The 72,089-nt window shown below is 42.7% G+C and overlaps 1 protein-coding gene across 1 annotated transcript; it reads right to left on the bottom strand.

The window, feature by feature from the left end:
• Positions 1-31,281: 31,281 nt before the first annotated feature.
• LOC147888227 (protein TOC75, chloroplastic-like) lies at positions 31,282-70,989 on the bottom strand. Its single transcript, XM_087393348.1, has 8 exons — positions 70,831-70,989; positions 69,255-70,428; positions 53,008-53,229; positions 52,763-52,870; positions 52,003-52,194; positions 51,605-51,853; positions 31,917-32,171; positions 31,282-31,815 (listed from the first exon to the last, which is right to left on the bottom strand). The coding sequence occupies exons 1-8, from the start codon at positions 70,839-70,841 to the stop codon at positions 31,576-31,578; spliced, it is 2,451 nt and encodes an 816-aa protein (XP_087249474.1). The 5' UTR covers positions 70,842-70,989; the 3' UTR covers positions 31,282-31,575.
• Positions 70,990-72,089: the final 1,100 nt, after the last annotated feature.

The raw sequence follows: 72,089 nt of genomic DNA, 5'->3' as shown, positions 1-72,089 counted from the left end.
CTCAAAAATCATACCACCTCAATGTTTGAGATTTGCACCATTTTTTAATACCCCTCTCATTGTATCTCTAAGCTACAAATGTGTGTTGAGATATCGAGCTCCACTTGTGATATGCCAGGGTGACTGTTGTGCATTAATGTCACCAACTTGTTAGCTGCAAATACAGTTGGTACACCACCCATGAATAATAGCTAGATGACAGCTATCCTTATGTACTCTAGTTCATGGGTCAGTTAGTATGCCACCTTAGTTAGCTGAGTTTGGTTTGAGACCCACATATAGGGTTCTTCTATTTTCTTTGTACGAGAGTTCTTTTGGCTTTCACAACTAAGAAGAGGAAAACTGTTTTTCAGCCTCCACCTTTGTGTGTATTCCCCCATTGTGTATGTGAGAAAGCCGCAAGTGAGACTCCTTCCTTCTCTCCCACTATCTTCACATGGTATCAGAGTCTGGTTCATGGTAAGGAGCTCAAGAAAGCAAACCAAGTTCGTGCTATCCTGGTAAGAGGACCAGTGTTGCTTTCCTTTTTCGAGTTTGGGAGCAAATCTCTGCAAGTAGCACAGCCAGAAAGTGCAAGAGTGCATTGTCTCAGATTGAGACGCCCTTTGCGGTGTGGCGAGAGGGCAATATATGCCTGCGGACAAGGGTGAAGCCTTTGGTGACTTTATTTTTTTGATTCGAGGCCATTTCGGGGCCCGTTTTGGAGGTGGAACTTCTCTGCAATCACTAAGAGAAAGGCCTTGTTTTTGCTGTGCGACCACTGCTCTACAGGTCGGTGAAAAGTTACCATAAAAATTGCATCGTATGCCTGTGCGCAAAGATACTGGCAGTTACAGAATCATCCTTATTGCCTGTTGATGCAAAATCGTCACTAGGAAGTGACTGTGTGGTCAAATACCACTTTTATCAGTTTTGCAAATTTGCCCGTGTGAGGCAGAAGCTGTGTTTTTTGCAGTGACAGAATATTTTGTAGTGTTCTGTAATGGCGTCTGATTCTCTTTCATAGATTGTCACTGAAAAGCTTGACAAGAACAACTTCCAAGCATGTAAGTTTAGAATGACGAATTTCCTTATGGGAAAAGGCTATTGGGAGTTCATTATAGGAAATGAAGAAGAACCAGTTCCTAATGTTCCCAATCAACAGGAAATGTAGGCATTTAAAGGATGGCATGAGAGAGCCAAAAAAGTTATGTACTGGCTATCTATCAGTATTTCGGATTCTATGATTGTGCATATTCAGAATGCAAGTACGCCAAAGGAGACATGGGATAGTTTGGCAAAAATATACAGCACAAATACGCAAGCCAGGAAAATGCAGCTCAAGCAGGAGTTGCACAATGTGCAGAGAGAAAATATGAGCATCAATGACTACCACATGAAGGTGAGGAAAATTGCAGATGCACTTGCTTCCATTGGGTCGCCAGTGGAAGATGATGATTTAGTTTCTGTGACCTTAAATGGTCTAGGAAAGGATTATGCACAGTTCCGGACATCCATTGCCATCCGTGAAAAATTTCTTGATTTTGAGGAGTTGTTTGCTCTTCTAATTTCTGAAGAGCAGAGAAATGGTGGTGCATCTTCTGTGGGAGGAACTTCAAAAGAAACTGTCTTCTACTCAAATGCTGGAAGAGGTAGAGGCAGAGGTAGAGGAGGCCGATCTGGAGGCCATGGTAGAAATTAGAATATGTAGCAAACTCAAGAAAACCAGTCCTATGGAGGAGGACATGGTAACTCTAGAGGCAGGGGGAGCCAAAGAGGTCATGGTGGATGGCAAAGAGGCCAAAATGCAAACAGCAATGTTGAATGCTACTATCGTGGTAAAATGGGTCATATGACTAAAGACTACTACAAAAAGCAGAATGACATTATGAATGGAAAATTGCAGCAAGGCAATTATGCATCCTCTAGTAGATAGGGTGATGACAGAAATGAGCATTTGTTTATGGTGCAGCACATGACCAATTCTGTGACAAGTGCAGAAGAAGTTAATGATGTGTGGTATGTTGACTCAGGTGCATCAAACCACATGATAGGTCATGCAAAATGGATGCAGGATGCAAGAAAAATGGAAAGACCAGGATTTGTGGAGATTGGTGATTATACTGCACATCCTATTGTGCAGATTGGTAAAATTCCTTTGTCTACACAGGATGAGAAAAAGAAATACATGTTTAGAGATGATTTAAAATGCATAATCTTCAAAGGATGCCTCATCTTGTGGAGGCACATCAACTGAAAGTAGATTGGCATTTTCTGCCTTTGCTTTGGCTCTGCAAAACTTCTCATGATGATTTTTTTTGCCATAGTGTTTGCTTGGATTGATTTTGAAGCAGTCCTTTGAAAGGTGATTTGTCTTCCCACAATGATTGCAAGGTGTAAACTTGCCCTTCTGGATTTTTACAGCATAAACTGTGTCATTGCCTTTCCTAAGCTCCATGTGCCTTTCTTCTTCTTGGAGAGCAGAGATAATACCTTCAAGATTATGATTAGGAAGATTTTTCAAAGTGGTAACAATATGATCATAATCTTCAGGCATACTCTTAAGTAACACTGCCATAGCATCATCTGTAGTGATAGGAGAGTTAATTGAAGCAAGTTGAGTCATAAGACTCCGCATGTAATTGACATGTGCTGCCAAAGGAATGCCACTAACCATCTTCAATATAAAGAAAGAGATCTTAAGTGATAATTTAGAGATGTTGCACCAAAAATCATGTCAAGCTTCTGCCAAGCTTCTGAAGGAGACTCTAAGTCAGAGATATGATGAATATAATCATCTCCTAAAGCAAGAGCAATGATACCATATGCTTTCTCCTCTCTAGCGGGATCCCTTGCAAGGAGTGTCAGAGCTGAGGACTCTCCAGCATTGGAGGCTATAGAAGAAGAGGTTGAAGTCAGTTTGACAAGTCCCCAGAGGTTTTCCCTCATCAATGCAAATTTCACCTTCATCTGCCATGTGTGGAAGCCCTTTCCATTGAACTTATTAATATTCAATATGGTAGCCATGAGAGGGTCTAACCCAGATATTGGGCAGTGTCTTCTCTCTTACAAGGCTAGAATAACAACTGAAAGGCTTCCAAATATAAGCATTTAATATAGCAAAGACTAGTGACCAAAAATCAAACAAAAAGTGATACAGGAACCAGAACCCACTTCTTTTGAGCAAGCCATGGGAAAAGAAAAATGGGAGAAAGCCATGGCTGAAGAAATGGATGCCTTGGAAGCAAATGCTACATGGGAATTGGTGCCTTTGCCTAAAGACAAGAATGCAATTGGTTGTAAGTGGGTTTATAAGGTGAAGCACAATGCAGATGGTTCTGTGAACAGATACAAGGCAAGATTAGTTGTCAAGGGGTATGCACAGACATATGGCATTGATTATGAAGAAACATTCAGTTCGGTTGCAAGGATGGCAACTGTAAGAGCAGTCATTGCTATGGCTGCATCAAAGGGATGGTCTTTACATCAGATGGATGTAAAGAATGCCTTCTTGCATGGTGATTTGCAAGAAGAGGTCTTTATGGAGCAGCCACCAAGTTATGTTCATGCTGTTCATCCTGAGTTTGTTTGCAGGTTGAAGAAAGCCTTGTATGGTTTGAAGCAAGCACCTAGAGCATGGTCTGACAAGATAGGACAGTATCTTGTCACTATTGGCTTTCAGATTTCCAAGGTAGATTTCTCACTTTATGTGAGAAAAATAGAGAAAGGTATAATGCTGCTTGTCATTTATGTTGATGATTTGATCATCACAGGTGATAGTGATGAAGATATCCTTCATGTGAAAATGCTATTGAAGCAGAAGTTTGAGATGAAAAATTTGGGAGAGCTGCGTTATTTCTTGGGCATTGAGGTGATTAGATCACCAAGTGGGATACGGCTGTTACAGAGGCAGTATGGATTGGATGCTGTCCAAATATGGGATGACAGGCTGTAAGCCTATTTCAATTCCTTTAGAGCAAATTGTGAAGCTGAGCGCAGATGCAGGTGAGCTTCTGGAAGACCCTACTATGTATAGACGCATAGTAGAAAGTTTGATTTATATGACTATTACCAAACCAGATTTGAGCTATGTTGTTGGATTGGTAAGTCAGTTTATGCACGCTCCAAGGAAACCACATTTGGATGCGGCTAGACGCATACTCAGGTATGTGAAGTCCACATTACAGTATGGACTATTTTATGAGGCTGGGGTTTAGATACAGTTGCATGGAGACACTGATGCTGATTGGGCTAGTAGTATTGCTGATAGACGATCTACTAGTGGATATGTGTTCTCTTTTGGGAGTGTTGTAGTCACTTGGAGCAGCAAGAAACAGCCTACAGTTTCCTTGTCAAGCACAGAGGCTAAGTACAGAGGTGCAGCAATGGCTGCATGTGAGGTAGCCTGGTTGCATAAGCTACTTTATGATATGCATCAGTCTACAGATGGGCCAGTTGTCATTTGTTATGACAACATGAGTAGTATACACTTGGCAAATAACCCAGTCTATCATGCTAGAACAAATCACATTGAGGTGCATTATCACTATGTGCGGTTTACTAGGTCTTATTGATCTAGTTTATGTCAGCACAGAGGATCAAGTAGCTGACATATTCACGAAGGCATTGGGCACAGAGAAGCTGCACAAGCCCAGAGACCTGCTTGGTGTGCAGGAATTGGGATTGAGCTTGAGGGGGAGTGTTGAGATATTGAGCTTCACTCGTGATATGCCAGGGTGACTATTGTGCATTTATGTCACCGACTTGTTAGCTGCAGATGCGGTTGGTACACCGCCCATGAATAATAGCTGGATGACAGCTATCTTTATGTACTCTAGTTTGTGGCTCAGTTAGTATGCCACCTTAGTTAGCTGAGTTTTGTTTGAGACCCACATATAGGGTTCTTCTATTTTCTTTATACGAGAGTTCTTTTGGCTTTCACAACTAAGAAGAGGAAAACTATTTTTCAGCCTCCACCTTGGTGTGTATTCCCCCATTGTGTATGTGAGAAAGCCGCAAGTGAGACTCCTTCCTTCTCTCCCACTGTCTTCACAAAGTGTTCACTCTCAATTGTAGCAAACTTCTTTACCACGATGTTGATGGTTTCATACAATGTTAATTGGTGTTGGCAAGTGTCTTTCTTGATCTTTCCTACTCTTGCGATTCTTTGTTTGATATTGTAGCTCCATGCTTGTTGTGTATTCAAGCAAGGGTGCCCCCTTGTGCTTCACATTGGGCTTGGTGTCTCATTCTCCTAGGTGAAGGTGGCACTATTGGTTCTTGGTCACTTAGGGTGTTTATAGACTAGCACACCATGGGCACCATCATGGATGATGGATGGGAAAGATTGCCTTCCCATGCCCATCACATGGCCTAGAGACATTCAATGCACCATGGGCAGCTTTCTTTCTTTTTGAGTGGATGCTAACTTTTTTTGGGGGTATGCCTATTGTTGAGGTTGAATCATCTCCTAGTTCCACTCGACATGTCAGCAGTCTCATTCACTACTTATTAGACTTGTCATGGGCTCCTCCTCTATATGAAGCCTCTCTTCATCCAAGGCCAGCTTCATTTTAAACACAGAACCTTGTTGCCTATTAGGCTTCACCCAACAACATGCAAAGAAGGAGCTCCTCCCCTACCTGATCCTGTAGCTCATCACACTAAAATTTGATGGCATCAAAGATCTCTGCTGGATACTTTATGAGCCTCTCTTTGTCCAAGGCTAGCTTTATTCTGGACACAGGACCTTATTGCTTGTTGGGTCTTGTTGGGTTTCCATGGTTGCAACCTTTGCTAGCAGTGCAAAATTTTCTTTTGCAATTTTTTGTAGGTTTTTTTGGCCTATTCAATCTACCAGTTCACTCTCCCTTTAAAATTTCTATTAATTTATCTTCACCGATTGATCAAAGTATGTTTGGATAGACAATAAGGAGGAGATGGTACCATAGGTAAGAGGATGAGAAAAGACAAGGGACAATAGCAAGGAGGAGAAAATTGAAATTTTTTCTTTTGCAATTTTTTGTAGGTTTTTGTGGCTTATTCGATCTACTAGTTCACTCTCCCTAATTAAATTCTATTAATTTATCTTCATCGATTGATCCAAATATGTCTGGATAGACAAAGTGGAGGAGATAGTAACAGAGGTAAGAGGATGAGAAAAGACAAGGGACAATAGCAAAAAAGGGAGTGTGTTTCAAGAGACTAAATGGTATGGAGGAGAAGAGGTCAGAAGGAGAAGGCATGGGAAGGGAGGCAAGGGGGTGTTAGCTTGGGAAGGTTGGGATGTAGGCCAATGGAGGGAGAGGGGATGGGATTGGAGGAGGAACAAGCATACTTTTTGTGGCATGACATGGGTTCATGACCACATGGTCATTAACCCCACACTACCCTTCTTAACTAGTCCCTCTTCTTTGTCATCAGCATGTCAGAGGGTACAATGCAATTGGCTTGAATAAAACAAGAATTTAACGAAAGTAATTCTAGTCACTATTTTTCATACAAGAAGTTCCTAACTTCAAGGATTTAGTGGGTAAATATTTGATAAAAAATAAAAATTCTTTGGTCACTTCAAACCAAAGTTTCAATTTAGGATGCATTCAAAGCTAGGTTGCCAATCAATGGTATAGAAATATGGAAATTTGATGCAAGTGATGCACCAATCCAATCCATTCCATTATCTAGAGAAGTCAAGTAGCACTTATCCATGACAAAAAATCAGTACTATCAATATTGAGGAAGAATATGGAGTATTTGAGCTCTTGGAGTTTTAAGGATAGTGGGGAAAGAGAATATTAGACATAAAAATCATGAATCTCTCCAAGTCTTTGGGAAAACAAGTGATTTCTTTCATGAAGGATCCTAATATGAGCTAAGAAGAACTTTGTCATCCATTTTGGCCAAGGATCCTCATCTATCTAAGAAGGGCCTCACAATGATAGCTCAAGAAGGTCAAGAAGGTTGCATACGCAAAGGCCGAGTGGGGAAGTATCATTGCAAAATTAGCTACAAGTAGGAGCTTATGAAGTAGTTGCAAAGAAGAAGAATTTGAAGAATGTGACTAGCAAGAAAGCTTGGTCTATTAAAGAAACATGGCAAGGTGCAAACAAATTCTAATGAAGCTCACAAAGCATATAAGAATTTAAAATTTGGAGGTGGTGGCCAATGGTGTCGCCCACACAATCATGGAAACCCAATTCTTAAAACTTAGAGGTGGTGGCCAATGACAATCATGGAAACCCAATTAGGAGCAGCTCAAGTTGCAATAAAGCTTGGAAGCAAGCTTGAGATAAGGATGATGTATGGCAACATAGAGGAGAAGAAGAGGAGCTAGAATGGCTTGACTTGCATGGAGTGTAAAGGAGGAAAAAAGGGGACAAACCTTATCAAAGCTAGGGCTTTACAAAATCCCCCACTCCACATGTCAATAGCTCCAAAGAAGGCCTTTATACCCTTAATTACACTCCTTTCCTTTGTATTTCATGTGGGCTTGTATAACCTAGTGGTAGGAACTTGCTCAAAAATTGGGCATGTTGGGAACATTTTGCTCCAAGATGGGAGAATACCTTGAGCAGACAAAGGTTAAGAATTTGAAGGCTCCAAATTCCACTATCACCAAGCTATAGGCAAATCTTTCCCTTGCAATGTCAACACAAGGTGATCTTGGTTGGTGCCCAAAGGCAAGCACCCTCCTCCTTGGAAAAAAAATTTTTTTTAATGCTCTTCTTTGCAAGAGTCAAAGGAAAAAAATAGCACTTTTTCTTCATCTTTGGCATAAAGGCATCAAAGTTTCAAGAGGTCATACTTTTTACCCATGGCTTGGAATCTAGATCTATCTAAACCATATCAAAGAGAACTTTTTGATTGGAACTTTTGAGTAACTTGATGGATAGTGACACTAGTAGACCAACTATTAGTATGCACATGACATATTTGTGCAATCCAAGTGCTTGAGTCATCATCAGAGTGACATCAGTGGAAGAATTTTGTGTGCCAATTACTTTAATGTTTGATGGTAGCAAGCAAATAAAATTCCCATGATGAGATGAATGTAAAGCTACTAACATCTTTATAGCATGTCTCGAGAATACTATGTTTGCTCAAGTGATGAATTTGACAAAGGCATCTGATATATGACTACACTGATGTCCGTCTTTTTTTTCCTTCTTTTTTTGCAAAGAAAGGAACCTTCTACTAATGCTTGAAAAAACCTCATACAAAACAGCAACCCCGAAGGTGCTAAGGATGGAAAAAACCAAATAAAGGCTCAAAGAAGAAACCAACCTATTCCAGAGAAAAATAGCTCACTACCTAGGGAATCTCTAGTACAGGGGCTAACAACCAAGTAGGGGGCCTATACAACCAGCGAATCCCTCATAGAGTGAATGTGTAGAAAACTCCTACAAGCCAAGCTTTGTAAGTTGAGCACAGGGTGTAAAATGATATCCTACCAAATAGAGACTAAGGTAGTCGAGGGTGGAACTGGATTCTCACCCATCACCATACTACAGTGACCGAGCAACCCAAAAATTCCACACTGTGACATTGGCTACTACCTCCCACATGCTATCCTCTAGAGGGGAATGAGGATGCATGCTATTAGCAGGAACCACCTCGTTGAGCTCTATCCTCTGAATGCTCTAACCCTGCATCCGGTAAGCTAGGGAGATGTCATCAATCTAGAACGCATGATCTCCCTCAATCAATCAGGTCACTATCCCCTAGCCCCTCTAAAGGCTCTACATGTGGGACAAAATCCTGAGGCTCCCATCCAAATCCTCATTACACTACGATAGCTCCAAAGGCAACGGGGCATCATCTCCAAAACTCTAGCAAGGCAGCAGTGACACTACCCCTCCCCCTGCATCTGCTCCAACCAAGGGCCTATAGGCAAGCCTCCATGGGCGGCCGGCTAGAATAAGTAAGAGATCTTCCTTGGCCCCCAAACTGGATCAAAGGGCAAGTCCAAAACCTAGAACGGACCTCATGGGGCACCCTTTGGACCACCCAATGCCTCTCCCTTGAGGGGATCCATGTTGAAGTGTCCATCTAGAGCCTCCTACTAGCCCAGGTGGCATAAGAAAGGAAAGGCACCTCATCCACCCACTCCGTGAGGCCGACCCTGGAAGGACAAAACCACTCTCTCAAATCCCACTAGACTCCCTCAGGGACCTACCTTCCCAAAACCAAAGGCACCATCTGGAGGCATGCTACTCTAGAATGCTGGGGGGATCAATGTGCCACTCCTTCCCCAACTAGCCCACAACTCTGATCGTCTGCCAATGAATCCCATCTAGACTCCCTTCCATCTCTGGGTCTCTCTCATTGAGTACCTGAAGCAATTATCCAGGCCCTATGTGGAAGAAATTGGGCTGATTGTTGCCTCGCTGAATCATCATCCTGAAGGAGACCCCAGTCCAAGAAAATTGACTCAACCAATTGTTGTCCATCCACATGCAGAGTCCCTCCTACCAAGACTCTAGGATGGTGAGGTCAATCTCCCTCATCTACTGCCATGCCCCTTGCATATGTACTAAGGCTCTAACTATCTCCAAGGGTAATCTACTCCATTTGCCAAAGTAGCAAGCTAGGCTATTGTCCCATTGTGCCCATGCAATGTGAGTCAGTTGTCCCAGCATACGTCCATGCTGATCTTTGATTACGTGTCATGGATGACATTGATAAGAGGAGGCTACAACTGCAAACTCAAGACCTCAGCAAGGATCTTGTATGTGGCATCAAGCAAGGTGATTGGTCTCCACTATTGAATGTCTGACCTATCTCCCCCTTTCTGAATCAAACAAATCCACCCCCTACTCAAGGACTAAGGAACGAGCCTGTGTCGAAGAGTTCCTGGCAGGCTAAGTGGAAAGGGGTGGAAATGATCTCCCAAAAGTTCCAAAAGAAGGCTGAAGTCAAGCCATCTTCTCTAGGACACTTCTGGGTTGGGAGGGCCTTGAGGGCTTCCCAGAGTTCCTCATCTGTGAAAGGCTCCTCCAGACTCCTACACAACTCCCACGAGGCTACCAACAGAATGTGGTCCCAAACTAGCTCACGGGTCACAAAGCAAGTTGGAGTCACCCTCTCCATCCAAAAATCTGGCTATAGAAAACCATGGTCATCTCTAGAATCTATTGTGGATCGGTGTGCATAATGCCCCGTGGATCCCATAATCGCTATAACTGTGTGGCTACTGATCAAGGTCCAGTGGTTTGAAAGAACTACTTTGTCATCCTATCCCCTTGTTGTACCCAACAAGCCCCAGTGGTGTTGTAGGGGAGCTCAACCCACCAAACCTTCATGTCCTAGAGCTCAAGGTGCATGTTGTCATATCTATGACTAAGCCAATGGGATCCTGGGTCCTACTCCTTGAGCCTCTCTATGGAAGTGAGGTCTCATTGCAATGCACGCTCGCACTCCTAAAGAGACCTCCTTCGTCTAAGGGCATGAGACTGCAACTCCTTACTACTCCTATGAATCTCATCTGCCACCCATGAATCCCAGCCCTCACAAGGTGTTGACATTGGCTACTACCATAACTTGCTAAATCTCCTCATCCTGCAAGAGGTCCTCTAGAATGTGTACCCCCTTTTGGGTAAGACCCCGATGGGGTTGCTCTAGGTAGAGTACTACTCGAGAGTGGTCTGACATTGTGGTGCCTCCTAGAATCCCTATAGAGCCACCTCTGTGGATTAACCAGTCCCCAATGAAGAAGTAATATATCCTCTCAAGCAATCATCATGTCTCCTCTGGCCGAATAAGAAGTGTTTGATGCTGAGAACATGTGCTCTTATATCAAAAGAGTTCGCCCTACCTCTACCCTCTATGACTCCTGCCAAAGGATTAGATACTATGGATGACTACAAGCAAGGTCGTGGAGCCACACGTTCCAACTCATTATGGTCTAGCTCATGAGGACGGGGAAGAAGAAAACAAGGCTCTCCTGTGAGGGGGTGCCTGTTCCCAAAAAATTGCTTTTTGTGACTTTGAAGGGGGTTTGGAGGGTGACTACTCTGTCCCTACATCGGTGTACTAGGGTGGACACCGGCTCCACTGGCTCTATGCCAATATTTTGTACCCACTTCATCATGAAGGATACTTCCACTCCGAACAAACCAGCACACTTGTGGAGTGGTCAGTAGTGTTCCTAATCAATCTTTGCCTTAGGCAGAGAGGAGAGGGAGATGGAGTGGATCCACAGGGTGGGTGGGTGGGAGGAATAGGGGTGATCATAGGCCCACCCTATTGATCAAGCTCTCTTAGGCTCTCAATCCGCTCCTCCTTAACCACTACTAGGCATAGACAATTCTCCAAAGAAGGCAGGAACAAGCCTCTCAACTCTCCTCTAGGCATAGCTCTCCAAGCGCTACAACCACACCCTAATGGTCATCACCCAAGCCACGGGGCAAATGGCCCTCGATAGAGCAGAGGAGTAATTCATAAAAGCAGAGGAGCTTATGCTATTTGTCACCAAGCTTAAGGATGAGCTTGCCGCAAGCGAATCCCTAGTCCAAACGCTCATGGACCAGGTTGACAAAGCAAATTCCTACCTCCGAACGACAAACGAGCAACAGGCGCAAGCAAAGGAACAGCATCAAGAGGGCTACGACCACTAGATCCAGACATTACCGGATCTCTTGCAATAGGAACAGGCATTGACTGTGTTAATGCAAGAACAGAACGAGCAGTTGCTTACCCCTGGCCACACAGAGGACTCCGGGTTGGAAGACCATAAGTAGCACAAATTTTAGATGTACAAGGAGGTCTCCACACAGTGAGCCACCTACACATTCGCCCCATGCACTATCCCCCAGACACTCCAAATGTACTTCAACGCACTCCGCACATAGAATCTCATCTTCCACCTCGACCTCACTGCCCCACTCCCTCCTAATGCCCTCCAAACCATCCTCTACCATAATCCAAACCATTGTTGTCCCATTCTCACCATGTCGTATTTCTCCTTAAACCACCAACCATCATCTAGCCTCAATCTCCTTCATCCCTCTGACCTCCAAACCCTCATTGTTCATCCAATTTTGCTAAACTTTCAGGCATGGTGCCACATCATCACAGAGTCAAATTATCCAACGGACAATGATGTGATGAAATTAGCTAAGCCCAAGGAGCTCATCCCATGGGTCTACACTCTAGATAGTCTACAAGCTCTGACATCAATTGGATGCAGACCTACAGTCGTTCCTCTGCAATACAAATGCATGGGCATCTCGTGGCTTACCAATCCACCACCTACCATCCCCTCGGCATAATAATACTCTATAACCAGGTGCTACAAGCTCTCCAAGACTCACTTGAGTCCTTGGTTAGCAATTTTGAAACAATTCACGTAGCATACCCCAAGGAAGTTGCCGAGGAGAAGGGCCAAGAAGCTATCACGATATTTAATTCTTATGCCCCACCTACTCAGCTTCCACAACTGCCTCCCATTGATCTTACCTAGCCCACCTAGCAAGCCACCCAACCCCTCCCACCCCCACTTCCTTGCACAAATCTTCCTGAGTACTTGTCTAATGCCTCTAACACCAGCATCACATATCATGGGACCTCCCTCCCCGTCCATCTCATCTACTATTCCGATCGACCTCTTAAAAGAGGCCCTCAATACGTTGCTTAAGTCAGCAATTTTGTACATATGCCCGCCAACACGGTGCTCATAGAGACAGCAGAGGAGGAACCTATGCCGATCGAAGATGATGAAGTTCCTCAAACTCCTCCCTCCTCCCCGCCAAAAGATGTACAGTGGAGACCCGACCTACAATCATTCTAGGAACTACTAGACAGTGCCCTTATGCACCACTAGAAGAAGCAACTTGAAGGCTCCCATCTCCACCTTTATGAAATCCTAGAGGTGTGCCCCCTTATGTAGTTTATCATCCAGTCCTTCAACAACTGGCAGTGCACACATCTAAAGTGCATACGAGGAGGTTACCACCTCACCCCCGATGCTCCAATTCCTCTGACCGATGCTGACGCCAGTCTCGAGCCTCGTTGGTGCCTCCCTTTCCTAAAAGACGAGCAATTTTAGTGTTACTACCATAGTGCCCATGTCGAATGCTGGATCCACCCCTTGTACATGCCCATGGAATGTCAATGGACTTAGGCCGAATTCTATGAGCTCCAGCAATGGGACCCCAACATGTTGTACAACTTTCCTAAGTACAACTTCCCAAAAGAGATGACACAAGAGGGATTTTTCTTCCACCTCCAGGCCTTCAATGACACATACGGCTCTATCCCCAATCTAGCCATCATTGTAGTAGTCCATTTCAATTGCCTTCTCCTCTTACTACTCCGTGATCTCCCCACCCACAGTTGGTCAATTGACAATAGGCTCCACAATCTAAATAATCAAATTGTCTTCAACCCCCAACATCAGCCCCACTTAGTTTCAAGACCTCTACCTCTACCTCCAGATCTATAATCTCCATGGCCATCACACCCGCACATAGGAGGACATGCACGCCACCCATTTTTGGAAGTTTTGCTTGTACCTGACTCAGCTCACTCCTTGCCAACTAGACTACTACGTAGTCCTCAAGACGTCCTCTCCACCCACCTCCTCTAGCGTGGCTGGTGGCTCAGCAATAGGAAGAGGGACACGTTAACTTCCATAGGGTACAGTGGCAGAACATCCACAGGGTACAGTTGCAGAATGTAGGGTAATCAATGATTAGAGGTGATTAGGCTTCATGATTTACTTCAACAGTTGCAGCCATGGAAGGAGTATAGTGCAAGCTTCATGGGGTTTGAACTGCAAATAACTCAAGCAGTTACAGGTCTCAAGGGGTTTGAGCCCCAAATATCCCAAGCGGTTACAAGCTCAAGCTGCAAATTGCCACAAACTATCTCAAGTGGTTACAAGTCTCAGGAGGTTTCATCCCCAAAGAGCTTTGGCCTTGGAGGTGTGAGGCTAACACAAGCACTATTTGGCACTCTTATATGGTTAACACAAGTGCTATTTCTGACACACAAGAGTTTAACAGTTGAAGAGAGATGGAAAGGATAGCAAAGATGCCTTGGCACCCTACGGGACCAAGAGCCTTTTAAATGTAAAGAAAGAGAGAATGCTAAAAGGAAAAGGGGTGGCCCTCCCTTCAAAAGGTTACTTGTATAAAGAACCAAATGGTTGACTTTGTTCTTCATTATTGTATGCACAAGTTTGGAATACAAGCTCCCTCTTCTCTTCCAAGAGTGTCTTTGGGTGTTCTCTTATTTCCTTTATAGTGCCTTTGTGTTTGCCACTCCATCCACCTTCACTCTCCTCTTCCCTTCTCCTTCTCCCTCCCTTCTCCCCTCTCTTCTCCCTTCTCCCCCTTCCCCCTTTCTCTTGTGGAAACACATTGCTGAGTGAAACATGCGGATGGCTCGTGCCTTGCATTGCTCTCATAAAGAGTAGTTTGGAGTGGAGGCTCCATCGGCATTCCTTTAAGATCCCCACGTGAGTTTCCATCAAGACTACACAAGCAAACAATGATGCAATCTCAAGTGTACATATATTAGGAACATGTGCACAAGACTCTTTGGGCCATATGAAAAATTCCTAGGAACTCAAGATAAAGTGTAATGGTCACATTCCAAGTTCTTCCATAGGTGTTGTGGCTCCTTCGTTCTACTCAGAGAAAAGAAATCTAGGTCCTGGAGGTCAAAAAGGCACAGATAACGTGTTTTTGCAATGATGACATCATCACACTTGGCATCCTGATTGCAATATCACACTTACCAAAGAAGAGGATGAAAAGCTTGTGGCAATTGGTTTTGTCCTCAAGGAGAGAGCTAGCAATGTAGTCCAAAGAGGGTGTGGCTTATCAATCAGATTAGACCCCTAGAACATCCACTTTGCAACAAAAACAATGGAGAGATTCTATATCTAAAGAGGCAAGCAAAAGGATTGTGAATGCAAAATATGCAATTATTGAGGTGAAAGGTTAGAATTTGTGGAACCATTGAAACATATTATCTTTCACATAGTGTCTAAAAGCACTTCAGATGAAGGTGTGCAGTACAATGTGCATTTGAAGGAGCAGCTATTTTGCACTTGCAAGGACTTCCAAAAAAGCATGACAAGAAATAAGCCATATTTGGCTTGCAAGCACATTACTTCATGTTCTTGCATGTGCTTGGAAAGAGAGGACATGTTCATGCATCAATTAAGTATCTCTATAGGTGACCTATCAAGAGCTCTCAGCTACCATAGGTGATGACACTCAAGAATGTTCCTCCTAGTTTTGAATGCAAGATTTGTTTTTTGTCGGCATTAAATAGCCAAGAAATGTTATTTGGAGTCTTCAAAAAAATAGCATGACCTTTTTAAAATCCTTCTCCACCTAGGAAAATTTGTTTGGATTATAAGCTCTTTAGTGTAACTGTTCTATGTATTGGAATAGATATAGATATCTCCCCATACTATTTTTGTCCAAAGTTTCATTCAATGGTTACTTAGAAAATTTAGTGCAAAAAGCTCTTCACAATATAATTTTGCAATTACAGTCTACAAAAAAGCTTGCAAATTAAATGAGAAAGCTCGCACTCAAAACTCACAAATAAATATCCCTCCAAGAAAGTAAAGGTAAGGTAGCCAGTAGGACCCATACTCTTCCCCTAGATGAGCATGAATGGACTCTAGTAGTTGAATGGCTAGAAAATACAGGACTAGATACATCTTGCTCCCTATCATGGATGCTCTTCTATGATAATGACTTATCCATGGAGGCTACCTAGTCCTACGTGCCAATGAGGCCAGCATCTCGAGCAATTTGATGCATGGTTTAGATCACCATTGCATGGTTTGGACCACTAAGGAAGCAGTGGTGGCAAGGGCACTCTAGTTACCATATCCAAAGGAAGAGACTACCGATCTACCCACATCGAAGTGTTTTTTTTTTTTGTGATTTATCTAACTTAGCACACTCCTTAGGGATGTGAGGGAGGGGATGAGGCCAAATGATGCTCATCAACTCTACTACCAAGCTACTTTCCCCATCCCTAGCATTATAGGGTGTCAGAAGAGAAGGCCAGGCTGAAGGCATAAGAATACTTCACCAGCAAGATCGAGGACCTTGATGTGAATACCTTCTTATTACAAATCCTTTTAGAGTAGGTCATGACGACGAACACAAATGTCACAAAGAGGATGGTGTAGAAGGCAGTCAAAGCCACAAGAAAAGAAACAATGAATTGGGCAAAGATCATCAACAAAATTATATAAGACCAGGTGATGAATCTACAAATAGGAAACTTGAGTTCAAGAAGCCACCCATGAATGATTAACATATCTTAAAGGTTTGCATTGAGGATGTTTTCTTGAACCTTCTTCATTTTGGAAGCTTCGATCACCTCAGGGCACCTATATATGTGAAGGGTGAGCATGAAGAGACGTGGATGTGAGATAGATTGAGAGGGAAAAGGGAGGCGTGCAATGGCAAAGGGGTGTTAAGAGGATGTTGAGGCAAGGACACTAGGAGGAGGTGCAAAATATTAATATAGGGCTCTTGACTTAGGATAGCATGGCTACCAAATAACCATATGATTATCTAGCAAGGGTTGAAGAAGTTCGAAGACTCTTAATGAGACCATGTGGTCATTACAAGGTTGATCAAGGAATGATTAATTAATACGATAGTAAGGATAATTAATGCACATGCGTAAAATGTTTAGTAATACAAACAATAAATCATTGATCACCTTATAACCATTATGCACACCAATTATGTATCACCTTCATGTCACCATGAGTAAGAATCAACTTGTGTGATGGAGCCCCCAAAGCTCAGCTACTGTGTTGGCATAGCCCTTGGCCAATCTCTAGGGCTCCTTTTTTTGTCTTTGTTTAGGACAATCTTCCCCTTCACATGAAGCTAATAAGGATGCCCTTTTAGTATCATTGATTATGTTCTTCTTAAAATTATTGATTATTAATAACTACTAATATATATGTTCAAACTATTGATATACAATGATGGTTGGCAAAACATTATGTCCATGTGTAGCATGATAAGTTCAAGCTCTTATGAAAAGAAAAATTTTAATTAAAAAACTTTTTAAATATGTAGAATTTTGATACTACAACATAAGAAATGTCTTTGTTCATATCACATCGATCGCTTTGACTACAAACATGACCATGCTTGGAGTCATATTGACCAAGTGTTATGGCCAAAATAAGATTCTTTGTCCAAGCTCCTCAAGCACAACCAAGGGCTACGCTAGCACAGCCCCTCAAGTGCTTGGGGGGACTTGGACAACTAGTCTTATTTTGGCCATAACTTAGTGAATATGACTCCAAACATAGTCATGTTTGTAGTCAAAACGATCGGTGTAATATGACAAAATCCATTTATTTTGTTAGAGTAACAAAATTCTATATAATTAAAAAGTTTTGGTTTAACTATTCTATTGAACAATTACATTTAACTAGAACTAGGAGACCTTATTGGCATAAAGGTTAGCTTTTTATCCATAGAGACCATGGACCTCTTTGATCATGCCCGAGTATCTAGGTGATCATTTGGAAGGAATCACCATAAGAAAGGTTCTCATGGAGATGTTAATTATTATCCATGAGACCTATTAGAACCACTTGGTTGTAATGAATCTCATGGGCCTCCATGAGCATCACATTTTGTAGTAGGTCATTCAGGACTAGAAATAATGTGGTCATTTTGACATAGTTATAAAGATCCTTGGGCATGGAAATGACCACATGGTATCATATCACCATGTCTAGATGACCATGTGGTCATTAGGAAGGATCTACATCAAGAAAGTATGCTCATCTGGTCCATGAGATTCATTACGACAACGTGGTAATAATAAATCTCATGGACCTTCATGAGCATCATTTCTTATGGTGGTGGTGTTTTCCAAATTACCACCTGGGCATCACTAGTCTCATGGACCTCTCTAATTATGTCAAGATGACCGTGTGGTTGTTTGGAAGGAAAATCCATATAAAACGAACATCATGGACCTCCATCAACATCATTTCTTCTTGCTTTCCTTTTCAAAAACCACATGGTCATCTAGAAAAAGTTGGATCTTTCCATACCCTCTGATAATCATGTGGTAGTTACAAGGCTCATATACCTCTTTAACCATGTCCTTCTAATGTTTCCTTCCAAACAACTACATGAGAATCTAGACAAGGTTGGAGATATCCATGATCTTATAATCACCATGTGGTAGGTATGAGGCTCATGGACCCCTCTAACCATGTCCTACTAATGTTGTTTTTCAAGCAACTATGTGGTCATTTCGATAAGGTTGGAGATGTCCATGATCCTTATGAAGGATGTTTAGCAAGAGGTGATGTTCATGGAGTTCCATAATGTTCATTAAAAACATGTGGTCATAACATAGCTCATGGATGGATTTTTCTAGATGGCCACCTACTTATTTGGACATGGATAGTTGCATCCATGAGCCTCATAATGACCACAAGCTTTTTTCATGGCCTTGTGATGGTTGTAATGGATATCATAGGTTCCGAAACTCCATTAACACAAAATGGTCATTTAGATAGCATTGGGGAGGTCCTTGGGCATCATAATGACAACCTAATCTCATGATGACCATTCCAATGCTCTTCCAAAAATCGTAGGGTCATAATGAAGCTCAAGTAGGGTTGGACCTTGGCATCTCGTCCTCATGGGGAGGCATCCCTTGTCTTAAGGTTTTGGTAGCATCATGGGATTGGCTAGGTGGCATGAACATAACCATGAGATTGGCCCATGCAATCAGCTTGTGTGATTTGTGGTCTCTGCATGCAATAGTACGTGGTAGCTTTGTGACTCATAGTGGATGTGGTCATGGCCCTTGAAGACTCTCATGGTTTCTGACTTCTACGATCATGGATCATCATTTGGCTCCTTGCTACACCATTCAACCGACCTGCTAATAGTCTTGTGTGTGTTATGAGAGTCAGTCCTAGAGATAGATATAGGGTAGATAGTAGAGTAGAAGTTTGCCTTGATTGCGAGCTCCAACAAGGTCACTCAACTTGAGGAGATGTGCATGGCCAAGTGATTATTCTCTGAGAGTGTTATTTCTCTAATTGCGCATCAGCTGCTTGCAATAAAGAAGTTTGCAAGTCATTCATTGAGGAGAGTTCTCTGTCATCTTTTGTCATCTATTTCCATGCAAGGTCAGTTATATTTCCATTAGTGGTATCAGAGCTAGGACACTGGTCTTGGGAGCTCCTATACATGACACTACTCTGAAAAAGATAAGGAATCCAAGGTTGAAGAGAGTCTCAAAGTCCTTCATTAGAGATATTAGCTGAAGCTTGCTTTCGTGTTCAATTGAATCCCCTACATCACTAAGATGGATACAACACATAAAGAGAAGTCTAGTCATGGGATTGCCCTCATCACCTTTAGTGGTAAGAATTTCCTATCGTGGTAGCTAGCCACCCATTAATCGTTTATGCAAAAAGAACTATGGGGAGTTGTTGCTGGAAGAGAGAAGAAGCCAAAAGGAAATGCTTCAGAAGCGGAGAAAAATTCATGGGAGATTAAAAATGAGAAGGCAGTTGGCTACATGGGACGTGCTCTCGGGCTTGAATTTTTCCATCACCTTGATGTGAAGGCATCAATAGTAGTAGATAACTGGAAAATGTTGGAAACTCTTTTTGGAGTTCACATGAAGCACTCAAAGGCAAATTTGAAACATCTTTTTTATCTAAAGATGCTTGAGGGAGAGAATTTGGGCATGTTCCTAAACAGGATGGAGAGTTTGCTCAGAAAACTTAATGAACTTGGAGCTAACGTGGAGGATGAAGACAAAAAGCCAATTCTACTCAAGAGCCTACCACTTGATCAGTCTAAGGAGATAGTGAAAATTCTAAGGCTTGATGGGGACATGGATTTTTTAGATTGTATTGGGATGTTGCTCATCGAGAAGTGCACGAATTCAAGCATCTACAAGCCAAGAGTATTTGCAGTGATTGATAAGAAGAAGAAGCAAAGTCGAGAACTTTGTAGGTGTAACTACCGTAGTAAGGAAGGACATATAGAGCCATACTGCTATACAAAACAACGCGATGAAATTCTCAAGCTAGAGAAAGGCAAAGCACTTATAGTTGAGGGAAAGGAAGATAAACAAGACACATCTATGCTAGTGGAAGTAGATCATCTGAGTGATCAAGATTGGGCATTTTTATTTTAAACAGGGCGGTATCATCTATCATGATCTCTAGAAGCAAATTTGATAGTAATTGACGTTCTTTGTGAACCGCTTGCTTGTGTAGCTCTTTGTGACCATTAATTCCTTTGTGGAAGTTTTTTATTAAGCTCTTTGTGAGCTGGTGATAGTTTACAGGTATCTGTTAGCTCCCCATTTTGGCCAGGGGGTATGTAGGCTTGGAGCTTGGAAGCTCATTCTCATGGGGAGGCATCTCTTGTCCTAAGGTTTTGGAAGCGTCACAGGATTGGCTAGGTGGTGCAAATTAAACCATGAGATTGGCCGATTCAATCAGCTTGTGTGATTGGTTGTCTCTGCCTACAACAGTACGTGGCAGCTTTGTGACTCACAGTGGACATGGTCGTGGACCTTGAAGACTCTCATGGACGTGGTCGTGGCCCTTGAAGACTCTCATGGTTTTTGACTTCTACAATCACAAAGCGTCATTTGGCTCTCATGGTTTTTTGACTTCTATGATCACAGATCACAGATCATCATTTGGCTCCTTACTGCACCATTCATGAAGACTCTCATGGTTTTTTGACTTCTACGAGCACAGATCACAGATAGTCGTTTGGCTCCTTGCTGCGCCATTCAATCGACCTATTGATAGTCTTGTGTGTGTTATGAGAGTCGATCCAAGAGATAGATATGGGGTAGATAGTAGAGTAGAAGTTTGCCCTGATTGTGAGCTACTCCAACAAGGTTGATCGACCCAAGGAGACGTGCATGGACAAGTGATTATTCTTTGAGAGTGTTATTTCTCTGATTGCGCATCAGCTACTTGCAATAAAGAAGTTTATGGGTCGTTCATTGAGTAGAGTTCTCTCTCATCTTATCTAGTATATTCATCATTTTATGCAGTCATGTTGTCTTCTATTTCCATGAAAAGGTAGTTATATTTCCATCAGCTCATGGGATCCATGAGATTCATTACAATCACGTATTAATTTGGAGAGCATTGGAGAGATCCTTGATCATAATCTAACCATGATTTTGTTTAAGGACCTCTCCAACACTTTCCAAGCAAACATCTAGTATGAGCATCCTTTCTTCTAGTACATAAGTTTAAAGGACCATGTAGCTATCTAAATAAGTTTAGCAATGTCCATGAGCCTCTTAATGATGGCATGGTTGTTATGAGATTCATGGACCTCTCTAACCTTATCAACAAAGTCATGTGGTCATCTTGGACAATCTACCACAAGAAATGCTACTTCTAGAGGTCCATGGACTTATTATGACCACATGGTTGTTTGTATAGAACTTGGGAAGAATCTCATCAATCTCGATGAATGTAATTTTTTGTCCTACTATATGGTCATCTAGAAAAAGTTAGAAAGGTCCATGGGCCTAGTTATAAAATTGGTCATTATGAAGTCCATGGACCTCTTCACCCTAGCCATGCAACTACGTGATTGTAATGGATCTTATTTAACATTAGCATTGTTTGAATTTGTTTGGCAGAAGTGAAAATAAATGTAGATGCTAATACCTTGGAAATGGAAGTTAGAAGAAAGAAAATGACTTTCAAGCCTTCAATTGTGAAAATGGAAGGCAACCCTTACTTTACAAAGTAGCCATGGTACATAAAAACATATCATCTATGGAGAGGAACTCCCATGTATGATGTGGATATATTTCATCGAACCAAAGAAGGTGATCATAGACATGTTGGTCTTATTGTACACATGGTGTTTGGTGTAAAAGAGATGAATGAGAGCTATTCTTTATTGCCTCTTTTTCTCTCATTTCCAAGGGTTTTGGTCACCTATAGTTATGTTGATGCATGTTGTAGCATAGGTGTTCACGGTTGTAGCATAAGTTAGTATCAAATGTATTGATTTTTTTTTTTTTGGTGAAATTTTAGTGTGTGAAAGTTGGGCTTGACATATCCAGTTTGGTCTTTAATTAAGTCAATCATGGTTAATCAAACTTAGGGTTAAATTTAGGCTTTTAAGGGGTCATGTGGTCTTTTAAGGATAGGTGTGTTCACACTCTTAACCTTAAGAAGACTAATATTGATGTGGTTAAACTAAATAATCAAGGCTTGCTTATTTAGTTTAGGCTAACTATCTTTAGGTTTCTCTCACCTAAGGTTAGTTATAACCTCACCCACATTTAGTATAGGCTACTAGACCAACTATCGTTACCTCACATTTTTTTATTTAGTTTATTTCATTGTTGTTAGTTAACTAATCGTTTTGGTTACGTTTGGTTAATCGTGGGTTCAATTAAGTTCATATTTAGATGTTTCAGTGTTCTGAGAGGGAAGTGAGTTAGGTTGGTGGGTGGATTTAGAATTTTTAGGGTTCTAAGAGGGAGGTGAGGAGGGGTGATGGCAGCTAGTATCAAAGCATAAGGGAGGTTTTTTCTATTGCAAGGTGGCAAGATAGTTCTATCAATTTTTTTTTTTTTAATTCTATCACACAAGGGGGGTTTGTCATGCGAGCAATAGAGGTGTTGATTGTTTGAGGAAGATACGTTTCAAGTGGGGGAGTGGAGCGGGTAAATGATTTGGAAGGGCTTGGATGGCTTAGGGTGGGACAGGGATTCACAAGTGGAGCGTGTAAGGAAAAATGCATAGGAGGGTTGCAAGTACAGATCAATGGGGGTAGGGTTGTGAGGCCAAGGCGATGGCTATGAAGGTAGGTTGAGAAGGTGAGGTGATAGGTTCCACGAGCTTTTCTATCAAGGGGGGGAAGGGGGTTTTAGTATGAGAGGGGGGCCTAATTCACTAGCTTGGGGCAATGCTAGGCAGCAGGTCGAGCATAGGTAGCAATGGCTTTAGGTATGGACAACAAAGTGAGGGTTTGTGTCAGAATTAGGGACAATTGGTAGATCAGGGGTTTGGGTGGGTGTTATAGTACCAAGGCGCTATTAAGGCCAAGAGTAAGACATGGTTTCTTGCATAAGGGTGGCACCGACTCGCCGGGGGTAGCTTGTAGGGGAGTGAATCTATGGATGGAGTGGGGGTTGACAAATAGGATGGGGGAAGGAAAATAGTTCCCATGATAAAAACTCAACCTTGGGGTAATAGAAATCCATTGAATTGATAGGAAAATGGGGTGGGGATGGATAAGAGATAGGGTAGAAACAAAAAAAGGGGAAGGGACATAAATGGGAGAAACATATAAAGAGAGAAAGGGAGTAATGAGAAGGGGGAGGGGGGAGGAAAGACCTCGAGTCATAGTGGAGGTTGACAAAAAGTGGAGGTGGGGCTAGACATGGTGGACAAAAAGTGGAGGAGAAGGTGGAGGTGGATGATAGAAAATGAGATGGAGATGGAGAAGAGGCATTCGTGGGTGCCATTGTGGAGAGCACAAGGCTAGCATGTTAGTTATGTATTATACAAGAATCTATTACATGGAATTATGTGAAAGTGGCCTAACTTATATCTCCATTGATGATGGTAGGTTCAGCTATTCAACAAATTTCATGACATGCATCCAACTATTCAAATCTTACAACACTACTTTGAGAGATCAAAACCATACTTTGTGCATAAATTCAAGGATAGAAATACCTATCTATTGTATTGCACATGTCCAAATGTCATATCTAAAGGATGCAATCAATTAAATGCACCAACAAAAGTTTGGGCTCCATGGAGCATCATGCTCCTATGCATGTGACACCTGTTGTGGTTAGTCCAGAATCACTTATAGATCCTCAAAATGTGAATGCAAAAGTGTATTGGGTCCTTAGTGTGCAAGACTAGTTAGATCTACCTTCCATGCATGCAAATGTGTCATGCAAAAATGGAGGATCAAAAAGTGGTGGTGGAAGTATTACTTACTATCAAATTGGTTCTTGCTCTATGAGTCACTCTTTGCATGCTAAATTCTATCTCAAGAGGAATGGTGGTGTGCAAAAGTAAATGGCGACTGATATAGGGGTATCATACTGGATGTAGGGGGGTGGTGTGTAAAAGTGAATGGGAAATGATGTAGGGGTGCTTTTATGGGATCTAGCATTTTGGAGGTTTAATTTTTGTGATTATTACATAATTCACTTTATGGAATTCTCCATCTTAGAGAATGTAATTTCATTATTGATAAAATAATTGGAAGCACTTTGGTACTCTTTTGCCTTGAGCGATTTATAATTAATGGTTTGGATAGTTATTATTTTCATGCCCGAAAACACACGGTCCACTTTTGCTTCAAGCACTAACCTCCCAAGCAAATGTGCCAAAATATGTCACTTTTTCTCTCATTTCAAATTCCAAGGGTTTTGGTCACCCATAGTTATGTTGATGCACATTGTAGCATAGGTTTTCATGATGTAGCATATGTCCTCAGGTCATATTCCATCCAGAGTGTAGACTAGAATGTGGAAGCATTTCTGGTATGAAGTTAGGTGAGAAGGATGTGATCATCTCACAAGATTTAAAGGAGATTATCACCTATATAGGAATCCAAGGGGTTTGTAAAAGGATTGTACGGGTTAGAAGGAGGATAGGATTGAGAAATCCAATTGAGGGTTTGAGGTTGAGGGTTTAAAGTTGAGAGAGAGTTTTAGGATGTAGGATTAGTTCAAGGTTAAGAAAACAGTTATAGGGTTGAGCTAGGCTCCTTCATGGATTTCATGAGTTTGAAGGTTAAAGGAGGGTGATGAGGAGGGAGGAGGAGGAGGAGGAGGAGGGAGGAGAAGGGTGTGAAGGGGAAGGATGAGGAGGAGGGAGGAGAGAAGAAGGAAGAAGGATGAGAGATTGAGTCAGTCTCTACACAAAGTATATGGGATAGTCTCTACACAAAGTGTATGGGATTTCAATAGTCTATATACTTTTTGTAGGGGACCTCAAGGGTCTCTACACGTTTTGTAGGAGATCTCAAGGATTAGACCTCAATAAATTGTACACTTTTTGTACGGGGCTCTCAGGGTGTCTACACTTTTTGTGGGGGGCATTCAAGTGTTTCTATACTTTTTGTAGGGGATACCTTCAAGGGTCTCTAGACTTTTTGTAAGGCTCCTCTCAAAGTGTAGAGTTTTAGTCTTTTCCTCTTACTTTTTATCTTTGTCTCTACAGATCATGATTTTGAAAGTATATTCACATCTTTCAAGAGATTTTTTTGTCTATCGCTACCTATTAGAACTAGCAAATCTACTCTCGTGCTCAAGTTATTAGAATTGGAGCTATGCCACTACTCCACGCAAACAATGATCTCATATTGGATGCTTTTGACTGTTCTTTGGTCCTTATTGTGATTCTTCAACATACTCGAGGCTAGATAATGCAAAAGACACCATTGGAGAAGTATGATGTAATGAGAACAACTAAGTACATTCGATGAGAATCTTGGGTTGGAAACTGAAGGACAAACCGCTCTCAAGGAATGTTCTAATTTCTAATTAATTTGGTCAAATTAACATTGGTTTACTCACCTCTTCAATTTGGTCAAAATAACATTTCTCAACATAGTCGAGGGGGGGCTATGCCACTAGACCACACAAACAATGATCTCATATTGAATACTTTTTACTCTACTTTTGATCCTTATTGCCACCACAAGGTTAACGTTCTTCAATGCAGTCAAGAGGCTGGATAATATACATATTATATTGAAGACCGTTTGAGAAATATGATGTAGTAATAATGATGACCCCTAATAGAGACAATACAGTACATTCAATGAGAAGCTCGGGTTGGAAAATGAAGTATGAATCTAATCTCAAGGAACGTCCTAATTTCTACTCGAACTTTGGTCAAAATAACATTGAATTACCCACATAGTACCTTCTCTTGCAACACTAATATCTCCTTTATCCAAGCCATATAGGTAGTTGTAGCCAATGACAACACCTATCCATTAGGATGTACAATTTGTAGTACAAAATATCTATATATTCTTGGATAGTTTTTACCACTATACCATGTATCATGGTGTCCCATACTTTTTCATCGATCCACTTTTCTTGAGTGAAATATATTTATGTGCAATAGAAATTTAGTAACTTGATTTCTCAATGAATGAGCAATTAAGGTATTATTCATTGCACAACTACCAACTATTATTTTTACTATTTGCTGCTTGATAGTTCCATGCATCTCATCAAGTCAAGAGGTCCAAACGTGGGTCTCTCAAAAGGAACACATATGGGTACCATCCTCACATAAAATCTCCAATTTTTTATGTTATTCATTGCCAAGTGATGATAGCTCATGCATGCACTTGCTTTTGTTAAGGTTTGTTTGAGGTACTCAGGCTTGTTACAATAATTTCAAGCAGTTTAGTATTTTCCTATAAACTTAAGCCATAATTCTTCTCTACAGACACACGCGTGTGCGCACACACACCTCCTTAATTTCCAATGATTCTGTGCTCTTTGGACCACACCTCATATGATTTATTTATAGCTACCACTTTTAGGATCTGCAATGAACATGCAACATTTGCAATGGCATCTATCGTAAAACGAGCTTGCTAATTGTGGTGTATTTTTTACAACATTTACAAATGTTATGGCAAGATGGATACAATATATATATTACAATCTTCTTTGAATTTCTACACCTACTCCTTAACCTAAGATTTTGGCAGTTGCAATATGCAAATTAAAACGTTTGCTTCAATGGATGTGCATGTGTACTTACAAGGCATCCACATTAGCAATGATGTCATCAAGAGTATGGGTATGGAAACTCTAGATCAACCACCCACCAGTTTATGGAGTTTCAGCGTGGTGAGTTGGAGGCTTGGGGGTCGAAGGCAAGTCTCGCATGCTTGGGTCCCTCAAGGTCTTGGTATCTTCTTTGCTCTCTAAGTTTCCATTTAGTACGGAGGGTCCACACTTGGTGGCATCGAATAAATAAGATGGGTTGAAAGAGTTCCCCATGAGATGCTTGGTGGGTGTAAGTGCCTCACACACCAAAGCCGGCTCTCAGAACAAAACAAAAAACAGTACGAGACAGTACAGATGCCGGCCTCAATAGCCTCAGTAGTACAAACTCTTGCAAGGTTGTATATGGAGTTAATTTAGAGACTGGTATAGGCTTGACAGGATGCGGAATGGTAGCAGTAGGTAGGCGACCAGATTGCGATGGTTTTGGGGATCCTCGAAGAGGTTGGGTTTGCACTGGCCAAGCGTGGGCGAGTGGTGGCTTGCCATGTGGCCAAGTTGGGCCACCCAGTTCTCAAACCACAAGGGGGTTATGAGAATCAACAAAGTAGGGGTGGGGGGTTTGATTGGAATGGTCCAATTTCCCTACCCAGGTGATTGGTTTAGAGGGGGCTTGGAGTGCTATATAAAGAGGCATTTGGGCCTCACTTGGCATCCAAAAATTCAGCACTTCAAGAAGTAGAAAAGAGCAACAAAAGACCTTGCTTTGGGCTCACATCCAAGAGGTAGGGGGGACATACAAGCTACATCCTTAGCTCAGTAAGGAGTTGACCCTAGGCTATCTTACCAAGGTAGTAAGATGCGGGGATAAGGGATGAAGAGTCTACATAAGCTCACAGAGGAGCACACGCGCTCAGGGATTTAAGAGTGCAAAAATAGTAGGAGAGCTTTAAGTAAAGATCAGAGGATCTCTCTTTTGTTGTGTTTGGTTTTCGATGGAGATATGCCTCTTGTGGATTCTGTATCTTTCTTGGAGCATTGTCTATTTATTGGTTTGCACACACATGGTTGTGAAGTACACACAAGTAAAGAAGTTGTGATTATGTAGTTAAACACTTCCGCGTGAATTCCGAGGATGCTCTGTCTTTTGTTGTCGGATATCCTCTTTAGGGGTTCATTTCTTTCATGGTATTAGAGCTCTAGAGACACGCGCAAGCTTGATGAAACTAATCATCCCATTTTTCGAAGCCTCTTAGTATTGAGGGAGTCCTAGGGGAATGCGATGGCTATGGAGTTAATGCCTCAACCCATGGTGACTCCAGTGCGAGAGGTCTACCCCGGCACAGTGAGTGCACCGGCCGATGCTATACAACTAGTGAGATCTTGCTTGACAGATACGAGATGCGGAGGCATTGGCTATCATTTTGGGCACCATGGCGGTTGTTGTACTACCTCACATACAGACGGTGGATACTTTCTTCGAGGCGTGGACCATGTTGAGGGATATGAATGAGTTCAACAACAAGTCTAGGATATTGGACCTCGAGACAGAGTTGTATGGCATGAGCATGGATGAGGGGGGTTCAGTTCATGATCATATCACCAACATGAAGGTGGTGCAAGATAAGCTGGCAGCAATTGGTTAAAGGAGGAGCTTGATTAGGATGGCAAAGCTATTTCTAGGAATACTCCCCTAGAGGTATAGTAGTTTTATGACTGATGATCGCAAGGCAGAGGGCAGCGCAAGTGACATTCAAGAAGCTGTTACCATTACTATTGCAACAAGAAGCTCGGAAGAAGAAATATGATGGGATGGATAAAGAAGCCCTAGTGCAAAGGCAAGGGTAAGGGTAAGCTTGGCCAAGGACAAATTTGAGACGGAACGGACTCTCCGATGAAGAAAACAAGAAAAAGAGGAAGAAATAGAAGCAATGCATCTATTGTGATGAGCTAGAGCATTTTGCTAAGGGTTGTAGAAAGAAAAAGGTTGATCAAAGGAGGCCAACTTAGAGTCAGAGGAGTCAAGAGCTAATGTGATGGTCACAGAGGAACTTTTCTTGGTGGCATCTCCCAGCGTTGTTGAGAATAGGTATGTAGACCTTGGTATTACGGTTAGAATGTCCGACATTGAGAGATGGTCAGAAAAGAAGTTAGAAAATTTTGCAAAAGTGATGGACAGTGTTGAGTGCCCGGAGCCATCTTGATGCTTGCCTGGAGTTACTGACATTGAGGGGGATTTGTCGACAGCGTCTATGGACTCAGAGTCAGATGAAGGCTGTGACATGGGGGAGGCAACACAGAATCACACATGGAGACTTATGTTCTAGGTAATCTGGGATAAAATATGCTATTTGATTGGAGACCTTGACATATGGAGGGATTGAAATAGACCCTAAGAGCATGATGCCTAGAGGAGTTTAGGCTATTCACCTGTCATGAAGGAGTCAGTTGGAGAATGTTGGTACCTGGAGTGCTCGAGCTCGAAGGTGGGTTCATGTATAAAGGTGGCGGTGCCAACATGTGCTACCAAAGATGGACTTATGTACCAGTCTGGTGTGCTCATGCAAAATCGAACTTGCCAAAGCAAGAACCATTGGATGACAAGCCAGTATGTGACATTAATAGACGGAAGGACATTGAGCCAAGATGTGTCAATGAGAGGGGTTGTAAGAATAGTAGAGATCACTGCCCCATCTGTGAGCCATAAGACAAAAGAGAGATTTGAGGTTGCCACATCGACAACAAACATGCTCTCATGAGGACAGCACAAGGGGTGAAGTACCTAGCAATTGAAGGCCACCATGGTGGGTGTCTTCCAAGTAGTTGTAGCTTGAATGAAGAGAACGTGGACTACATTTTGATTAGCCTTCTTTATGAGTGCTAGACTGTCATGGCTGAGTTTGCCCTTCACCTTCAAAGTGTTAACAGAAACTCAATACGAAGACCTTTGCATAAATGGATTCTCAAGTATGTGTAGACGTGTGAGTTTTTGTGTGAGCAGATGTTTCCACCCTTGTCTACACTCACTGATGATGTCAGTGGGTATATCATTGTACCTCGTCCCTTCTATGTGTGATGAAATTTATGGTTTTCATCCTTAGGAGCTACAATCATGAGATTGAAATTGCACTGTGTTTTTTATTTTTAGAGGGTGATTTTGGGCATGTTTGTAGATTCATGTTTGCATCGAGAAGGTCCCCATTGTTGTCATTGCAAGCCCCAAGCAATTATAGCATTGTTGTCAATAGGAATGAAAAGTGGTGATAAGGTATGTTTGAAGTCCACACAACAATTGTGTAGAAAAGAGGGGTTGTAATATGGGCATGCAAACAAGGGTTCTTAATGGATTTGGAAGTACAAGAGGGCTAGACACAATTTCCTGAATATTTCATAGATACTTGCCTTGATATATATAGACAAGACTGAAAAAAGTTGACTGACAAATCTGAAGTAAGCTTCATAATCGTTATATACCTAGATGAATCCAGAAACATTCCCGAACTCATCCTCTAAAAACACAACAAAGTGCATTTTCAATCTCATGATAATCACTCACAAGGTTGAAAACCATAAACTCCATCACATAGCAAGGACTAGCTGCTATGACATCCGCACTAACATCATCAATGCCCAACAGTTGGGGTAGACCATAGTATAAAAACATGCTCTCACACATACAAATCCACACACCCACACATACTTCAGCATCCATTTATACAGAGTCTTTGTACTGAGTTTCTGTCGGCACTCCGAAGGTGAAGGGCAGACTCAGCTATGATGAAGAACATACATTCTTTGAATGAAGCATTCTTGAAAGCTCCACTACACCTCTGCAACAACACCATCAAGACAAAATTGTAAAATATTTCCAGGAAGGATAGCAGGGTTATTTTGTTAGACCTTCAATCCTACATGCAGAAACTCACATGGCTGATGGACTATTTGCTATACCAGCCTTCAAGAGCAAAACATACCATTTCTACCAGACAAAAACCATAGAAGCTTCATAGCAACCCCCACAACCACTATAACAGGACATGCAAGCCGACAAGCAAGCAAGCATGCCTACAAAAACGAGGACAACAAGGACCCTAAGTGGCCACAGAGGGGCCAAGATTCTTCTAAGAACTTTCTCTAAATTAACGAGCAACGAAAGGCTACAAAAAAAATTTGTGCGAGTAATCCAACCACCCAGGATAGACATTGTGACCAATTTAAGCTGTTCAAAAATGGCATTCTATGCATTTGTTGCGAATCAAGGACAGATTCCTTAATATCAGTTCTGAAATTCATCAAGTTTTTTGTGATTGCAAGTGTGATAATGTGGCATGCTTACCTAGAAGGTGAGGCATCCGCTTGCAAGCAGACAGACATAGCAAGCACACGCTTATAAACAATACTAAGAAGGTAAGCTTAAATCAATTAGGAGGAGTTTCCCTCCTGTAGCTATATAAATAAGCTTGCACGGCAACGCATTTGTACTCCTTCCACACTTTGCTCCCCAGTTTCATGAACACAAAATCCATCATTCATTGCCAAACTCATTAAATTCAATTCTCACTTTTTGACCCAGCAAAGCTTTTAGTCTATATTCATGGGCACCAAAAGCTTATCTGGATTTCCGCAAGAATCTCTCTTAAACAAAACTTTTCATGTAGAGTCCATAATAGAAAATGCAGGGAGAAAGAATAAGACATCATGTTTAAGATGATAAAATCAATTTCAGGACCTGAATTTAAGATTCACTACTTGGCAACCTTATGGGCCAATTTACATGACCAATTGGATTGAAAGAATAACCATGCTTCAAAATACCTCTGCTTGCTGTAAAAGAGATTAGAACCTCTCTCCAAAACGGACAAATATTGATCCTGATCCCGTGTTGCAATCTTTTGTATACTCTGCTCTAATTAGTCCAAGCTTTACTCCTACACCATAGGACATCCCACTTCCTGCTCGACGGAAAAATTCTGTGGGGTTGCCCCTCACATCCTTTGAGCTTCCTAGGTCTGATCCATACTCAGCAAATCCATATGTGTGTGTTTTCATAATGGGCACTCGCAACTCAGTCGCAAGCTGCACAACACCATGTTTATCGGTATCAACATGCACTCAGCTAGAATTCATCTACAAAACACATGTTATCAAGGAGCATCAACTGGAAGGTGTCGGCTCACCTCCACAAAATTTCGGCATACACCTAACTCGCCCATGTTATAACCCCTAACTGAATAAGGACCCCCCAGCGCAAATGCATCATAAGCAGGGAGGTCTCCAATGCAGCCTCCATAACGACCATGCAAAACCAGTACTGGAGGTGGGGGCTTCTCTCCACCCTCCTCTACTTTCATCAGCTGAATGAATCGGGTCAAGGTCAGCTGATGCCTGTTGAAGAAAGGATTCTTGCTACCAATTCCGAGTCCCTGATCAACCTGCAAATCTCCACAGTAATACATTCAGTAATCGCTTTAAAGAGGTTATGCCCAAACTGAAGCTCTAATAACTCAATGTCCGGGAAATAATAGAGGAGATGAAAACAGACATGTTTCAAGAATGTTCCCACAGCTCAACCTAGCCTTCCAGGGTAAATGTGCGAACATAATCAGAACAAACATAAACTACAGGACACTAGCCAAAGCTCCCCCCCTCCCTCTCCTCCTTTCCTCTGAAACCAGAAACTACAAGGCAGGAGCCCTCCCTGTCTAGATATTACAGGACATGAGCCCGCCCCCCCCACCCTCTCTCTCTCTCTCTCTCTCTCACACACACACACAGAGCTCCACTCTGCCCCCTTCTGCTCAGCTCTGCTCAACCCCACTCAGCCCAAAGAGAAAAAGGGAGGGAGGCAGGAAGATTTCCAAGAAGGGGGATGATTTTTTGTATTTCATGCATAAGCCATCATCAACCATCGGAACTGAGACAACCATGTCTACACATAGCAAGCCTTCTGCAACTGCAGCATAAAACTGCATAAGGAAATTGGGGAGCTCAAGGCATGCCTTCACCTTATGGGGTCATAATTTGAGAGACAAGGTATGAGTCATGACACATAAAGCAAAAGAAGGGCAAGTAGCAATACAGGAATGCATTGCCTCTCCCTCACCAGAATTTATATCTACATTGAATGAATTATCAAATAGTCAATACCCAAGTTAATCAGATACAGGATAAGATAAGATGGCTATTCAAATGGCTGGTTCAGCTCAGCACCAAGGTGTTGAAGTACAAAGGAAATTTCAGGAACACGCAGAACAGAAGAGGAAAGCAGTGAAGGCCATGGATTTCCTCAGGAGACTATCAGTGATCAAGATGCATAATTTATGGGTCATTCGGTTACTTTACTCACTCCTAGTGCTGGATACTATCCCTTGAGTGATGGTCAGTCTAAAAGGTGAACAAATGGATACAGTAATACCTGAGGCATTTTTGCCAGGATACCTAGAGGTCAAGGGATAAGTGACTTGCACTTGCTGAGTTTTGTCACAACAGTATTAAGCATCAGTCTATTGGAATGAGCCGGTCCAATGTGGGGATGCCTTTCTTGATTAGAGACATGATTGTGAAAAATCAGCAAGCACGATGGAACTTCTTAAATTATTTTTATATTTGGGAGGATGGATGGACACTCTTCTACAATTGGCTAAAAAGAGTATGCAAGATGCCCAGGCCAAACAAAAGAATATGCGGATGAGCATAGAAGATACTTGGTTTTCAAGAAAAGGATTATCTGCATTTACGTTTCCAGGCTCCTCAAAAGTCGTTAGGCTTCACTACAAGTTAATACCGACGCAAAGCTTGTTCATTGGTATTATGGCCCTTACAAGATCATCCACAAGGTTGGGGAAGTAGTGTATCAATTTATGAATGAAGAGGGCCACGTCTATGTCCCGAAGCGCAATGTGGGTTTCAGAGATAAATTCACAAGGTATACATTGAATAACTCATCAGATAGAAATTACTTCTCGGCACCCTTGTGTCATAGCCGAAACATGTACTTTTGAAGGCAAAATTCTATGGGAAGGGAAGGTTGTAGTGAAGGGACTATTGTACGAGTACTCTAGAGCGAGTTAAGAGGGGATTGCGGAGGGGACTATACAAGCCCAATACCACTCTTGTATTCACTTTCTGATGTGATCTCTAATCTAATCCCCTACTCTCCACGTTCATACCTCTCATAGACCCTTTAGTTCTTCCAAAGACTTTTAATAAACTCTCTCTCTCTCTCTCTCTCTCCCCCCTACCCCATTCCTTCATTTCCCTTACCCTTTCTCCCTTCCTCTCTCCCCCCTTCTCCTAGTTCTATCCCTTTCTTTAAATCTGCCCCGCCCCCTATTCTACGCTCCACAGAGATGACCTCACTTGCCTACTTCATAGAATCAACTACAATATGCATGGCACTGCTTGTGCAGTTAGTAAATGCAATATATCCAACTTGTTGCAACGCTTGATATGGCCACAAATGCCATAAAATAGCCTAAAGGACTTTACAAGGCTCACATCTACGCACAAATACCTCCAGATTGAAGTTGCTAGATGTACACATGATGGAAAAAAGCATTCAAAGTGACTATTCACACTAATTTTGGTAACTCAACAAGACATAAAAATGTCCTTTTTAGGGTTCCAAACTTGTTTTTTTATGGTTTGAACCTCTATCCAATGTAAATACTATTCAAGACGTATATTGTGACTTGTTCAAGAACATGGAAAAATTATTATTATAGCTAAAAGCTATGATAAGGCCTCCATTCCTGTGCAACAATTGCATGGTTGCTGTTTGGACTCGTTAGAACTGTTGACTAAACAAAATTCAAGCATATAGCTCTATAAAAAAATCTACTTATTTTTTGAACATAGTTTTAGTATAGAACATAAAATTAGGTGCAACTTTCAATACTATAAAATATTTTATGGTCTTAAAATTGAATAAATATGTATATGTCATTCTTGGCTATAGCGTATTCAAAAGTTATATACCTATTAAACCTACATTTTATACTCATAACCAAAGTTCAAACCTTAAACTTTAGTTTTACATTATACAATATAACATTAATTCATGAGTAATCATTTTTTGGCCATTCAATTAGGATTAAAAGGCTCGTAATGGAGCTTATGCACCATTGAACCTTTCTATATCTCTTCCAATGCTCTTATCTTACTATAAAAGTGTGGGAATATATCTTATATAACCATATCACCATGTATAACTTTGCATGCCCTAAAAATTTTCTTGAGGAGTATATTACCTATACCTTTACACTACATTACTCTCTAGGCACACTACTTCATCGTTTGAATAGATCCAAAAAAGATGATAAAACTCACATTCAGTCAATTTAAGGACTTGAAAAAACAAAAAGATCTTTTCATTCATATATAGAAACCTTAAAATAAAAATACCTATCCTAAGAAAAAATTCATTGATTACAAGTCATTTTTAGCCAATTTGACAACATAAATAAGAGAAAACAGCAGTTAATGTCACGGGGGCGTGAAATTCTAGGTACTTTAATGTACTACAAGACCGTGACAACTTTGGTTTTAAAAGTCCAAGCGTGGGCTTAATAATGTGTAATTAAACGCGGCATGGTGCCTAGCACATAAGCGTAATTAATCCCTAGGCCCAAAGGCATTCCAAGGAATTAAAAGAGTGGTTGTTGGGAAATGATGATGTGGCATTTTTAATGGGCCCCCTAGAGGGCCATGTACCTTCAATGGCCCCCCTAGAGTTCTAGGTGGCTCTAGTGCCTTCTACATGCTCCTTTGCCATTCTTGAACCTTCCTGGGCCTTCTAAACTTCACATGTGTGGTTTTCTCTCTCATCTTCTTCCTTTGTTGAGATTTTGGACTGGTTTTTCAGCCTCCTCCAGCTGAATTCCGTTTTTCTTCATAACTCCTCACCCGTTTGGATTCCTCGACTTCCGTTTGGCCCGATGGCTTCCCCTCTGCCTCCCCTTCGTAGTGATATGCTTTTCCCTCCGTGCGTTTGGTAGAACGGGCAGAGCTGAGCACTTCTTTTGCTGGTCGAATTTGCAAAAGTGGCTTTTTCTGGACCTTTTTTCTTCTACCGCCTCCTGGGCCTCTCCTCTTGCAAAGCTACAGCTTTCTGTTGAATTTCGAGTGGTCCCACGCTCTAATTGACTGGTTTTTCTCAGTTTTGGAGGACTTTCCGGCGATGAAACTTCTCCAAAACCTTCTCAATGCATTCCTCTCTGAAGCACGCTTTTTTGAGCCCAAGAACTCCCACTTCTTCGCGACAGAAGTGCTTCTTTTTGCATTTTTCAGTGGAATTCTTGCTGGTCGGCTCTTGTAAATGCTCTTTCTTCGTGCCTTTGCACTCCTCTTTGGCTGAGAATGCAATTGGGCATTGGCTACTATGTCCTCTTGGCGATTGAGGACTTGGTTCGAGTCTTCAGGGCTTGGTGAGTTGTGATTTTGCTACTGCAATTTCTTTTTGCCATAAGCTATTGGTTGGCCTCGTGTGCCGCCTCTTTCTTGGCTCACAGGTGCCCTGGCAATGCTATATGAGTCATTCTTTGGTTGGGTACTTTGCTGATTTTATTTTGGAGCTATGCGATCTGGAAACCACTCAAAGAGAGTGCAGCTGGGGTGCAGTGTGATTGCATCTGGACAGCCAATGGAATTGCACTCGGAAAAGAGAATGCCTTTGGGTTCAGCCTACGGGTTAAGTGCACTTATGTGATGGTGTTATATGCTTGAAAGCCTTGCGAAGGCTTAGTGAATTGGGGCTGCGTGCTCAGTTGCAGGGAAGGTCTCCCAAATGCAACTTGTAATCATTTCACTGTGAAATATAAAGAAATACCGAAAGGGGCGCCACGGTGTTTGGGGCCAATCGGGTGCACTTGTCTATGTCTGTTGAGCAGGGGCATTCTAGCCTCCATCCCTTTTTCAGTGGTTTTGTTTGTGAACAAATGGGTAAATGCCAAATGGTGATCATGCAATGGTTGATGGTTGTGATATATGCTTTGTGAGCTGTAAATAAGTGCTGAAGTGATTAAAGGTTTAGTTCCACTGCCCTCTGAGTGATTAGAGGCCGGTTTCATTGGTTCCGTTGCCGGGACCACACACTCTTTCTCAAGAGGTGGGCCTCCGTAGTTTGGTGGAAGGATATCTTTGTTGCACTTTTTGACAGCTGAATATTACAACCATAAACATGGTGAGTACCCATGAGCAAGAGAGCTCCACAACTCCTCAAAGGAGAAGGCAGGAAAGCCTTAATGATCCAGCTAGTGTACAGCTGCAGGGAGCACAACAAATGCCTTTTGAGCAGGCCACACATGAAGCTACAACTGAGCTCAACGGTGATACTAGTTCTAGCAGTGAGTCAGATGATGCTACTATGTTGAATGCACAGCTTGCAAGTGCAGTGACTTCTTTGACTCAGCTGGCTCAAAATTTGGCTCAGATTGTGCAAACAAATGCCAAGAAGAAGAAGAAATCAAGAAAGCACAAGCAGGGAAAGAGTGAGTACACACATGCATCAGCTTCTCATGGCGGACCGCACACTCATGCATCAGTTTCCCATGAGGGACAGGCATCAAAAATGACTCAGAAAGTGACTTCCAAGAGAGAGGAATCGCCCAAAAGAGCACTTGAGAAAGAGGTACAAAAAGTACAGCCAGTGCAACAGTATGAGCAGCCATCACAAGGCCTTGGTTTGAGTATTTCTACTCCTCAAAATAATAATGTGCAGTCCATAAATGTGGCTCAACCACCTCAGCCATATTTGAGGCAGCAACCTGAATATTTTGGTACAGATTCTATCTTTGATGCTATGTTGATTTCACCGCCAATTGGGCATAGAAAGCAAGCCATGTATGACAATGTGGGAATGCAGCCACGCATGCAAGCCACAGCATATGCTCCCATGCCTAATGTTCAGCCAAGCATGGCTCTCCCTAGTGAAGGGAATGCTGCAAATATACAGCCATCTTTGGGACAGCCAATATCAAATGTATATAAAGAATTTAAGGATGGTGGTTCTCATGTCAAGTTTGATACATATAATGGAGTACAGGACAGGTACAAAGCCCTCACATTCCTTCAACAGTTTGATGCTGCATTTCTTGGGGGTTTGTTTACAGAAGCATCCAAGATGAGGAAGGTTGCCACATTTTTGAAAGGCAATGCACTTAAGTGGTACACCAACCTTATGCTTCATGGAGATGCACCTACTACTTGGCTGGAATTTAAGCAAGTGTTCTCTTCTACTTGGCTTACTCCAACTTTTGAAGTTGAAGTACTTTCACACTGGCATGACTTGTCATACAAACTTTGCAAGAATCTTGATGATTACACCAAGAGGTTTTGGGATGTTTTGCTGCCATTGAGCTCTTACAGGCATGTTTCTTTGAAAGAGCAAATAGAGAGGTACTGTTGTGGATTGCCTAGTGAGCTACGTGATTATTGCATCAAAACCAAGGTGGGTTCTATGACTCAATTAATTGAGAATGCAAGGACAGCATATGCATGGATGCAGGAGAAGAATTTGGGCTTTATGGAAAGCAAGAAAGAAGACAACAAACGGGCTGCCAAACACCAGGATAAGGACATCAAATCTGAAAATAAAAATTATGGCAAACGACCGTTTCAAAAGGGAGGAAAAGCCCAATTCAAAGCTGGTCAAAGGCGTGGACAGCCTAATAAACAGCCCCGTACCAAGTTATCTGATGAAGAGAAAAAGTCACTCATGGAGCAAAACAAATGTTTTATATGCAAAGGAGAGGGGCACCGCTCTTATGATTGCCCATTCAAGAAAAGAGACAGGTCAGATGATGATAAGAATGGTGATAAACAGGCTGATCGGAAGGGCAAAAAGCCTAAACCTTCTGCAGGACTTCTGCCAGATGTGATTGGGAGTTTGCCACATGCACATGATGAAGAGGAAATGAAAAAGACTGAGATGTGCAGAGCATGGGGAAAAATCAGAAATCAGAATTGTTTGTTTTTCTTTGATTCTGGGGCAAAGGCAAATTTCATAACTCCTAATATGGCAGGAAGGCTTGGCATCGAGCCTGAGGAAATGGGGCCATCCGGCATGTGTGATATGGCCAACCCTGAACTCAACACACCTGTCACTCCTATCATTGGCAAGTTGAGGATGCATATCCACGGATATCAGGATGCAGAGGACTTCTACATTATGCCTTTGCCAGAGTGTGATGCTTTGCTTGGGATGCCTTGGATGTACAGGGTGGGGGGTGATGTGCAGATGAGAAACAAGAAGATTTCTTTAACTCATAGAGGCAAAAATCATGTACTTGATGTAAAGTTGAAAGGGGAGTCCATCCCTGTAGTTTCAGCTTCTTGTATTTCCAATGTAATAAAGCGTCATATTTCAGCGTACTTGATTTTTGTCAAAGAGGACAGCCAACCAGTTCAGGAAGGCTCTACTCTTTCTGCTTTAGATAGAGAAAGGGCTGCTTTTATTTCAGATTTTCAGGATTGTTTCTCAGATGCACTTCCTCAAGAATTACCTCCCAAGAGGCCCGAGGATCATCAAATTGATATAATTCCAGGAAGCTCACCGCCTAATATACCTCCCTATCATGTCAGTAAGGCACAACAGGAAGAGATAATGTCACAAGTGAAGGAACTCTTGGAAAAGGAATTAATACAGCCAAGTAATTCTCCTTACTGTTCCCCTGTGTTGCTTGTGCAAAAGAAGGATGGCAGTTGGAGAATGTGTATTGATTATAGGGCTTTGAATAAAGTCACAATTAAGAACCATTTTCCAATTCCACGCATTGATGATATATTGGATCGGTTGGAAGGTTCCTCAATGTTCAGTCGTATTGACCTTAAAAGTGGATACCATCAGATAAGGATACGCCCTGAAGATGTCTACAAGACTGCCTTCCGCACTTCATTTGGCTTATATGAGTTCCTTGTGATGCCTTTTGGTTTGACTAATGCACCTGCCACTTTCAATAGAATGATGGACAAAATTTTTAGAGCACACAGAAAGTTTGTGGGCACTTTCTTCGATGACATCATTGTGTTCTCTAAAAATGAGCAGGAGCACAGGAAACACCTCACTATTGTGTTTCAAGAGTTGAAAAGACACAAGCTATTAATAAACACCAAGAAAAGTGAGTTCTTTATGCATGAGATTCATTTTCTCGGTCATATAGTGTCAAAGGATGGAGTCAAGATGGATCCTGCAAAAGTTGAGGCCATAAGGAGTTGGCCAATTTTGAAAAATCTGCATGAAGTCAGAAGCTTTCTTGGGTTGTGTTCATACTATCGGAGGTTTATAAAGTACTTTGCAGAAATTGCTTCTCCCTTGCATGCTTTACAAAAGAAAGCTGTACCGTTTCGGTGGGGACCAAAGGAAAATGCAGCTTTTGAAGAGCTGAATTCTGAACCCGTTATTATCTTGCCAGATCTTGCAAAACCCTTCGTTGTAACTTGTGATGCATGTGGAAACAGCATAGGAGGCACGTTGATGCAAGATGGCAGAGTGGTTGCATATGAGAGTAGAGTTCTCAAAGATGCTGAATTGTACTTGCAGACATACGAGAAGGAAATGTTAGCAGTGATACATGCTTTGACCACATGGAAACATTACCTTCTTGGAGCTGATTTTTATGTGCAAACTGATCATCAGTCACTTAGATATTTTCTCACGTAGAGAAAATTATCTGAAAAGCACATGAGATGGGCTAACTTCCTCTCAATGTTTCATTTTCAAATTGTACATGTGCCGGGTAACAAAAATGTCGTGGCTGATGCACTTTCTAGGAAACCACAGCCTGAAGCAGTCTCCAAGAAACCCAGTGTTTCAGCAGTGAGCATTGCTTACAACAATGTGTTAGATGTGATGAAAGATCAGTATGTTAATGATGCTGACTTTTCAACTATTTATGAACAGCTTTCTGATGGTCAAAGGCATGATCACTTATGTTGAAAGAGGGTTTCATTTTGATGCATGGACGACTCTGTGTCACTGATCAGATGCAACAGAAAGTCATAATGGAAAGTCATGCTCCTCCATATGCAGGACATAGGGGAATTACAGCAACAATTACAGCAGTGGAGCAATACTTTTATTGGCCATCTTTGAGGAAAGATGTGGAAGAATATGTGAGAACATGCATGGTTTGTCAGAAAGTAAAGTTTGACAGGCAGAAGGCACCTGGGTTGTTACACCCTTTGCCAATTCCGGATAGACCATGGCAAAGCATAGCTATGGATTTTGTGTTTGATCTTCCACGTACTCCTACTGGACATGATGGATTGTGGACAATAATTTGCAGGTTTAGCAAACAAGCCCACTTTGTGCCAGTAAGAAAGAAAATTACAGCAGATCAAATGGCCAAATTGTTTTTGCAGCATGTCTTCAAGTATCATGGGATGCCTGAATCCATAATCAGTGATAGAGATCCGAGGATGACCAGCCTCTTTTGGAGAGGACTGTTTGAAAATATGGGCACTACGCTGAATTTTTCGTCATCTTTTCACCCTCAGTCTGATGGACAATCAGAGCAGGAAAACTCTACCATCTTGGATATGTTTAAATGCTATGTCTCAGACCACAAAAGCAAATGGGAGCATTATTTGCCTTTGCTGGAATATGCTTATAATAATACAGTGCACACATCCACAAGTAAAGCACCTTTTAAAATAGTGGAAGGTGCCAGGAAGATACCTCCCATTTTGCATACAAAAGAGAAAACCTTCGAAGCTGATCCTTTTGTGGAAAGCCTTGAAGAGGCTTACAAGAAGATCAAATATGCCTTGCAAAGAAGTCAAGACAAGCAGAAAAGAGCAGAGATAAGCACCGCAGGGAATTGGTATTCACAGAAGGTGATTGGGTTTTGCTGCGTTTTCAGAAGGCAAGGCTGAAAAATAAGAAAGGCAAGGAAAGGTTGTACACAAAGCTGAACATGCGTTACTATGGTCCTTTCCAGGTTTCTTAAAAGATAAACGAGGTAGCTTACAGGCTGAAGTTGCCTCCGCATTGGAAGATACATAATGCCTTTCATGTGAGTTTATTAAAGCAATATCATGGAGATATTCCCGAGGATGTACCTGATGAGGTGCAGCCTGAAGTGGAAGAACAGGATGAACTTCTGGTCCCAGAGCAGATTCTGGCACACAGAGATAGAAAGCTCAAGGATAAAGTTATCCGTCGCTACTTGGTAAAATTTCAAAATTACCCATCACTTGATGCGAAATGGATGGAGGAAGGTGAACTGGCAGATTCACCTGGGATATTGCAGCTTTACCTTGATGCTTTCCAATTAGAGCCGACTGCGGTCCGGGCTCCTACAGGTAGTTCAGCAGAGCGAGCGTCTGGAGCATTACCTGATGTTCGAGAGGGGGGTAGCACCTCCACTCCCTGAGTACAGACGGGCTCACTGTGATTTCATGAGGTCGTTTGATGACACTGTATGTTTCATCCGAGATACTGAGCTGACAGTATTTCTGCTGTGAGACTTCATGATATTGATGCATCTTGACTATTGATCGCCGAGGATCACATAGATTTTGAGCAGTATATATGGATGGATGCATGCCTCTCCTAGCCATATTTTCACTGTCTCTGTATACTATAGCTGCGGCTTTCTTGTATACTCTTTTATGCTATATTTCACGCTCGCTCCTGTGTTTTAAGGCAGCAAACTGTGGTTTGCTGTTTCAAGAGAGGGGTATGTCACGGGGGCGTGAAATTCTAGGTACTTTAATGTACTACAAGACCGTGACAACTTTGGTTTTAAAAGTCCAAGCATGGGCTTAATAATGTGTAATTAAACGCGGCATGGTGCCTAGCACATAAGCGTAATTAATCCCTAGGCCCAAAGGCATTCCAAGGAATTAAAAGAGTGGTTGTTGGGAAATGATGATGTGGCATTTTTAATGGGCCCCCTAGAGGGCCATGTACCTTCAGTGGCCCCCCTAGAGTTCCAGGTGGCTCTAGTGCCTTCTACATGCTCCTTTGCCATTCTTGGACCTTCCTGGGCCTTCTAAACTTCACATGTGTGGTTTTCTCTCTCATCTTCTTCCTTTGTTGAGATTTTGGACTGGTTTTTCAGCCTCCTCCAGCTGAATTCCGTTTTTCTTCATAACTCCTCACCTGTTTGGATTCCTCGACTTCCGTTTGGCCCGATGGCTTCCCCTCTGCCTCCCCTTCGTAGTGATATGCTTTTCCCTCCGTGCGTTTGGTAGAACGGGCAGAGCTGAGCACTTCTTTTGCTGGTCGAATTTGCAAAAGTGGCTTTTTCTGGACCTTTTTTCTTCTACCGCCTCCTGGGCCTCTCCTCTTGCAAAGCTACAGCTTTCTGTTGAATTTCGAGTGGTCCCACGCGCTGGTTGACTGGTTTTTCTCAGTTTTGGAGGACTTTCAGGCGATGAAACTTCTCCAAAACCTTCTCAATGCATTCCTCTCTGAAGCACGCTTCTTTTGAGCCCAAGAACTCCCACTTCTTCGCGACAGAAGTGCTTCTTTCCGCATTTTTCAGTGGAATTCTTGCTGGTCGGCTCTTGTAAATGCTCTTTCTTCGTGCCTTTGCACTCCTCTTTGGTTGAGAATGCAATTGGGCATTGGCTACTATGTCCTCTTGGCGATTGAGGACTTGGTTCGAGTCTTCAGGGCTTGGTGAGTTGTGATTTTGCTACTGCAATTTCTTTTTGCCATAAGCTATTGGTTGGCCTCGTGTGCCGCCTCTTTCTTGGCTCACAGGTGCCCTGGCAGTGCTATATGAGTCATTCTTTGGTTGGGTACTTTGCTGATTTTATTTTGGAGCTATGCGATCTGGAAACCACTCAAAGAGAGTGCAGCTGGGGTGCAGTGTGATTGCATCTGGACAGCCAATGGAATTGCACTCGGAAAAGAGAATGCCTTTGGGTTCAGCCTACGGGTTAAGTGCACTTATGTAATGGTGTTATATGCTTGAAAGCCTTGCGAAGGCTTAGTGAATTGGGGCTGCGTGCTCAGTTGCAGGGAAGGTCTCCCAGATGCAACTTGTAATCATTTCACTGTGAAATATAAAGAAATACCGAAAGGGGCGCCACGGTGTTTGGGGCCAATCGGGTGCACTTGTCTATGTCTGTTGAGCAGGGGCATTCTAGCCTCCATCCCTTTTTCAGTGGTTTTGTTTATGAACAAATGGGTAAATGCCAAATGGTGATCATGCAATGGTTAATGGTTGTGATATATGCTTTGTGAGCTGTAAATAAGTGCTGAAGTGATTAAAGGTTCAGTTCCACTGCCCTCTGAGTGATTAGAGGCCGGTTTCAGTTAAAGCCTAGATACATTCTTAAATTTTTGACTCTATTATTTAAATAAGATTGTTTTGACCAAATACCAATGATTATGGTTTTATAGATCCAAAAATTTATGCATTTCAACCTTGTAAGACCCACTTTTTACAAAACCTGAAGCGGTTGTTTTTGGGTGCTATATAGCCTACCTAGAATTTATGGTGGAAATTATTTTGTAAATTTTAATCCTAGGACACCTAATTATACCATAGAATATTTTTTTTATAAAATGACATGGTGAAGATAGGATATGAAATTTCACTACATGCAGGTCGTGAAAATTTCTCAAACATGGCCAAATATATTGGCTAATATTAAAGTTCAAAGATTTGGAATTTCTGATCACATAACAAGTATTTCATTGATAAATGAGGCTTCAGTTATTGCAAGAGTCCTTTCTCATCTCTCTTAAATGCTTCATTCACGAACATGATGTCATCCTTTTATATGAAAGAATGCTGAGAGATGCTTAGAGCTTGTAAGTTTATCCTCAGGTGCGAGTTGAAGTGTAAAGCACTATTATCTAACTTCTACTGCAGATCACGGGAGCACCACCATGAATAACCTCCCAACCAAATCTTGCTCAGGCTAACAAGCAGATTGATATTTTTTTCGATTTCTTTCACGTGAATTAACTTCTTCTCCTCTCTCACTAGCCTCAGCAAGCCCCAATTCCCTAGATAGATCTAGATGCCACATGTCATCACTATAGGGCCTTTCTAATGCAACATTTCACCCCTCTCTTGGGATGCATTAAATTCCTTGCCGTTAGGCACATCTTTGCACTAGGCCCTTGGTCTTAGATCTACCTAGTCTGGTGCTATCAGCCCTCACCTAGGACCTTGACATTAAATCCCTCCCGATCATTTACATGAAGCGCAAACACATATATTACAGAGATAGATCCTTTAAGGGAAATGTCGACTGATTCTTCCGAGGTCATGCTACCTCGGCTAAAGCGTAACATTCCTTCCCTCTTCAGACATTAGCGTCCTCGATGATAAAATCTGGGAACACTCTCCGCAACTGATATACGGTTTTCCATGTAGCTTCGGATAGAGGCTGACCATGCCATGCAACCAACACCGTGGGTATCTTCTGATTTCGTATTTGCATTGTTCCTCGGTCCAGAACTCTTGTTGGTTTGCGCCTTGCAATATCCTCTATCTCCTGAAACAAAACCACACCTTCGATTAGTGAGTCACCTGAATGTAAAAATTTCTTTAAGCGCGAAAATGAAAAATCGGGTGCACCTTACACCCCTGTGGCAATTCTAATTTATAGGCTACACTCCCTATTCTCTTTAGAATTAACCATGGCCCACAGTATCGAGGTGATAACTTAGCACACTCTCCTGAAGTCAACGACTTCGAGTGCGAAGGAACTCTGAGAAAAACTTTTTCTCCTTCCTTAAATACTCTTATAGACCGATTTTCATCCGCATACACCTTGGCTCTATCCATAGCCTGGCGGATATTAGCTCTCGCAAGTGCTAGCATCTCCCGCATCTGAACTACAAAGTTCGCGGCACTAGGCACTTTCTGAGGTACTCCAACTATAGTTGGATTTACTGGTCTATAACCATAGTTCAGTTCAAACGGACTGAACCCGGTAGAAGAATGTTTTCTATCATTGTAGGCAAACTCCAACAATGGCGACCACTTGTCCCACGTATGTTGCCTCAATGACACATATGCTCTTAGCATATCCTCTAAAGTCTGGTTGACTCTCTCCGTCTGACCATCCGTCTCAGGATGATCCCCACTACTCGTTCCCAACTCAGTCCTCAGTGTCTCAAATACCGCTATCCAAAAATGACCGGTAAATCTGACATCTCGGTCTGACACTATGGATCTAGGCAATCCATGCAGACGAAATATATGTATAATGAGCAAATCTGCCACTTGCGGGGCACTAACAGACTCTCTAGTCGGAATGAAGTGAGCCATCTTGGTTAGACGATCAACCACCACAAGGATAGAATCATACCCTCCTTGCGTTGCAGGCAGCCCTACAATAAAGTCCATGGAAATGCTCTCCCACTTACTCAGTGGTATTTCCAAGGGCTGTAAAAGTCCGGGTGGCTTCACCCGCTCGGCCTTACTTACCTGACACCAGAAACACCGTGTCACATATTCATGAATATGCTTTTTCATCTTTGGCCAAAAGAAATCTTGCTTCACGAGATCATATGTCTTCTCAACACCTGGATGTCCCGCACACGGGCTATCATGGCACTGTCGAATGACTCTCTGCCTGAGATCATTCTGACCAGGTACTACAACCTTGCCATTTCTAACTAGCATACCATCCCTTATGGTATATCTTGCATAAGTTTGGCATTTTCGGGATGCCAGGTCATCCTTTTCATTTTCCCCGGGTTTTAACACATGAGCCTTAGGCCACAAGCTCTGGACAAACTCGTCCACTTTTTGAGTTTCTCTTATCTCGGTCATTAGAGCACTCTCTAATACCGTGAAACTCAGGTTGTGCATAATGCGAGACAACGCATCAGCAACCTTATTGTCTTTTCCTCTTCGGTACCGAATCGTCAAATTAAACTCTTGCATGAGCTCTGCCTACCTAGCTTGGCGGCCCCTCAACTCAGGCTGTTTACAAAAATGTTTCAGAGTATCATGATCTACATCCACATAAAACTCTGAACCATACAGATAATGTCTCCATGTTTTCAAAGCATGGATAACTGCATACAACTCCAATTCATGAGTTGGCCAATTCCTATGAGAGGGAGAAAGCTTCTTGCTTTCAAAGGCTACTGGCCTTCCCTCTTGAAGGAGAACTGCTCCTACCGCAATGCCACTTGCATCGGTTTCTATGAACAACGGTTTCTGGGGATCAACTATTTTTAACACCGGTCCTGAGACCACAGCTTGTTTTATGGTGTTAAAACTTTCTTGTTGATTCTGTCCCCAAATAAAAGGTACTTTATCTGAGGTCAGATCAGTCAATGGCGATACTATTCCGGAATATCCTTTGATATGCCTTCTATAAAACTGGACAAATCCCAAGAATGATCGCAACGCGGTAAACTCTGAGGGATTGGCCAAGTTAGTATCGCAGCCACTTTCTTTGGATCCATTTCTACCCCCTGTGGAGTAATTATGAACCCTAAATATTCAAGCCTAACCATACACAGTATAGTTTTCTTTTTATTTACATAAATACTGGCTTTCCTCAAAGTACTGAACACTATTCTTACGTGTTCACGATGCTCAGTAATACTTTTACTGAATATCAAGATATCGTCAATAAAATGTACTACGAACTTTCTGATATACGGACGTAGTAAATCGTTCATAAGCATGACGAAGGTCGCTGGAGCATTGGTAAGTCCGAAGGGCATTACCAAAAACTCATAATGACCAAACCTGCTTCTGAAAGCGGTTTTATGCACATCCTCGGCTCTAATCCAGATTTGATGGTAGCCGCACTTAAGATCTATCTTGCTAAAAATCACGGCTCCATGTAATGCATCTAGCAAATCATCAATCCGAGCCATCGGATACCTGTGCTTAACAGTGATATTATTCAATGCTCTGTAATCTATACAGAGGCGAAACGTATCATCCTTTTTCTTCTTTAATATCACTGGCGAAGCAAAAGGTGAGAAACTTGGTTGAATCTGCCTCAACTTGAGGTATTCTTCCAGTTGTCTATGCACCTCCGCTTCTTCAGCAAAACTCATTCTATAGGGAGGTCTATTTACAGGTTCTGCCCCCGGGATCAGTTCAATCTTATGTTGAACTTTCCGCTCTGGAGGTAACCCATAAGGTAGTTCATCCCTAAAACATTCAGAGAACTCCTCTGTTATAAGATTAGCCAGCTTCGCCATCTCACTACTTTGCGTAACATCAGTACTAGCCGAAGAATCATCAACCGGCTCTACCGATGCTGTGCAAAGGAATAAAAACTCTACTTGAGCTTTTCTGATTTCTGATATACGTGCTTTTTCCAATCAATGGCTGGATTCTTCTTAAAATGCCACGCCATACCCAGGGCTATATCTGCATGAGCAAGCTTGGTCATTTCAAAATCAAGCTTCTCAGCATAGTCCTATATCCGAAGCTCCAACTGGGTAACCCTTTGGTCCCATACTTCAGTTGAACTTCCATCTACCATTCTGATTGTATACGCATAGTCAGATGGGCTTGTTTTTAATTTCAACCTCTTCACGAGCTTGGAGTTAATCACATTGTGAGTTGACGCCGAGTCAAACAACACAATGACATCATGACTGGCGTACAAGGGTCAACGAGGACTTTGACCAAGCCCGGGCTGCCATTGGAGTTATTTTCCTTTTCACCCCAACGGTGGTACTTGTTTTTACTGGTCCCTCAACCGGCTTCACCTGCTTGGTATGGCCACTTGGCTGCGAGACACTTGTCTTTGAAATCCATTTCCTCTGAACTCCCCCTTTTTTCGGGTACTCATACTGAGTCCCTGCCTGCATAAATCCACCAGATCTGCCTCTTGCATCCTCATAGTTCAGGGCTACTGCAATAGATTCATCTAATGTAGTCACATACTTAGCCCGAACTTCCATTTTGATCTTGTCGTTCAGTCCATAGGTATAGTCTTTTAACTGAACCGACATAGGGAGAGGGTCTGTTATTTTCATGACACATTCCCTGAATTTGTCAGTGTACTCTGCCACTGACAGACTTCTCTGATGAAGATTTCTATAAGCGTCCCAAGCTCGGGACTCTTCATCAGGTGGGAGAAAGTGTTTCTTGAATTCAGCTTTAAACCCTTACCAGGTGGTTGGAGCAACTTGATCCTTCTGTTGCTTTATCCACCATCTATCCGCTGCCTCAATAAACAGGTGTGTGGCCTCGCGGATTTTCTTTAGATCGGATCTAATTTCACAAATGGCAAAGGCTTCTTCCCACTTGTGTAACCAAACCTCGATCACATCAGAGCTGCGCTCGGTCATCCGACCAGCGTACTTCTCCAGTCTATAATTAGCGATATTAGGCACTTTGACCCTTGCGCGCTCTAATGAATGGATACTGGGCTCTGGCTCTGCTGGAGCTTTGCCCTTATCAATTCTAGACGGTCTAGCCGACAAGGCTTGTACCATCTCCCTGATCTCATTTTGACCAGCATTCACTTGAAGCTGCTGGTTCATAATCTGCTGTAAAGCATCTTCTAATATCGAAATCCTACCGATCAAAGTAGGTGCTGCATGGTGTGACATCTGTTGTGTAGACTGCACTCTAGACTCACTAGGATTCACCCTAGAATTCTGCCCTTCTGCCTCCATAGTTTCACAATAGAAGATGGTTTTTTTTTTTCAGTCTTTATAATTTTTCTTTCTTCTTTTCTGTTCTGCTTTCCTTTTTTTTTTCCCTCCTATGTCCTAAACTCTCAGTTATAAAACACTCTGAACGTCCCCTTTTTTTTTGTGCAGAAATAACAGGACCATAAAGGGCTTTCCTCCTCGAAATCTCGATTGGTCATAGTAACGCTTTGCTAGTCTTTGTTCCCATGAAGATTCCGAATCGTCTTCTTCAGAACGAATGAACCTGTATGTTTCTCGAAGAGTGTCCTGGTCTGTCTTCAATGACTGCCTTTGGTCTCCTGCTGCTTTGCTGTAGGAGCGTGATCCTACACCTACGCTCCACCTGCTACCAACCGCTGCTTTACGTGACCCCAAAGTCCAGCCACCAATTCAGCAGCCCCGTCTGGTCTTCTTTCCCGTTGACCGTCGAACCACCACGCTACCCCAAGCCCAAGTGAAAAAAACGTCGTCAATCGTTGACGACCTCGATCAAAGTAATCCAGCGCCCACGGACCTTTGTAAGCCAATTGCGCGTCAGCGCGTTACGGGACCCCAGCTAGCCTTCTCCGTTGACAGTCCGAAACGCCACCGACCAGGCGTCGCCAGCAGCTCCGTCACCGTAGAACACCAAACAAAAATCGGCCGTCCACCTTCCCTTCATGCACACACATTTGCTGTCACACCTGCGCTCCAGCAACGGCTCGGATTGATCATGCGATACACGGATTAGATCATCCTTGCGGGAACCTTGCGCTCCATCGCTTCATCACTTCACGTTCCGTCACCAGTAGCCTTCGCAGGTTTCATCGTAGATCACGAATCCCCTTTCATCCTCTAGCCTTGCTCTGATACCAAATGTAAAACACTATTATCTAACTTCTACTGCAGATCACGGGAGCAGCACCATGAATAACCTCCCAGCCAAATCTTGCTCAGGCTAACAAGCAGATTGATATTTTTTTCGATTTCTTTCACGTGAATTAACTTCTTCTCCTCTCTCACTAGCCTCAGCAAGCCCCAATTCCCTAGATAGATCTAGATGCCACATGTCATCACTATAGGGCCTTCCTAATGCAACATTTCACCCCTCTCTTGGGATGCATTGAATTCCTTGCCCCTAGGCACATCTTTGCACTAGGCCCTTGGTCTTAGATCTACCTAGTCTGGTGCTATCAGCCCTCACCTAGGACCTTGACATTAAATCCCTCCCGATCATTTACATGAAGCGCAAACACATATATTACAGAGATAGATCCTTTAAGGGAAATGTCGACTGATTCTTCCGAGGTCATGCTACCTCGGCTAGAGCGTAACATGAAGTCACACTCAAACTAAAAAAAGTACAAATTACACAATATAGGATAACAAGCACAAATCCTTAAGGATATCGAGGCTTGTTAAAATATAGACCCCCCACATTTGACATGCATGTTTGATAGCAGCAAATTGTTAATAGAAATAAATGTATCTTCATCCACGACCTTGTCTAATTTAGAATTGGATAACCTTCAGATTGTCTTTAACATTTTGCCCAATATCAACTAACTCTTAAGCTATAGCAAAGGCATCTTCCTATATTTACTGTGAAAAGAAAATAGCAGGAAAACAAAGCAAAAATAAGAAAATATTGCGCATTGGGGGGCTGCCAGAGGATTGCTTTGACTGTCCTGCTGATGATTTTACTGAGGGATACACAAAAGAAGAGAAGCTCACATGTCTCAAGAAGGAGATACCACAGAGAGAATGGGATGAAACTGATATCAGTTGTATCTCTCAGAAGGGAACACAAGTACAAGTTTATTTCACAGAGAGGGCAGGAAGAACCAAGATTCTCCGACAGGCAACCAAGCTGAAAGGTACACGGGTATGGATATCTGAGGAGCTCACTCTCGAACAAAGGGATGGTGAACTTGCTAAAGTGAAAGATGCACACAAAGCTGGAAAATGGGCAGTCTATCATGATGGACAAGCCTTGATTAGTGATTTCAAATCTAAACCCAAAGACTCTCAATCTTAAACTGATGTTATTCAAGCCGTTTTTCTAAGATAGAATTGGAGCTGAATTGCCTTGAGCACTCCCCCAACTCTTTGGATATCCAGATGTATTTGCAACTTTTTTGGTGTGTACCTTGTCCCGTAGACCCGTGAGGTCTTCCACGGACGTTAATAGATCTCTCTCTCTCTCTCTCTCTCTCTCTCTCTCGTGAGTACATGCTCCTACACATGCACACACACACACACGCACACATGTAAAATCACAGCAGGAAGCCCTACCTGGAATATATCCCGAGCTCCTACAGGTGTTCCATTCACAAACACAGTGTTATCCCTTGTGATATTTGCTTGCAAAAATGCCATTCGATCTATGCCTGTGTCACTTAAAGTTGTAGGGGGGCCATCCATACTGAGTGCTCCATTTGGGAGTGTGCGAGCTCCATTTGTGCAAATGGCACTTGTCTCATCCCGAGTAGTAATCTCCTCTACAACCACACCATACATGAATTTGCTTTGGCGAGTGAAGTTCTGGCAAGTGAGCAAATGGGTCATTCTCCGAATTGATGCAGCCACAAAAAAATGAGAGACAATAGAGAGAGAAAGAGAGCAGGTTGTATACGACTAACTCGTTGCTCTTCAAGCACCTTCAAGAGGTACAGGAGCTGCTAAATACTGACCTCTGTTATGTTAGCCTTCAAACCTGCTCGATCGACCCATACTGCAGGAACTTCCTCAAGCCCTGGCCCTCCTGTAAAAACTGGACTCAGCTTTCTGCTGTTAAAACAGCTAGCTTTCAAAGTCCGGTTCCGGCGATCATCAACACCATCAAGATAAGGATGTACATACTCCATTTTAAAACCCAGATCATCCTGGATGCAAAAGCTTCATTAGTTCATCTGAAAAATAGCTAAAACGGAACTATATACACCCCTGCACTAACAAAAGATAGCACTCCAATAAAAACATGATGAAACCGTTTAAGGATAAATATAAACACTCATGATGCAGCTGAGCTGCTTTTTACAAAAACTATAATAAAGCAGAGGTTCTTATTTTAAAAAACTACTGCATTTTTCTTAATGCCCAGTCAATCTTGTAGATGATCTGATGCCTTATAAAGCAGAGCTCTATATCAAAACTACTGCATTTTCTCTTGATGCCCACTCTGCAGCAGATCTGATCCCAGACATTACAACTTGTAACCTTTCAAATACAATAACCCAAGGATCAAAACTGCACGCTGGACAAGCCAGATCCAAAGCTCATACTATATTTGTGAAACATAACATCATTATTAATTTCAAAACGTGCTGGTTACTTTTAAGAACAGATTATAACAAAGTCAATCTGAGGGAGAATGAAGAAACTGGCATGCAATGATCAAACCAGGATTGAAGTATGCTGTACAGAACTACTCAAAACACACCCAGTAAATACCTGAGGATTTAGAAGGTTGTTTGATGTGACACAACCGAACACTGAGCGGTTAAGCCCCTGTATATTACGATGCTCAAATGTCACGCTCCCACCTGGCTGTATTGAAGCCTGTGACCAGAAATATGCCATTAGAAATGAAACAAACTCTAAAATCAAAGGAAATGTACTGCAACGATAAAGCAAATCAGAGGACTCAAGAGGGGGGAAGACTTGAGGGATGCAACATAAAAACTATAAGCGCATACCAAACTTGGGCGGCCAGAACTTCCAGGAACAATACTCCATTCTGTGCTGACTTCAGCTGTCTTTTGGTCAAGCTCTTTTAGCTTGACTTCAACTACAATGCCGCCGTCATTTTCTTCATCTGGCCGTGGATTCACTTCTATGTTTGAAAACAAGGCAAGGCTATTAACATTCCGCAATGCCTTTTTACCTGCTTCAATGTTGAAGATGTATCCAGGTTGCAACTGCAAGAGCATATCCATACTCTGATTTAGCATCTGCGAGAGAAATTTTAGGCTTACAAAAACTTTGCATTCTTTAAGCCACTCCAATACAATTATTATGTACCACACATTTCACCCAAGAAGCTCCATCATATGGACGATGACTGTATCAAACATGCTCTTCAGGAGTGAAACTGAAAGAAAGCTCAGGCCCAAACCAAAGAAAACAAGAATATTTGATATACATAGTTAATCGTGCATGACCACTATTTTTTCTTTTAACCAGAAACTGACATAGAAGAAAATCATCATGGGATTGACATTAAAAGGCCTTAGCATAGTTGCAAGCAAACGTTTGCATGGTGCAACAGTTTGCAGTTTGCTTGGTGGTCATATATGAAACAAACAAGGCCACTTTGCGGGCCTGCAATTTTTATTAGATACATTTAGGATTTCACCTCCAGTCTACAAAAATTCAAACATCCTCATAAAAAAACATAGCTACCACCAAACTACATGTGAGGGCTGAAGCCGGCGGGCTGCACTGATGCTATGACCTAGCAACACGAGCAGTTAAGGAGGTAACAATGCCAAGTTATTACTGTTGACAACCACAAGCATTCGAACAGGGTCAAGATACCCACTGTACAACAAAGAGGTTCTTACCACTGTTCACGATTAAGAAACCTTATCTCATGGATGCTGACTCCATGGTGAAACAGATAGCCACTCATTGTCATATCTTTTCAAGAGCTTTCCACGGTTGACATGTCGTAAGAGGTGGACCTTCCTCACACATAGGATGGACGAGATTGTCATATCTTTTCGAGAAGGAGACGTGACCACAGGATGGGGGTTTCTATCGGTAGGGAAGCCACCTATTGCCATCTCTGATCCAGATGTGTAGCACAAGTATGCATGTTCCCTCTACAATGCCCAGATGCGGATATGTCCTCTATGCCCAAGCCCACTACTTGCCACTTGTTCACCACACAAAATGTACGGGCAGCACTTCGCAGATTACACAATCGAAGAGCACACGACCATGAGGGCCTACGGACCGAGCACTTTGCACATGGACAAGAGGTCCTAGCTCTGGTCGTAGCACAGATGTTCAACCGGACTGTGTGCCACGGTTTCGCACCTAGTTGAAGCACTACACTATTGTACCGATACAAAGCCGGGGACCCTATGGAGACTGGGAACCACCATAACCTCATGATCGGCCATACTCTGGCCAAGATTTACGGATCAGTCTTAGAGAGGGAGCTTAGCAACCACACAGAGGCTCAGGGGCAATGGGCACTAGAGCAGGCAGAATTCCGAAGACAGCACTTATCCTAGACCACATTTTCACTCTGAGGGCTATCATTGAGGCGGCGAGGTCCGGACACCAGAAGGTCTACACATGCTTTGTAGACTTTCGGAAGGCTTTTGACATTGTCCCACGGTCCCGCATGATCAGGAGACTACAGGAGCTATAGACTCTAGAGACACTGATATGGGGGGTGATAAGCATGTATGAGTCAGTCAGAGGCAGAGATCGTGTCCCATGTGGTCTATCGGATTGGGTCGAGAGCATGATCAGGGTGCAACAGGGCTACCCCTCTCACCGACCCTCTTTAGGCTTTACATTGATGAGATCACTTCCTTCATAGAACCGCCTGGAGGCGAAGGATCACTACTGGCCGATCTCATGATACATATATTGCTATACGCAGATGGCATAGTCCTTATCTCAATAGTGGCGAGGAGTTTCGAAACGCCAAGTTTCGAAACGCGTTTCGGGGTTTCAAAAACGTTTTGAGGCAAACCCAAAACGTTTGTAAAAACGTTTGTGCATAATAGGGTATTTAAATATATATTTTTTCCCAAAAATGTTAAAATATTCTAGATTATTATCACCAGAAGTCCAATACTTGAAAAAAACTCATGAAACATAGTAAACATAGTGCACAAACATTTGATATGCCACATAGAACTTGAAATTGGATGCTTGAAACATATTCCTAAATCCTAAATAAAAAATAAACAATACATCATTGTAGATTCAAGCATCAATGGTCATATTTCAAAATTGAAAAAGATACATGGAATCATGAATCATGATTTATGTCCGTGCTGCACCTAGACAGTCTAAAGAAAAATGTACAGGCTGAAGGTAGATTTCAGTAAATGGGCGGAAATTTGAGGCATACGGGTGGCAAAAATGCAACCCGACACCATATTTTCCAAAATTAGGACAAATTGGAATTTTTTGAACTTTGGGGGTCTTGAATCGTGGGTTTCAGAACCGAAACGTTTCGTACAATTCGGGTTGTCCCGAAACACGTTTCAGGCCTGATACGGGGGTTGCAGAGACACTTGGAGGCCCTAGAGGTGTTCAGCAGAGAGAGACTTGCCAGTCAACCTTGGGAAGACCAAGGTTATGGTCTTCAACAGCCCGATTAGAGAGACAATGCTTCCAGGCACACTTTCAGGATCCATTGACGAAGTGTTGGCTCTTCGATACGCTAGTGCGACCGGCTGCCATGTACACAGCACCCTTCTGGGGATGTGACCTACCAATACCAGAGTGGAGGAGATTTGAGCGGCTACAGGTGACTATGGGATCTAGGATGATTCGGAGCAAGCCCTCAGTCCCACATGTGATAGTACAGGCAGAGTTTGCCATGACACCACTACAAACTGATGCCATCTTCCAAGCAGTGACTTTCATTCACTGAGTCAAGGACTTACCTCAGTGGAGACTACCGAGGCTGGCTCTGGAGTCATCCAGACGACTAGCTGAGAGCAAGGCGGACACATGGTATGCACGTAAATCCACTTGGTTTGCCACACGGGATTCAGATGGACAGGCTCCCTCCCTTTCAATACAGTATGGATCCAACCCCTGAGTCAATTCCACGAGATGAGAGTAACCGTATTCCAGCTCCATACATCTCGCACTTGGGGGGGGGGGGGATCACAAGCTCCCCACCAAGACCCAATTCTACCGTGACCATTTCCTGAAAGACTCGGAGAAGGGCTTCATTATCAGACCCCAGTATCTCAAGGACAGGGGAGTGTCACATGCACAGAGAATCGCCATAGGGCACATGTGGGTTTCATCCCATCAACTAAGGGTTGAAGCAGGGAGAGTAGCACGTATACCCACCGAGCAACGGATCTACATGCTATCCACGCTAGGAGAGATTGAGACTTTCTCTGCACTTGCCGAGCCTACTACGAGATCCAAGGACGATACCACTGTCTCTATCAAGATGGGAGTGGGTTCAGCCCACTAACACGACTAATCCACTTCCATGACCAAGTCTGCATTGGACTTTATCTACTTGAGATGCGTCGACACAAGGAGACCCTGCTACGATTGATCAATGAGTAGCAAGAGGGGACCAAACCACAAGATACAGAGACTGACAAGGCACAACGGCATGTCATAGATTTCTATGCATTTGAGTCAACTCCAAGACACAGTGGGGTGGAGGAGGAGGAGCTAGCTAATATGCGAGCAGTATGGATTGCCAAGAGAGGACTACAAAGGTTACCCGTGACATGGAGAGCGACCAAAGCACACTCGATTGAGGTTCGACCTATCACAGCTTTCCTCAAAGGAGACCACTCGAGACAAGGGGTCACTCTGAACATAGCTCATCAGGTTCAAAGATCGAAGAGACCATGTCCCCCTCCGCCACCACAACGTTAGACAGCTAGACAAACGCAAATCCGAGATATCTTCATCGCTCATAAACGAGCAACCACAGTGCCGGGTTTCGGATTTCGAGTTCTAGTTCCAGTTCCAACTCTCTTCTTCCTACTTCAGATAGCACATGATATGACATGACATGATATGATACAACATGTTTTGTATTCGATTTTTGCTTCAGCTATTGAGCTCTTTATTTCAGCATAGTATAGTACTCAGCAAGGTCCTTAGCGTGCCCTTCGCTCCAGCCCTTTGCGGCTTGTATGAGTTTTTTCCCTTTTTGGTGTTTTTCGCACTTTGTCCCATAGGTCCACGAGGCCTCTCGGCGCCCGCGGACGTCTCTCTCTCTCTCTCTCTCTCTCTCTCTCTCTCTCTCTCTCTCTCTCTCTCTCTCTCTCTCTATCTCTCAGCCCTTCGGCATTCCTTGCATGGCCCTTGTGTAGGCTCTGTGTAGGCCCTGTGTAGCCCTTGTGTAGGCTCTGCGTATGTCTTGTGTAACAAACAAGCAGCAAGCACCGTACAGCAGAAGGCAACGCCGTCAACAGTAGAAGGGTTCATCACAGCAGTCCGTGAGCAGTTCATCACAGCAGCAACAGTAGCAGGGTTCCAGGTCCTCTTCAACAGGGTCGGGTCAGCCTGAGCCCTTGGCTCAGCTTTGGGGGTTAACTTCAGCAAAAGAGCCTATCAAATTTTGTATATGCCACCATGGAATTCCCGAAGATGAAGACTTTTGCCACTACACCAATTAGAACACCCTCTTACTCTGATGTTGCAGCCTCGGCATCAATGTTGCAGCCTCGGCATCCCACTCAAGTAAGTTCAGCGAAGCAAGAGATGGCCACTATGGCCAACAACAAAATCAACAAAGAAGATCTTGACCTAAACGTAAAAGAGCAAGAAACCAAAGTGTATAATAACAAAATTCTTCACATTGGGGGGCTATCAAAAGATTGCCTTGGCTGCCTTGAAGATGATGAAGGTTACAGTGAAGAGAGAATCACATGCCTCAAGAAAGAGATAGCACAAGTTGAGTGGGATGCAAATGGCATTCGTTGTATCACTAAAGGGAAAACAGCTACAAGTTTATTTCAATGAGAAGGCAGGAAGTGTAAAGATCCTCCGCCAGACAAACAAGCTGAAGGGTACACAGTTATGGATATCTAAGAAGCTTACTCCAACTCAGCTCAAACAAAGGAATATCAAACTTACCAAAGTGAAGATGCACGCAAAGCTAGAAAATGGGCAGTCTACCAAGATGGATTGGCAAAAATTAGAGATTTCAAATCGAAACCCAAAGACCCTTAGTCTTAAAATGATGTGATGAATATATGCCTTCGTAAGACTAGACTATATCCAATCTTACCAAAAAATTTATAGAACAAGCAAAAGAACAAAAGAGAGAGTTTTTTAAAATGCATAAATGAGAGGGGTGAAGGGGGGGGGGGGGGGGGAAGCAAAAGAAATTAGTAAGCAAAGCTACACTTATGTTCTCATCAATACCCAAGCATAAGTTGCCATCTGGGTTTCGAAAGATTCCAGAATCTCTCGGGTAAACCCAATGCTTACTAAGCTTTGAAATTGAAACCACACAACAAAAACTTTGAAAGCAAAAAGCAAAAAATTAAAAGAAGAAAAGCGAAGAGAAAGATGGAGAGAGAGAGAGAGAGAGAGTTAAATTAGGTTAAATTTGTTGGAATGGGCAACCTGAGGACAAGGTCTTAGAGCAAGGTGACTAAAGTTTGCCACGTCGTGTGTGTGTGTGGTGTGTGTGTGTGTGTGTGGGTGTGTGTGTGTGTGAGAGAGAGAGAGAGAGTGTGATTTCTCCACACAGAAGAAGAATTCATGACGCTGAATTACGAAGGTTTATTTTGGGATTGTTTGTAAGAGTGAGAGCGCTGAATTGCAAGAAGTGGCGCAGGAAATCGAAGTAGAGTGTTGCATTGGTATCAGAGCTTGGCTCAACTCTTTCTTTGGAGATGAGATGACGGCCTGAGCGCAAGGCAACAGTCTCCTTGTCAGATGAGGTTCAAACAGGTCAAATCGCATTGATGGGAACGCGTATTGCACTGCATGTTCGTTGATCTACACGAATGTGTGATCGGCGTGGCAAATCGACGGAGTGGAAACGAGAAATCAGATACGCTCGCGATGGCGTGGGCACAAGAGATGCTGACCGGTGGGCCTAGGGCCTCATGGCAGTGACCAACGTCGTCAATGAATTCTGAAGGCAAGGGGTAACGTGACCATCAACGCCTCTGACGGAGAGTGAGCACAAATGGAACTGATAGTGGTGATTCTTGGCCTCCTGCGTCGATTCGTATGCTAATTGGCGAAGGAGATAGCACTCGTGCAGGATAGGCAACGAATGCATATTAAGCCTCCGCCTTGTGAGAGCACCCATGGAAATGGCAAAGCCAGGCGTCTGATGGGATCAAAGAACGCATGTCGACGAGCACTTGATGGCGATTTCTTGACAATCCGTGACGCCTCCACAGACGACATTCTCACACGGGCCCACGTTGAGAGGCTTTTGTTGCCAAACGAGGTGCTGACATGGCAATCACCATCTATGCGCTGATGTGGCAGCTTTGCAGGCGTTGACGTACGGAAAAGCTACTATGCTGATGTGTGACGCTAACACGTGTCAGCTGACGTGGCATAGCAAGAGCAATTTGCTAACATAACAGATCAGGGGTTAATCACTTAGAGACCTGGTTAAAGAACCACTTAGTTTGGCTCAACCAAACAAGTCTGGTTAGCATAGCCAGACTGTAACCAGCTAGCCATTCAGTTACCCCATCCAACTACTCCAAAAAAAGGGACAATTGCAGAGACAGTTTTGATCTGTCAGTTTTCTATCCATCTGCCAGTAAATTCCTCTCAGAAAACAACAGTAACACGTGTGGAAATGCTGATGAGCACAATTACTTGTGCCAAAAATGTTCCTTACGAAGACCTTTTGGATACTTAAAGCAATCTTGTAGGTCTAAAATAAAGAAGGAAATATCTCATATATAGTGTGAGTTGTGGGGGAATGCTCAACATTGAGCTGTTTGTAGTGAGAATTGTTTAAATCCAAGCTATCTTTTTCAAGACCAGAAGCTCACCAAGATGAATTACCCCATGCCCACTTTATCCAAGTTTGCCCAATAAGAAGCCAAGTTCAATTGAAAAAAACCATCAATAGACTTCTTTACTAACTTGGGGTTTCTTTGTTGGGCACCCAAAAAGATTTTGAATACTAGAAAAAGGGGATTCAAATGTGGTAGGTACAAATGTTGAATGTAGTATCCATATTTTTCCCATGCTGGTTACTAGATACAACCTGGCCTCTAGCAATAGTAATAGGCTCTAAATTGGTAGAGTGAATGTATCACTTTGCATTGCAAGGTAATCATGTTTGATTGCTTATAGTAGAGGCTTATAATCATGCTTGACGAGCTAGAGATACTTTGGAGAGGTATCGAGGTGCATGATGTGAGCAGGCCTCCCTCGTCACGAGACTTCAACTACAAAGCAGTCTTGATGTGGATGATGCATGACTTCCCAGGCTATTGCGAGTGTTCAGGTAAGCATTGCACTTTTAATTATGAGTAGGCAATCGATGTGGCACCCTAAACCCACCTTCAACTATATACGTTCGTAAGTGGTTACATTCCAATGAATTTACATACACATTGACGTATAGTCTGTTTGTTCCACAGTATGATGTCAGGATCAAAGTCAAGGAATGATGGAATTTGGACTATCATTGATAGATTCAACAAGCAAGTTCATTTCATTCCGGTACGCAAAACTATAAAGGCAGATCAAATGGCTAAGCTTTTCATGGCACAGATCTTTAAGCACCATGGTATGCCTAAGTCCATTGTCAGTGACCGAGACCCCAGAATGACCAGTCTATTATGGAGAGCCCTTTTTGATAATATGGGAGACAAACCTGAATTTTTCTTCTTCTTTTCATCCCCAGACAAATAGTCAAAGCGAGGTAGCAAATTCTACAGTGTTGGATTTACTGAAATGCTACCCGGCTGACCAAATATATACCTAGATGAATCCACTAACATTCCCAAACTCATCCTCTAAAAGCACAACATAGTGCAGTTTCAATCTCACAATAGTCACTCAAAGTTCAGACTGGGAAAAGTACCTTCCACTGGTGGAGTTTGCATATAATAATATAGTTCATAGCTCCACAAGAAAGCCCCTTTTGAGGTCATCAATGGGAAGGTGACTCTGCCACCTATCCAAAGGACCAAAGATGAAATATTTGCAGCTGATCAGTTTGTCAGAGACCTCTAGACAGCTTTCAGCCAGGTCCGGACAGCAATAGAAAGGTCTCAAGAAAAGCATAAGAAGGCTGCAAATAAGCATAGAAGACAATTACATCTCAAGGAAGGGGATTGGATACTTTTGAAGTTCGAGAAAGCTAGGCTCCGTAAGCTTAAGGGCAAGCAAAAAGCGTATGCAAAGATATCTCCTATTGCTCTTTCAAGGTCACAAAGAGGTTGCATGCAAGTTGGCACTGCCAAAGCATTGGAGGATTCACAATGCCTTTCATGTCAATCTACTAAAGAAATTTCAGGGATCGGAGCCTACACAGCCAATAACAAAGGATCCACCAGATGTGGACGAGGTGGAGGAGGTTATTCAGCCAGAACAAATTGTGTATCATACTATATGCAAAGGCCCCCAAAGCAATAAATTATTCAGCATTGGATGCCAAGTGGATGGATGAAGGCATGTTGTTTGATCATCCACAGCTTTTGGATATTTACAAGGAAGCTTTTCAATTGAGGTCAACTGAATAGAAGCCGAGGGAATGTCACCAAGTTGTAAATACTCCAAAGTCAAAGTTTCAATTGACCATTTATTCGATCATAATTAAAGAGTCTTTCATTTATTTAATTATGTTCAAAAAGTTATTTTTAATTGGTCAAAGTATTGACTTCGATCAAAGATACTTAACCTCAATTAAGTAAGCCTAGCGCCGATTAGGAAGACTTGGCATATGACAAGAGGGTTAACTGCAGTTAACCAAAGAACTTCTAACTCTAGTCAGAAAGAGTCGACCTCGGTTAACAAGACTTGGCTTTGGCCAAAGCAAGCTGACTCCATTCAACCTAGATCATTACCGACTCCGATCCGAGAGTTCTAGCATTAAGTAAGGCTCCTTGACCCTTGGTCAAAGTCCTTAATTACGTCTAGAAGTGTTGCTTCAATCAACCACAGAGTTAGTTATTTTTATGTGCGCATGTTTGCTTGGTGGGGACGCCCACAGAGACTAGGATTAGTCTAGAATTTATTTGCATGCAAAAGCGCTATCAGAGGTGTAAACCGAAGGAACTTCTCTTAGTTTTGAAGCAACTAGATTCAAAACCGTAGATTTACAATGTGATAAGAGACCTTGGACCCCTAAATTTTATTCTACTTCAATAGCAAATTGGAAACTCCTTCATCTATGGCATTTAATAGGCATAAATCCTTAGAAGAAGAAAGTATAAATTCTGTGCCTTTTAAGAAAAGGTCCCCTAGAAAAGCAGTAGGAAGGATAGAAGTATCCGCATTGACAACATGTCCTAAAGAACTATCAATGAATGGAGCAAACTTTTACTAGTACAACATCAAGGGCTACTAAGAAGGGCTATCCTTCTACGCATTGTAAGGTTTCTACCAATTTCTGCATAATTGAAGGCCTTTTGTCCTAGAGTTTTCGCGTATTTCCAAGTAACCACAAGATGCTTCCAAATTCCTCTAACCCAATGAGGAAGAGCACTCATAACTTGAGGTGACTTCAATATGGAACTTGATGTAATGAAGGCCATTTTATGATAGGATTAGAATTCAGATATAACCTCGAGCTGAGATGCCATGTGCACTCCTCGATTCTTTGGTTATCCAAATGTTGTAAGTCATATTGACCCTTTGAACTTTGTCCCGTAGGCCCGTGAGGCCTCCCGCGGACGTTAATAAGACTTCCTTTATTTCTCTCTATCTATTTTCAACCCTATATGTACGTATATATGCATGTTTGTATATGTATATATGTATGTATGTATCCAAGAGCATGCCCTATGTGTGTGTGTGTACATACGCCTCTCTCTCTCTCTGTCTCTCATACTTCTATTTTTTTGCAACACTTATATCACTGTGTGGGAAACCTCAAAAGATGTGAAAACCCACCATGAAGTACAAAAAGGAAAGGTACAAAAACAACTCCTATAAAAAGACAGGGGGTCAAGAAAAAAGGATCAAAACGGAAAAGGAGAAAATTATATGCCAGCAAGAGGCAACATAAAGACAACATCCTACACACACACTCACGCATATATTGTCATGGGCATCCACAGCCCATGTCATACTCCTTTCACATGCTGCCAATCAGTGGCACAGCAAGACAAATCCAGCAGGACAAATCCAGCAGTACAGAAGTCAATAGAAAACAAAGCAAGTCAAAAAACCCAGAGTTGACTTTTGCACACAAAAAGTAAATGCGTTGACATTCAGACAATGTTGACTTTGACTGATCTGTCAACGGTCTGCATTGACCAGCCGACCACGGTCAGCCAATCAGCAGCCCTATTCTTATAAAACCCACCAGTCCTCTCTCATTCTTGGATCTCCCAGTGTAGCAACAGTTCCTCGAGCTTACCCAGACTTAGCAAATGGTGCCTCAGTTCCAACCCTTGGACCAGCAGCATAACCCACCAGTCCTCACTCTTCCAAGTTCCAATGTAGCAACAATTCCTCCAGCTTACCCAAACTTAAGCTCTAGCAGCAGCCTTCATAGCTCACTTCCAACCCTTGTATCAACACTGGACCAGTAGCATCAGCCCCAACATCGGCAGCAGGTACATCTTCATCCATAGTTCCTCAGACCCGCACAATAGCAGCTCCAGCAGATGAAGTCTCTCCCAATGTAGCCTCAGCAGCTCCCTGCCAGCTCCTTCCATGGACAAAGCTCCCCTTAATTAGCCTCATCCTCGCAATAGTTAGCTATAGTAAAAAGTTATCTGGTGTTTGCCAGGCCCAAAGCATGAAGAAGAAAGATAGTAGCTTAGCATAAACTCGAGTTCATGTCTATTTCAATATGTTATTTCTCTCTCTTTTTCTCTTTTAGTTAGCATTTCCACACTTCACACTCAGCCAGGACGGGCTTAGCTATTGAGGAGACTCTTAGCCCTCATGCCCATTATACACAGGTTTTTTTTGGGGTGAAATCCATGTAATTTTATATTACAAAAGGCAGTTCCCAAAGAGGTAACATGCAATTACAACATCAAAAGATGTCAATATAAGACAAGTAAACATTGGGATCTATCTGAAAAACACACAGACAATCATAGAAAGATTGCCTGAGTGACATTTGGAAGTAGTGAATCTTGAAAAAAGTTGAATCTCCAAAGACACTATGATTTTTGTCTTTCCACAGAGTCCACAGTCCCCAATTTCAAACCCAAGTGAGGAAAAGATTAAACTCTCGCCTCCGTGGATACCCCCTGAAAAGCCAGAAAAGCTTGCCAAAGCAAGCATTAGAAAACCGAGCTCGGAGGCCCTGCTGCAGAAAAATGAGAAAAAGCAATGCCAAAAAAGATGAAGCAAGGATTCCCTTAAAGCCAGACATCTGTAACAAACAGCAAGAGCAATATGTCTACATGCACGAGTTGTCCAAATGGAATACTCTAAGCATCACCCGCCATAAAAAGGCCTATTGCCGAAGAGGAAGTTTGCAGTTCCGAAGCTGCCACAATCTTTTCCGCCACCACTTGGCATTACAATTCATAGACTAAATCTGATTCGCCCAATAGGTGGAGGCACCAAAACCTTATATAAACTGGCCAGTGAGACATCAACCAATAGTCACGGTAGATCCCAACTCATAAGACGATAAGTAAGCTCTAACTTTGGCATCGGCAACAAACATTGAAGCATCTGAGAAATATGATGTCAAAAGGGGCCGATGAATCAGCCCTAAACAGTCTGCCTAACAACTAATGGAAACGATAATAAAGAACCATCTGTATGAAGCACATCACCCACCAACTGAATCCCTTTGTATGAGATGACAGAAGAGTGTATGGGTTCTTGCAAGGCAAGGAGACGATCAAACACCTTTGACCAATGCAAACTCTCAGCATGTAAAGAATTTCCATCAAGAGAGTTGCAGCCATGCCATTTGAGATGAGAATGAATTTCTTTCCAATCAGAAAACATTCTATATACCTAGATGAATCCAGGAACATTCCCAAACTCATCCTCTAAAAACACAACATAGTGCAGTTTCAATCTCATGATAGTCACTCACAAGGTTGAAAACCATTAACTCCATCATGCATAGCAGGGACTAGCTACTATGACATCCCCACTCACGTCATCAGCGCCCAACAGTGGGTGTAGACCATAGTATAAAAATATGCTCTCACACATACAAATCCACACACCCACACATACTTGAGCATCCATTTATACAACGTCTTCGTACTGAGTTTCTGTCGGCACTCCGGAGGTGAAGGGCAGACTCAGCCATGATGAAGGCTAGCACTAAAGGAGAAAACATTCTAGCGGCAAAAGGTACCCTGCCATCAATATAAAATCCCATTGAGTGGGACGCCAATGCCCAAAAGCATGAGTGGTCAACGGTGAAAGTAAGTGACGCATCATAGCAGCTCAAGGCTGGTCACCCTGCATAAACTCCAGCATCCTCTTCCCCTTATGTGCCAAAATATGTAACGGTGAAAGTAAGCAACGCATCATAGCAGCTCAAGGCTGGTCACCCTGCATAAACTCCAGCATCCTCTTCCCCTTATGTGCCAAAATATGTATGTGAATATTCAAAATATTCAGACTGCCATGCATCTTTAGCGAACAAAAGTGCTTTATAGATAGTAACCTAATACTCTTACGGCCATGCTTCAAGCACCAAAAAGTCTCCATAAAAGTAGACATGAAAGATGCTGCACAAAATAGGCCACCCAATGAAACATAGTGCACAAGTTATATTGGATTCCCTCATCTGAAACAGCGGGACAAGGAGTGGGACAAAACCCCAGAAGAAAAAAGAATATGCCAAGCATTTGACACTAAATCGTCAAGAAGACAGACCAGCAAATATTTTTTAGAATAATGTGCCAAATTCCAAATCATAGAGATGTTTGAGAATATCGTACCACCGCCCCGAAGTAGATCTTCTTTATCCCTGGCACAAAGGGCATTTGGAAGCCATAAATCATTCCCATCAACTGATGACAGAAAAATCCTTTCAACTCATAGGGTATGAAGTATTGTTGGCAAAATATACTCTCTTGCCAACTGTAGCAGGCTGTAAATCAGCAAAAAATATCTTCCTGAAAGTAATGTACCTGGAAGCTCCACTATCAAAGCACCAGACTGCAACTGAAGCATCACTAACAGTGAGTGAGGCAACTTCATGGTTGGCATCAACCTAGCATTATAATTGCAGACCAAAAAAGGACAAATGTTCAGTCACAAAGTTTGTTGAAGCTCTACCCTTGTTTAATGAAGCACTACCATTGTTGTTTCTAATGCATTGGAATCTGAAACTATCATTCCAGCTTCCTTCCTTTACCTTTCTGTCCGGGCTTCTTGCAATAATGGCATTTACCTTCTTTTGGGCTGACCTACATTTTTTGAAATTTTCTTTGATGGCTAAGCTGAATCAGTCCTAGACTAGAGCTACCAAAATGAGGCTTGCTTTTTGCCTTTTTCCAGTAAGGCTTGATCCCCATCATGCACATCAATAGACATATTCTTCCTTGACTACTCTTCCTGCAAAGACAGCCCAACTAATTACTACAAAGTGAGTGGAACCATAATACCCCTCCTACATAAATTTCCCAAAGTATAAAAAAGACAAATAAGACTTTGCAAAGAATTCAGAGTTGTGGACACAAGCTGACTATCAAGTATAACATCATCAATATTAAGCAACTATTCTCTACGATCTTGGATCTTAGTCAAATAATCTGACATTGATTCACTTTCCTGCATCCTAACACTGACAAGTCTTCTCCTCAAACTAGAGACATGGCCTCATTCCTTACCTGTTACATTTTCTCCAAAGTATCCCAAGCTTGCTTGGAACTCCTCGAGAAACGCATGAGGTATAATGAACCTCTTGGCAGGTAAGGCAATGAGAGACAAAGCACAAGCATCTCTAGCATCCCATCTCCTCTAATCTTGAGTAGGAGCAAAAGTGCAGCACGTGCAGCTAGCTTCACTTGAGCTGCTGCCTATAACGGGGATTATGTCCTTGCTGAGGTGTACCAGGAGCAATGATTGCATCTCCTAGACGGACCTGTAACAAAACCCCAAAGCCTCGTTGCAACCAACAGATTCTTCACCATAAAACTCCATAGGCTGAAAAAAGTGGACCGTTTTAACGGTCCAAAAACACTATTGCTTCTCCGATTTGGATATCAAAAGCACTGGAAAAGTCTGCTCCAGAAGAAGCTAGAAAGCCTCATCAAAAAAGGAGAGTTTACAGCCTTTGTTTTGGTAGCTTCGGCACAGCACCAGTGTAGAATCTACATCTGCTTCAAAAAATGTAATGTTTGCTGTCGGTCGGCTTCTTGAGAAGAAACAGCTTGTATGGCATCCAGAAGACTGCAGCAAGTAGATACACCTGTTTCACAGCTAGAAGGATCTTGAAATGAGTGCTGCCTGCTTCGAGATGTATCTACAGCAGCGCCAAGGTGGTGCATGTACTTCATAGGCTGTTGGCAGCCTGTCTGCAGACCCTAACAGCTGCAGAAAATAGAAAAAGCAGCAGAAGTGGGTGCAGAACAGGTTGGAAACTCAAGCAGAACAAGTCAAATCAAAACTGAGACTCCAAAAGGAGCCTGTGCAGGATTTCCAGTGTCGAAACTGGTGTTTTCTGCTTGCCCCAAAAATAGCAGCATAACCTCAAAATCTGCACCATAACTGGTCATAGGGGTGCAAAACAACTCCAAGAGGGCACCTGAGCAGGTACACAGCTCCGAACAGCTGGCTCAGGGAGGCTGCTGCAGAAAAACAGCTGGACTGAAGTTGTAGGTAGAGGTTTCCCATGACAGAACTCCTCTCCCAAGATGGGAATGGAGTGGGGGCTGCAATGAAGTCCCAAAGACCCTTGGTCGTTCCAAGACTTTGATAAACTCTCTCTCTCTCTCTCTCTCTCTCTCTCTCTCTCTCACACACACACAAATATACATTTTTAAAAGGCGTTCATGTCAAGACTTCAACATGGGGCATAATACAGGCTAGCACTTAACAAGAAAGCTAATCCCTTCCATAAAATAGCCAGAAGAAAAATTTACTGTAAAAAGGCAGCTGATGGATAAACGTACAGCAAACCAAAGATAATTATTAAAAAATATACAAGCCAGAGTTCAGATACAAGGGACATGTGCATGCCCATGGTGCCGCACATAAGCTAGGAAAAGGTTCCAAAACAAAATGAAAAGTGCAATAAACCTTAAATAGTTATTCCCTCGTGTAAGAGTAAGTCCTGGGTATGCTGATGCCAATACTCGTGATTGATAGAGTTACTCAACAGACTCTATGTACAAGTCTTCTTTACAGCCAAAACATAACAAAGCATTTAACCTGTGCTAAAATTAAATTAAAAAAGATACCCAAAGAGGAAGCAGTGAGGAAAGAACTGCAGTTGCACTAAGGCTTTGTGTATTGACTGCAAGATGGTCAGATGCCTGCACCAGGCAGACATCGCACACATACCATCACTTGGGGGCCTTATATTTTGGGGGCTTCTTTAATCAAGCCGAAACCACAAACAATTAAGGTATTCCAAACAAAATCAAGCATACAAGAGTGATCATGTACGATAGACCTGCCTCTGAAGTGACATCCCAGGGACAAAAGTTTTGAGCTTATCCTACTGTGTCTGAAAAATGTGGCGGCCCACACTCTTTTCCTTATATACCTACCTTAATTGTGGAGAGTGGCTTTGGAGGGGGTAGAGAGAGAGAGAGAGAGAGAGAGTTCCATTGTAGAAGTAGTGACTAAGAGGGAAAAAAGCAAATAAAACTGTCAAAAAACAAAAAGTTATCACAATAAACAACTTCCAAATCTCCACTAAAGCACTCCTCTAGCAAGGCAATGCTAATGAAGACAAGCAAGAAGAAAACAAATAACAAAATGCAATGAAGAATGTCGTTTAAAATAACAATGGATTATGTCAGAAAGCTTCAATAATGACAAAAAATCATTAAGCTTGCCAAGATGCTTGATTGACAGTACAAACACTCGCAAAGGCAAACAGAAGACACCACAGGAAACAAAGCCTTGAACATGTACTTGGTATTGAAGTCAAGAATACAACCTGGACCGGCAGCTCTCTTTCTACAATCTCCTTCCGTGTGTTTCCCTCACAGGGTAGCCCCATCTTGTCTTGGAATTGGACAAGCATTTTAGTAATATCACCTTCAACAACTTCACAAACGATTTCGTTGGTGTTCAAATTGCCAAAGTTGACCACCTGTGCACAAGCAAAACCGTCATCATGGTACCATTTTTGAACCCTATCTCTAATCCTCTGGAGCATCCTTGCCGTTACTCGTCTTTCAGACCTAAGCCAAGTAATAATTTCTCTCTCCACCGACTTGGGCAGCATGCATGACCTTGCTTGCTGCAACCGGCGTTTATAATCTTCTTCTTGGGATTTAATGAATTGTTCCCGTTCTCTATCTGACATCTTTGCAGGATCCACCTCAGGTGGCCTTGTTTGAGGAAGCAACCCAACATTCACACACCTGAAAGATTCTGCAGCCTGCCATTCACTCTCTGTAAATAAAATTTGCATCTTTAGGCTTCCATCTTTCTGTGGTACAGCTTCCATATCCACGCTTTCAAACATGCCGCAACTCGCTAGATTATCCAGCTCTGTTTGTAACTGTGCCTTTGTGAAAACTCCACCAGGCTTCAACGTCAATAGCTCATAGAAAGGATCCTTGTTATCAACAGGTTTCTCTGTTCTATTGTCTATCAGATCCACGGCAGACACCTTATACTTCTTTCCCGGTGCCAGCTTCGCTGAGGGCACTTTCACACCCACTTTTAACCCATGCGAATCATAACCATCTGCAGTCTCCTCTGAGTTGGCAAAAGCAGCAAAATTTTCAAGCCAATGTTCCCAAGGATGCCCACCTTCACCGCCACCACTGCTCCAACCCCAGCCTCCAAAGCCTCCCCCTCCTCCTGAACCTCCTACCCCAATAACCTGAAAAAGGCACCCTCCAGTGATACCGGCACCAGTTCCAAGTGCGGCTAATGCTGCTCTTCTTGCGGAAATTTTAGAAAACCCAAAACCCTTTGTAGAGGAGGAACCAAGTTTTGCATAACTTGCAGTATTAGCAATCTGAACCCCAGCTGATCTGCCCATGCTTCCCTGCGATGACGCATGCTGGGAAGATAAGATAGTGTCTTTGTGAGGGAGCTTCGGATACAAGCTAGCGCAGCAGTGGTCCTGAGACGCTGGATCTAAGCTCAAGGTCAACCTGCCAAGTCAAGCAATGAAGACGATGATGGATGGGAGTGTGTAATGAAATTCAAAACGCTTCAGAGCGAATAGTTTAGTCAGCGACGCTTCGAGGTATCAGCCTACTTCATTAAAGCGGTGAAGCCCGTACATACATTACACTAAAAGAATAGAAGAGATGGATTCTGCACGAGCCGCCAATTTCAGCAATGCCATAAACAAAGCAGAATTTGCCAGGCTTCTCTCTCAACAAAAGCACTTTCTCAGAAACCCAAACAGAATCCAGCGCGTCTTATATTGGCAACCGACTCAGAGCGGAACGAAACACAGGGGCCATGAGACCTCCCGCACGAATGCATTCGAAAGACGCAAAGGCAAAGGCAAAGGCAAAGCAGGAGGGGCGAGGAGGGGGGAGACTTACATGGACGCCATTGATTCCGACTCTCTCTCTCTCTCTCTCTCACTCTCGGGAGAGAGATCCTGCCAACACTCCCCGGCTCTACAACGCCATTACTTATATTAGATTAGATTAGATTATGTGGTGCTAAGTAGTCCATCCATGGTGTCTCATTGCATTTGGGCTCCTAAGTCTAGTTTGTCATCACCGCCCCCTTTGCTACCGTGTAGACTAAGTGGGTCAGTTTTGGCCGGTTCTAAGTTCAAGCCCTAAGGGCAGCTTAGGACCTAGTCGTGGTGTCGAATAGGTAGGGAAACAAGGTGGTGGCACCACTATGACCCTGCTTGGATCCCTTTTTTGGCCCTGTAAAGGGTCTTAGGGTATTGTTGGTTTTCGGGGTCAAGTTAGCAAATGGGCGGGTTTACGAGTAACTGGTCAAGTTGACCAAGTTAGCGGGACCATGTTGGGTTGGGGTTGAGTTAGTGGTGTAGTAGCAGGAGAGGGGACTTAGTTAAGGGTGAGAGTACAATTAGTGAATGGGCCTTAAGACCGGTTTAGGGTTTTTGTGAGGGTGTGCCCATGATAGTATGAGGCATCACCCTCCTCTTTGCCCCCTCCGGTTTATTCCCTTACCTTGCTGGTCACTCCGCTCGCTTACCATCATTCTTGCTGCGGTTTACTTCCGCTCCCCCTTGCTCCAAAAGCCCTGCTCACCCTCTTCCTTGCTTACCTTCTTCAGGCTGCCTGTTTTTGGTCGCTCCTCCTTGGGCGCTATGAAGAGCTTGAGGAAAGCGGTCTGTGTTCGCTGCTCCTTTGACGCTATGAAGAGGTCGAGGAAAACGGGTTGTTGTGGCGGGCTGCTTGTCTGTTTTTCGTTCGTTGAAGTGTAGGCCAATTTTGACGCTGTCTTTGTTTAGGTGGAGCATTAGTTGTGCGCTTCTTTGGGCTGCAAATGCGGGTTCAATATGTCAATGCAAAAACCCACGCACATCCCATGAAATCGTGCATGCAACAGCTTATTGTTGCATATCGGTGACTAGGGTTAGAGTTAATGGGCCTTCTAGTTGTTGTTGTGTTGTCGTGTGATGTGTGGGAAGCGACGTAAATGGTTTGCATGAGTGTTGATCTCTGGAGTCAGTTGCAAAAGTCCCTAGAAGAGCGGATCGTTTAAGTCGGTTGCATGAGTGTTGATCTCTGGAGTCGGTTGCAGAAGTCCGTAGAAGAGCGGATCGTTTTAGCATATGTTATTTGTGGCTTTTGTTCATGAGAGCTCGCCTATAAAA

The sequence above is a fragment of the Dipteris shenzhenensis genome, chromosome 22, assembly GCF_047967505.1.
Source record: "Dipteris shenzhenensis isolate YYH24624 ecotype China chromosome 22, Dip_SZ_1.0, whole genome shotgun sequence".
Taxonomy (NCBI): Eukaryota; Viridiplantae; Streptophyta; class Polypodiopsida; order Gleicheniales; family Dipteridaceae; genus Dipteris; species Dipteris shenzhenensis.
Note: the sequence above shows the minus strand (reverse complement) of the source record. Positions and strands in the feature narration are given on the sequence as shown.

What these genes read in the sequence shown, in the direction of transcription:
- LOC147888227 (XM_087393348.1), bottom strand. An exon ending in GTTCTGGCCGCCCAAGTTTG is followed by an intron (nt 52,871 to 53,007) that starts GTATGCGCTTAT and finishes TTCTGGTCACAG; the next exon opens with GCTTCAATACAGCCAGGTGG. An exon ending in TATGCCGAAATTTTGTGGAG is followed by an intron (nt 31,816 to 31,916) that starts GTGAGCCGACAC and finishes GGTGTTGTGCAG; the next exon opens with CTTGCGACTGAGTTGCGAGT.